Below are 72,089 nucleotides of genomic sequence, written 5' to 3' on the forward strand. Positions count from 1 at the left end.
CTGTGGTATCCAGGTGGCTCAGGCCTGCTTTGAACACTAATTTTTTCAAAGTTAACACTTCAGGCCCCGCGGGACACTCAGCTAAGAGCATCGAGGGGACACCAAGAGGCAAGGGGCAGGGATGGGCAGGGAAGTGGCTCGCCTCATGGCGGACGGCCCAGCTGCTCCCAAAATCCAACTACAAGCTTTTTAACTTCAGCAACTTTAATACACGCTATTGGAGCTCAAATTACCACAGCTGCTGGCACCAGACTTGCCCTCCAATGGATCCTCGTTAAAGGATTTAAAGTGGACTCATTCCAATTACAGGGCCTCAAAATAGTCCTGTATTGTTATTCTTCGTCACTACCTCCCTGGATCGGGAGTGGGTAATTTGAGCACCTGTTGCCTTCCTTGGATGTCGTAGCTGTTTCTCAGGCTCCCTCTCCAGAATAGAACCCCTGATTTCCCATCACCCATGGTCACCATGGTAGGCATGGCAACTACCATCAAAAGTTGACAGGGCATTCGAATGGGTCATCACTGCCACAGGGGGCATGCACCCACCAAGACCCACCTCACAAGCCCCGGGTCCCACCACCAGGGCCCCAAAGCAACCACAGCCACAAACCCACCAGGGGCACATGATTCTCATCCATCCTGCAACCCAGCCCCGCTCTAGGAGACCAGCACACCCCCACCGTGGGACGCTTTCCCAGGGCCAGGCAGCCCGACCCTGTGCCAAGCAAACACACTCATCGGCACCAGTTGTGACTCGGCACAGGAGCAGGTAGAGAGCCGACTCACACCAGAGGGTTCACACGCCAGACAGAACGCCACGCACACCCACCGCTCACTGACATCCACATCCTAACCTGCTAGGACACCAGGCCCGGCCCAGCGGGATCCTCCCCCTACTCAGAAGGGGGAGGCATGGGCCACAGTAGACAAACAAGCCACACTCAGCCACCACCGCAGTGGCCGGCAGAACCCTCACTCTCCCCACCTTCACCCCGTCAAGGGGGAAGCGGAGGAGGGTCCTCTGCAAGCAAGTCACTATGGCAGCACTACCATAAAGGAGACAGAGACAGAGGCGGCCGGCCAGGGGATCCAGTACCCCAAGGCACACCTCTTGGATCATTTGAGAAGGTTTTCTCACCAAGGGTGGGTCACACTCCCCACCTGACAGCCACCCCTCATAGGGCCCACAGAGGTACTCAGGGATGCCTGGGGAAGGGAGGGGGCCTGCCATATAAGGAAATACCTGTGTGCAGCCACCTTGAGCATTCACAGTCAGGGTGAAGGCCCAGCCGGTGCACACGTGCACGCAACCCCACAAGGCCCCCCCATTCACCCGCCTCCTTTCTTCCCAGGCAAACCACCTCCAAGTAAACACACACACAACCAGTCGGAGGCAGAACGGTAGCCCCTCGGTGGCCAGCCAGTACACACATCACCGGCCCGAGCCCACCGCGATTGCTCACACGGCCCACACGCACCCACCAGAGGGGAGCACGGAACGTGCACTCACCAGACCAGGCAGGCACCCTTCCCCGCGTGGGAGGGACGCATCTCATCTCAATCAACCACCTCAAACCCCACCCCAACGAGCTCTCTCAGGACCCACACACGGACACCACAGTGGCAACTGCAAGAGGGGGCACCTGGGGTGGGAATGACACACCACCACTCGGCCTCGTGCACCTGAGGGACAACCCAGAGCGCACCAGAATCACTGCAAAGGCCCAGGTGGAACCAATGCTTGCACAAACCCCCCAAGAGGGCAGCACGACGTGCTGGCGAGACAGCACCCCCACCACCACAGAAGCGGGTATCCCACAAGTTGACAACCACAGGAGGCAACAGTGAGGAGTGAGTGCCTGCCGTGTCAGAGGACCCCGCCAACCCACCCTGCAACGCAGAAAGCGGCGGCGGGACACCGAGGTCAGGCCAGGTTCTGCACCTCATGCCTTCCCAACACACCACCGGCAGGCGAGAAGAGAAACAAGGGGCCCCCACAGGGCGGGGCAAGAACAGTCCCATTCACCACGAATATCCGCCCCTCACCCGTCGCAGCTCAGACCCGGCCAGGGAGAGCATGATATCACCACATCCATCACGAAAAGCCCCCCGGGAGCGGGGATTGGCCAGCCATCCATAACTGCCAGCCGATCAGCCCAGCTACTCCCCATTCCGAGGAAGGGGAGGCAGACAACCCAGTGGAGATGAGAACGCCTGACACGCACGGCACAGAGCCAACGGGGTGGGGTTGTCACGGCTGCCCCAAGTGCCTAGAGCAGAGAGCGCACTGGGGCAGAGTAGCCCTCACCGCTTTCCCCACCACCCCCCCTTGGTGGGTCAGAGACCCAGACCCGGGCTAGCACCGGGAGTCGGGACGGTCGGACGCACGAGAGAGCAGCAGGCCTGCAGGCTCCAGCAGGCGGCTCAAGCAGGAGCAGTGCCAGCTAGCCAGGTCACCGGTAGGCCAGAGCCCCGCACGCATCCAGAAGCCCAACATCTCCAACGACAGGTTGTCAGAGAACATGTCAGCAACAACCCGCTGGCCCAGAATGCCGACTCGGAGTGAAAGATATACCTCCACCGGGGGCATGAGGTTGAGTCACCGACCACGCTGCTGGTCCAGGAAACTCACGACACGGACATCTGTGTCCAAAAACGTCACCATTGCAGCCAGACACGGAGCACCCGGGACCCTCTGGTCGACCACAAGACACACGCGGGATCAACGCTGGGCCAGGGACGCCCTCCCGGGCGCCCGTGCCACACGCAGGGTCCGGCATGTGTCTCCAGAGCGAGATCAGGAAGCATTTTCGGCCGGCCCCTCCTACGACAGGCCGGCCAGGTGTGACCTCTCGGGCCGCACGTGCGCTCAGGGAGCGCTCTCCGACTCTGCACGGGGACTTGCCAAAAAGGATCACAGCAGAGGGACCGTGTCCCGGCCCAGGGACCGCTCCCCGGCACCCGGGGGACGGGGGCAGGATGGTGCCCGGCTCCCCACGGGGACTCGGAAACAAATTCGGCCGCCGCCTCAGATGGCCAGGATGAGCGCGGGCCTGCGACCAGGCCGGGAAGGGCGTCCCCAGCCTCCTGCGCCACGCGCTGTGTGTCCCAGCGGGTCGCCGCTCGGGCCTCGGGAGCTGCGGCGCGCTGGTCGACCAGCCTGTGCAGCCCTACGCTCGGCTTGGGCCCAGAAGCGCAGCGACAGCCTCTCTCCCACCTAACCCTGCACGCCAGAGCTCTGACTCACAAGTGATGCGCCACAGCTCTGGCGCCACCGGGCCAGCCGGGCTGATGACCGCGGGCTTTCCGGAGCTCTGCCTAGCTCACAGCGGGGACGGTCCCCTCCCTCAGCAGCTGCCACCGCAGCTCCGGAAGCCGAGAGCACGATCTAAAAGCGGCCGCCAGATGGAGCCCGACAACCGCCGCGAACGTCAGCAAGACAGATCCGGATGGCAGGGCGGCCCGTGGACCGCAAAAGCGAAAGCGTGAGTCGAGAAGCTCTTCCCGAGGCCGAAAACGCAGCCCCTCTACACCAACCCCACAGAAACGGTCCCCAAAATGTGTCTCTGCATCGACTGCGACAGAGTCAGAAGACAACCCACGGCGTGTGGGTGTTTGGAGATGCATCTTGGTCGGAGGGAGGGAGGGAGGGACTGAGAAAGAACAAACAAGGAGGGAGGGAGGGACGGAGAAAGAACGAACAAGGACTCGGTAGCAGGTCGCTGCAGACACAGGGAGACGCAGAATGCGTAGGCTCTTCCAGAATCCACACAGAGACAGACAGAGGGAGATAAAGAGGGAGGGAGGGAGGGAATGGGGAAAAGAGACAGTTGGTCAAACGTAAGGAGGGAGGGAAGGGAGCAGAGACGGAGGGAGGAATAAAATGGAGAAAAGAGACAATTTTAAAAATGTAGATACAGAAAGAAAACTTTTGAAACACTCCATTTTTAAAAGAGAGATGGAAAGGAAAGAAACATGAAAAAGAGAGAAAGAATGAGGAAAGAAACGAAGGAAAGAAGGGAAAAGAAACAGAGGAAAGAAAAAAGAAGGAAAGACAGGGAATGAAAGAGTAATGAAGCACGAAAGAAAAACAGAAAGAGAGAAAGAAGGAAAGGAAGAGAGGAAGAAAAACCTAAAGAAGGAGAGAAAGGAAGAAAGGAAGGAAGAAAAACTTGAGAGAAAGAAAGAAGAGATAAATAAACATACTTGTTTATTTATAAACATAAATACAACACTTTTCATAAGTAAACATAAACGTATTTGTCTACAATCATTTCTTTATATAGCAATGTGTATTTATTTGTATAAAATAAATACCTACATGTATTATATAGAAGCATATTTCTATATAATAAATACGTATTTATTATATAGAAGTGTACTTAAATATAAAGATAAACATTTTCATTTATATATAAATGTATAAAAACGTTTATGTTAATAAATATAAGTAAATACATAAAATGAAAGAAATAAAAAACAAAATAAAATGAGTAAATAGGCCGGGCGCGGTGGCTCATGCCTGTCATCCCAGCACTTTGAGAGGCCAAGGCGGGCAAATCACCTGAGGTCGGGAGTTGGAGACCAGCCTGACCAACGTGGTGAAACCCCGTCTCTACTAAAACTACAAACATCAGCCAAGCCAGGCGTGGGGGTGCCTCCCTGTAATCCCAGCTAATCAGGAGGCTAAGGCAGGAGAATCGCTTGAACCGGGGAGGTGGAAGGTGCAGTTAGCCAAGATCGCGCCATTGCACTCTAGCCGTGGAAACAAGAGTAAAACTCTGTCTCAAAAAGACGAAAGACAAAGAAAGCAAGTAAGAAAGAAAGAGAGAAAGAAAGCAAGCAAGTGAGTGAGAGAGGCTGGGCGCGGTGGCTCACACCTGTCATCCCAGCACTTTGGGAGGCCAAGGCAGGCGGATCACCTGAGGTTGGGAGTTGGAGACCAGCCTCACCAACACGGAGAAACCCCGTCTCTACTAAAAATACAAACATCAGCCAAGCCAGGCGTGGGGGTGCCTCCCTGTAATCCCAGCTAATCAGGAGGCTGAGGCAGGAGAATCCCTTGAACCCGGGAGGTGGAGGTTGCGGTGAGCTAAGATCGCGCCATTGTACTCTAGCCATGGAAACAAGAGTGAAACTCTGTCTCAAAAAGATAAAAGAGAAAGAAAGAAAGAGAGAGAGAAAGAAAAGAAGAAAGAAAGAAAGAGAAAAGAAAAGAAAGAAAGAAAGAAAGAAAGGAAGAAAGAAAGAAAGCAAGCAAGCAAGCAAGCAGGAAAGCAAGCAAGCGCGAGAGAGAGGCTGGGTGTGTTGGCTCACCCCTGTCATCCCAGCACTTTGGGAGGCCAAGGCAGGCGGATCACCTGAGGTTGGGAGTTGGAGACCAGCCTGGGAAACATGGCAAAACCCCGTTTCTACAAAAAATACAAAATTAGCCAGGCATGTTGACACATGCCTGTAATCCCATCTACTAGGGAGGCTGAGGCAGGAGAATCACTTGAACCTGGGAGGCGGAGGTTGCAGTGAGCCGAGATCATGCCATTGCCGTCTAGCCTAGGCAACAAGAGTGAAACTCTGTCAAAAAAAAAAAGAAGAAGAAAAAAGAGAAAGAAGAAAGAAAGAAAGAAAGAAAGAAAGAAAGAAAGAAAGAAAGAAAGAAAGAAAGAAAGGGCAAAGCAAGGCAAATCTACCTGCTTTCACTACATCTGGGGAGAATCAGGAAAGTCCCCACCAACAACAAGGCCTAAAGTGGAGCTGCCATCTGTAAAACCCAAGCAGAAGAGTCCACGCAGGTTAAAGACATGAAGAAAGACAAGGAAACAACTGACCAAGGAGAAGAACAATCTGGCCCAGCCAGGGTCTGTCTCCTGAGGTTGTCTGGGCAACCAGGGAATGGGACGGAGGAAGGGCGGGCCTCCGAGGCTCCTTTTTGAAAAATAAATCATGATAATACAATAAAATTTAGTTAAAAAAAGAAATTACAAAAAGAATAAATAAACAAATAAATAAATAAAAGAAATTACGCATAATTCCTAACGTGTTTGATGACTTGAAAGGCGAGAGGCATATGTGTATGTCACGGTGTTTTGTTTTGTGTTTTTTTTCCTGGAAACTCACTTTTTAATTATTTTGTTGCATTTCATTTTTATTTTTATATGTTTTTCAAGTCCAGCGTGACAAACATGGTGATTCTCTGTCTCTACTAAATCAAAAAAATTAGCGGGGCCTGATGGCAGGTGCCCATAATCCCAGCCACTCAAGAGGCTGAGACAGGAGGATCGCTTCATCCCTGGAGAGGTTGGTTGCAGTGAACCGAGATTGCATCACTGGATTTCAGCCTGGGTGGCTGAGGTTGCCTCCGTCTTAAAAAAAACAAAAAGTAAAGACAGAAAAAAGAACAGACCAAAATAGCTCATTGTCTCAGAACTTTCCCCCACAGGATCGGAAACCCCCTGACTCAGGTCAAGGAGGTGGTTTTTCGTTTTACTTCTCTCTCTCTCTCCCCCTCTCTTTCTCTTTCTCCGCTAACTTTTATTTCTTATTCAAGCATACATGTGCAAGATTGTTACATAGGTAAACTTCTGACTGGGGGGTTCAGTGTGCAGATGATTTCATCACCTGGATACTCAGCGCTTTACCCGACAGTTTTCATGTTTTGTTTGTTTTGTTTCTTCCTGAAGCTGTCTCTCCTTCCACTCCTCCTCCTTCAAATAGGCTTCCGCGTGTCTCGTCCCCCTCATTGTGCCCACGCGTTCTCATTTATAGATGAGTTTAGTTCCCCCTTATAGATGAGAACACGCGGTATTTAGCTGATTGTTGCTTTCATCTTCGGTGGTGGCGGTGAAAGAGGCATGACACTAAATCGACCCTTAGGACGCTCCCCTCCGTCCACACCCCGCACCCCCTCCCCCCACACACCAACTTTCCTGCACCCCCTCCTTAAACGCAACAAAGGAAGAAATAAATCAAAGTAAGAGTTCAGCATCCAAGGCAGTGGAGGCGGGGGATCTCAAAGGGTGAGCAAGTGATGGGTGTCGGGGGATGTCGTGGCCTAGGTAGCAAAAGTAGGGGAATGACTTTCCAGCCCCAACACACCCCCTAATCCTCAGCCATAGCTTTGGACTTCATCCAAGGAAGACTGGTCTCAGGGACTCCAAACCCACCCTCTCTGGATTTCTAGAGGATAAGATGTTATGGCCGGACGCGGGGCTCACTCCTTTCATCTCAGCACTTCGGGTGGCCAAGGTGGGTGGTTCGCGTCATATTGGGAGTTCTAGACCGGCCTGACCAATATGGAGATACCCAGTCTGTATTAAAAAAAAAAAAAAAAAAAAAAAAAAAAAGCCAGACCTGGCGTTGTGTGCCTGTGGTTTCAGCTACTCGAAAGCCTAAAGACTGGAAAATCTCTTGTACCCAGGCGGCTTAGGTTGCGGCGAGCTGAGGTCGCACCACTGCACTCCAGCCTGGGCAATAAGAGCGAAACTCCACCTGAACGAACAAAAAGAAAAAAGAAAAAAAAAGAAAAGAAAAGAAAGGAAGATTTTATGAAGTATAGTTTACATCAATCTGCTCTCACTGTACCTTGAGATATTCAGAAAATCGCTACTTAATGACAGAAGAAAACACCAGCTAACATGTTTTGGGGGAAATACACATCTTCCTAAAATTGGTAAATTCTACTTCACCTGAAAAGAGATAAGTAAAGTAAAAAGTACAAACAAAACAAAACACAAAAACAAACACGGGCCAAGGCATCATTTGTGGAAATATTATGTAGCAAATTGTTACTTTTTAGAAAGCATTTCTATGTTGGGCAAATATCAATAAAGCCCACGGTAGAGCTGTGAAAGGTGACAGCGTCCACCATTTTAAGTGCTGAAATCCGTGTGGCTCACTTCTTTCATCTCAGCACTTTGGGAGGTTTGGGCTGGTGGATACCTGGAGGTCAGGAGTTCAAGAGCAGTCTGGGCAACATGGCAAAATTCTGACTCCACTAAAAAGGCAAATGTTACCTGGGTAATGTGTCACACAAAATTATGTTCCACGAAGAAGCAGGCCAAATGCCCATGGTCCCCAGTCAAGAAATGAGCTGAGTTTAGAAATTTTTAGTGTCATTGCTGCCTCAAAAGGTGAGAGGTGTATGTTTGTGTCACCGTGGGTTTTTTTTTTTTTTTTTTTCTTGGAAACTCACTTACTTATTTTTAACTGATTTTTTTCTTTTTTTAGATGCAGTCTGACTCTGTCACCCAAGCTGGAGTCCAATGGCAGGATCTTGGCTGAATGCAACCTCCACCTCCCGAGTTCAAGGGATTCTCCTGCCTCAGTATATCAAGTAGCTGGGACTAGAGGTGTGTGCCACCACACCTGGCTAATTTTTGTATTTTTCATAGAGACAGCATTTTACTATGTTGGCCAGGCTGGTCTCAAACTCCTTAACTCAAAATCTTCCCACTTCCACCTACCAAACTGCTGTGATGACAGGAGTGACCCACTGCACCCAGCCTACTGGTTTATTTTTAAAAATAGCAATTTGGATCGCGTGCAGTGTGTCACGCCTCTCTATATCAACCAACATTCTTTCTTGAGTCTGATGAGATGGGGTCTCCCAGCACTTTGGGAGGCCGAGGACAGCGGATTCCTGGAAGTTGGAGTTCAAGACCATCCTCGGCAACATGGGGAAACACTGTCTCTACTAAAAAGGCAAAAGTTAGCTGGGTATGGTGGCACAGACCTGTTATCCCAGCTACTCAAGAGGCTAAGGCAAGAGAATTGCTGGAACCTGGGAGGCGGAGGTTGCAGTGGCCCAATACCGCGCCATGGCCTGACCAACAGAACTATACTCCATCTCAAATAAATTAATAAATAAATTAGTTGATCAAAAAGTATAAAAATAAAAATGCAAGGAAGTGGCAGGAATGCATGGAAAGGCTTCACTGGTTCCTAAACATCAGAGCAGAAAAACAGTACCATCAGGTTGAGATACAGGCCATTGTGAATCTCTTCTCACTGTGCTCAACTGACACCAAAGAAGGGCAGGTTTCCATACAGCCCTTTCATCATCACCGCTCTCCTCATGCCACTGCACTGCAGTCTGGGTGATAGAGAAAGACTCCATCTCTAAATAACTAGATAAATAATAAAAACAATAACTAATGGCAATGATACAGAGAAATAATAACAAACAGCAATAATTATAAAGAAACTCGTGGGAGTGAAAAAATATAAAAGGTAATTTAGATCACATTTAATTGTAGTTAATTTCAAGGAAATTTTTTTCTTTAACCTGTCTATCTTACTTTCTGAAACACTCAGACTGGAGGGCAATGGCATGATCACGGCTCAGTTCAGCTTCGACATCACAGAATTAAGTGATTCCTGTAGTCTCTGCCACTTGGAAGGCTGAGATAGGAAGATCACCTGAGGGAGCCCTGGAAAGTTGAGGCGGAGGTGAGCCGAGATTGCATTCTTACACTCCAACCCGCCTCAAAAAATATAAATAAATAAAAGGTAAATGTAAAACAACAGCAACTTCAGTGGGTAGAAAGAGGAGCAAGAAAAGTAAAAGAAAAAGAAAACAAAGAGCCACTGAAAGTACTGTGGAAACAATTGGAGAGGAAGAAACAACGCAGTGAAAAGCGACAACTAGTGAATGCAAGCGGTACTGCTGCTGACCAAAGTTATCTGGTCTACCTTAAAAATCCCAAGTTGACGGGCAAGTCCAACGCTTGCCGCAGACATCAGTTGACACGGCGACCGGCGACCTGAGGCCTGGGGCCTTAGGCCCTAGTCCCTGGTCTTCCAGTCAGAGAAGCTCGCGGCCATGTCAACTGGATGTTGCTTGCTTCCCACAGGCGGTCGACTCGCGGGCTGATCGAGAAGCCAAATGCCGGCGTCTAATCGACAGGGTCCACCCTAAAGCACAAATGTGGTGCTCGTGGATGGAAGCGGTCAGACCCAGTTGGAACCTTATCACACAGAACCGGCCCAGCTTTGAGGCCATCTAACTTGGCAGACCTGCCAGCCATTCCCCCTCAGTCCGCTGGTTGACCCGGGCAGCGGAGAGGAGTAAAGACACAAGGGTGGTGACTGGCTAGTCTTTAATCCCAGCACACTTGGGGCGGGGAGAGGGACTGTGACCCCAACAGCCACCCAGTGCACGCGCGAACACTTCTCGGACACGGACTGCAGGAGCACAACCTCTGACACCTGCGCCTCAACCATTCGCACCAGGGTCGAAGAATCCAGTCCCAACCCTTAGAGTAATTCCCAGTGGGGTGGGGGAAAGAAGCTCAATCACAGAGCTGGAACATCGAGCAGGGGTGCCAACCCTACCTCGGCAACCCCCGGCGCTGCATCTTGGAAAGTCCGCTGGTGGAGACCAGCACCTCCCAAATGCACGATGGGCGCCAATGAACTCTCGCGAGAGACAGCCGCTGCATGCCCGGGGGCTCGGGGGAGGGTGGGCATGAGCAGGCCAGGGAACTAACTCCCCGCGGGCAAAAAGAGGGAAGAAGGAAGGTAGATGTCGAGGGCTGAATTACACAGGACACGCCACAACGCCAGGTTTTTCGCACACTGGTTGAGAGACTCTCATGTGGAGGGCTGACTTTCAATAGGTTGCAATGAGGGAGCTGCTCTGCTCCATAGGAAACCCTAACCCAGAAGCAGGGCGTTTACGAATGGTTTAGTATCAGATTCCACATAAATGTGTTATGTGATGGGCCAGGAAGCAAACCCCTTTCTGGCCACACGCCATTTTTTAGGACAAGGAGCTCTCTGCACCGGAGCCTGGTCTTGGCGCGCAGCGGGGCGGAGCATCTGGCCAGTGGGAAAGGCGGGGCACCGTCAATCTGAGGTCAACCGAGTCTTGTCAGCGCTGCTGCATCCTTTCTTCTGGGCAGGATTCTGACTTAGAGGCGGTCAGTCATAATCCCATAGATGGTAGCTTCACACCATTGGCTCCTCAGCCAAACACGTACGCCAGATGTCTGAACCTTTGGTTCCTCTCATACTGAGCAGGATTACCATGGTAGCAACACATGGGCAACAACACATGGAGAACACACGCAGTAAAACTAACCTGTCCACATGGGTCTAACCATGATGCTTTCCAGGACATGCACTCCGCTTTTAGGTGAATCCATTCCACTTTGCCTTGCCCTTCACAAAAGAAAGAGAACTCGCTAGCTTCAGTGGCTCAAGCCTGTAGTCCCGGCACATTGAGAGGCTGAGGCCAACGGATCACCTGTTGTCAGGAGTTCGAGTCCAGCGTAGCCAACATGGTTAAACCCTGTCTCTATGAAAATACAAAAATTAGCTCGGCATAATAGTTTCCAAGTTTGGTGGGGACAGCTTATGAAACAAACTGGCTCTGGAAATTACACAGAATTCATAGTATGATTGCTTCTTTGAAAGGTGAGCGGTTCATGATTTTTTTCTCAGCATTTATTCATTTACTTGTAGTAAGTGCCATTTAGTTTCTTACAGTTTACATGCAGCTGGTTTCTTTGCATCTACAGAGATTTAGGATAGTTTTTCTTAATGATAAGTCTACGGTGGAGCTATAATGCACTTTCTGTTGTGAACCCTGAAAACTTGAGACAGGTCTCAGTTAATTTAGAAAGTTTATTTAACCAAGGTTCAGGACGCACACCCGTGACACAGCCTCAGGAGGTTCTGAGGACATGTGCCTAAGGTAATCAAAGAATATTATCATTTTATACATTCTAGGGAGACATGGGACATCAATCAACGTATGCAAGATGAACATTGGTTCGGTCTGCAAAGGCGGGACAACTTAACAAAGGCGGGAAGACTTAAAGCGAGGAGGGGACTTCCTGGTCACAGGTAGTTAAGAGACAAATGGTTGCATTCTTTGGAGTTTCTAATTAGCCTCTCCAAAGGAGGCAATCAAATATGCATTTATCGCTTGAAACCAGGAGGCTGATGTTGCAGTAAGCCGAGATCGTTCCACTGGGCTCCAGCGTGAGAGTCTGAGTGAGACTCTATCTCATAAAAGAAAGAAGAAAAAAAAAAAAGGAAAAAGCAGAGGAGTGACTTTGAAATAGAATGGCAGGCAGGCCCTAAACAGTTGCCAGCTTGACTTTTGCCTTTACTTTAGTGATTTGGAAGCCCCAAGATATATTTTTCTTTCACACAATTTTTAAAACCCAGGTAGAACTGTTCATGCTTATTAAAAAAAAAAAAAAAAAAGGAAGAAAGAAAAACAAATGATAGGCCAGGCACCCTGGCTCACGCCTGTAATCCCAACACATTAGGAGGCTGAGGTGGCTGGATCACCTGAGATCAAGACTTCGAGACCAGACTGGCCAACATGGGGAAACCACGTCTCTACTAAAGATACAAAAATTGGCTGGGCGTAGTGGCGGGTGCCTGTGATACTAGCTACTGGGGAGGCTGAGGCAGGAGAATGGCTTGAATCTGAGATGGAGAGGTTGCAGTGAGCCGAGTTGGCTCCATTGCACTTCAACCTGGACTGCAAGAGCGAAAATGTCTCTGTCTCTAAATAAATAAATAAATAAATAAATAAATAAATAAATAAATAAGCAATGAGGCCCAGCCAGGGTGGAGGTTTCCTATGCAAAAAGGCATGGGGGGAGGGAGGGAAGGAGTGCCCCTGAGGTCAGGGTGAGGCCCGAGAGAAACCAGTTTTCCCTGACTGTGCACAGGTGGCCAGTTTGGGAGTGATGCCTCCATTTTCAATAACAGTGACCACTAGGTGACACCAAATGGCAAACAAACGACAAGCCAGCCTGGAATGGGTGGGGTCCCTGGTTTAGGGGTTGTCGAGGAAGGAGAAGGAGATGGAGGCACACGGGGTCGCCGGTCTTCTGATCTCTCTTGGATTACGTTTCCGGGCCCAGGACACCCACCCAGACAGTCCTCACAGCTCTTCAACCAGTGTCCCTGGGGAAAAGAGTATCAGTTCTCAGAAAACATTCAAACAGACACGCACATGCATTCATGTGAGCACATGATAAGTATACAAGTTTATATCGTGATAGTCACTTTTCTTTTGCAAAATGTCTTATTGATGCATTTCATTACATAGTATTGTTGAAAACATCAAATTATAGGAGTGAGCAGAGTGGCTCATGCCTGTAATCCCAGGACTTCTGGAGACCAAAGTGGGGAGGATGGAGGTCAGGATTTTGAGACTAACCTGGGCAACACATCGAGAGAGATTACCACTACTTAAAAATATTGCCCAGCAGTGTGGCACATGCCTATATTCTCAGCTACTCAGGAACTTGAGACAGGAGGACTGCTTAACCCCAGAATTCGACGTTGCAGTGAGTGAGCTGTGCGCAGACGACCAGAGCTTTTTCTGTTCTGTACGGCTTACATTTTCAATAATGGTCGCCGCTAGGTGTCGCCCAAAGACAACCAAAACACGTGTCATCCTGGAATACATGGGATCCCTGATGGAGGGGTGGGCGAGGAAGTGGGAGGGGACGAAGGCACACGGGGTCGCCCATTTTCTCATGATTCCCCTTGGACAACGTTTCTGGGTGCAGAAAATTCTCCCAGAACGTCCCCAAAACTATTTAACCAGAGCTATATACATTTGTGTTCCCCCATCCAAATCTCCAATCTTATGTAGTTTAATACTTAAAGTTGCTGAAGTTAGCTATAGACAAAGGAAAAAAAAATTAGAAGTGCAGAGGGAGTGGGTTCCTTCATGTGGGTAAAGGAGAGACTTACAAGACCTGTTTAATGTAGCCTTTTAGTAGCCTTTTATCTGCTCACAGCTGAACCACATGAACTTCTCGTGTTTTGGACTCATCCAAGCCTCAACATTAGCTTTAAGAACTCCTTGATCTTTCCAGCAGGAGAAAAAAGAACATGCAAAACTCTCAGGCTCATTATTATAATCTTCTCAAGGATCAGCCTCATTAGCAGACAGCAGAGTCTTGATCCATTGTTTCACCAAACTTACCACTTGACTGAGAGAATTTGCTGTTGGTCCTAGGGGAACTTCTCATATCCCTTGCAAGCTCTTCAAGTATTTGTGCCTCTTCCCCTTTCAGAAAGTTGTGTTTATCTCAGCATCCCATTCTCATCTCCAAAATTAAAGAATTGTGAAGGATCTAAGATTTTATCCCATTTGTAAACCAACCTATTAACCTTCCATTTTCATGGATGCTGGTAGAAGGCATGAGACACTGAAGTGTGAAAAAAATACCTACTATTTACTGCCTACCTGGAGGCAAAAGCCTCATGTTTGTATTAGTTGTCCTTGTCCATATTACATTTTTTAGAGGGATTTCAAAAGGCTCAGATGGACATTGCACACAGGGAAGATTTGTGCCACAGCTGAGCAGACTCAAGACTAAGAAACCTCAATCTTTTTAAAGTAGGTTACATGCAAACCTGTCCAACCTTTGCCTCACAGAGAAAAATTGTCTTTATTATATTGATTGAGTAATTATCTGCCATTCACCTGAAGAGAAAAACTAGTACCCTTTTTCCAGGTTATTTGTGTACAAAAATCTTTCAAAAATAGCCTGGAACAGGACAGATATTTGATATAAGACACAACAAAACAACAAACTCTAAGAGAATCTTGGAGAACTACATCTCAGTAGCATGCATCTATTCCATTAAATGTTGCACTAAGCAATCCTGTGATAAAAAAAATCCATTGAAGACTTTTGACATGAAGACTAACTTTCGTTGTTTTTTGTTGTGGGATTGTTCAAGTGATTCTCCTGTGTCAGCCTCCAAAGTAGCTGGGAATACAGGCTCCCACGACCACACTCAGCTTATTTTTGTATTTTTAGTAGAGGTGGGGTTTTCCCATGTTGACCAGGCTGGTCTCGAACTCCTGATCTCAGGTGGTCCACCTGCCTTAGCCTCACAAAGTGCTAGGAATGTAGGCATGAGCCTCCAGGCCCGGCCCCAGAAATGAAAGTTCTATGTGTGCAGCAATGTAATTCTGACTGATAAATGACAGGTGAGAGTCAGGGAAAATCTAACACAATTCAACATTTTTACACATTTAGACACATTGAAATTGGATAGCTTATTGGAAAAAGTTAAATGACTACCAATATATACAGCATATTTATTCTGAATGAATTGGTAATCTAGATTTGAGAGATAAAATAATTATTTTTACAAAACAGAAACAAAAACTGCATTTCCATATACCAACAATGAACAATTTGACAGTAAATTAAGAAAAAAAATTTTTGCAACAACATTAAAATAATATAATCCTTAGCAATAATTTTAACAAGGAGGTAAATATCTTGTACAATAAAAAATACAGGATTAGAATATTTATAAAAAAACTAAAAAGGACTTAAATAACTGGCAACAAATTCCATGTTCATGAATTGGAAGACTTAATGAAGTTAAGATGACAATACTACTACCAGAAGTAGTGTACAGATGTACTGTAGTCTCAATTTTTAATTTTTCCAACTTTTTTTCTGCAAAAACAAAATAGCTCATTTAAAACTTCATATGGAATTTGAAAATCCTCTTAATGTACAGAATAATCTTGAAAAGAAGAACAAAATTAGCTGGCTCACAATTTTAAATTTGAAAACATACAAAGCTACAATAATTATAACAGTTTGATAATGGCATAAGAACAATTGTAGAGATCAAATAAATAAAATAGATAATCCAACAAAGCCTTGCATAAATTATTGATTGTCTTTTGACAAGGGTGCTTTAATCATTATGTAGAGAAAAGGACAATTTGTTCCACAAGAAATGATGGGAAAACAAGTCCACATTGAAACCAGTAAAGTTGAATCTTTATCACATTCCAAGTACAAAAATTAAATAAAAATAGATTAAAGATATAAAAATAAGTGTCAAACTTCAGTGGTTTCTAATGGTTGTTTTTATTTATGCGGGGTCAGTACTAACATGAACACCTTCATACACACAAACTAGAAAACTTTAAAGAAATAGATACATTCCTAGATATATACACTCTCCCAAGATTAAGCCAGGAAGACAATGATTTCCTGAATGGACCAATAAAAAGCTCTGATATTAAATAGGTAATAAGTAGCTTGCCAATCAAAAAAATAAAAGCCCTGGACTTTATGGATTTACAACCAAATTCTACCAATTGTACAAATAAGAGCTGGTACAATTCCTGCAGAAACTATCCCCCAAAATTGAGGAGGAGTGTATCCTCCCCAACTCATTCTATGAGGACAGCATGATCTTGACACCAAAACCTGGCAGAGACACAACAAAAACACAAAAAATTAGCCGGGATTGGTAGCAGACACTTGTAGTCCCAGCTACTTGGGAGGCTGAGGCAGGAGAATGGCGTGAACCCAGGAGGCGGAGCTTGCATTAAGCAGAGATTGCACCAGTGCACTCCAGCCTGGGCAACAGAGGGAGACTCCGTCAAAAAAAATAAAATAAATTAAAATAAAGAAAAGAAAACTTCAGGCCAATATTCTTGACAAACATCAATACAAAAGTTCTCAAAAAAATATTTGTAAACCAAATCCAGCTGCACATCAAACAGGTAATCCGTCATGATCAAGTAGGCTGCCCCCTTAGCATGCAAGTTTGGTTCAACATGTGAAAATCAATAAATGTAATACATCACATAAACAGAACCAAAAACAAAAAACAGACGATTATCTCAATAGATGCAGAAAATAGTAAAAGTCATCTATAACAAACCCACAGCCAACAATCTGTTGAGTCAGCAAAAGCTGGGAGCATTTTTTTGAAAACCAGTACAAGGCAAGAATGCCCTCTCTCACCATTTCTATTCAACATAGTATTGAAAGCCCTAACCAGAGCAATCAGACTAGAGATATAAATCCAAAGAACATCCAAATAGGAAGAGAGAAAGCCAAACAATTTCTGTTTGCAGATAACATAATTCTATATCTAGAAAACCCTGTAGTTTCAGCTACAAAGCTTCTTTAGTTAACAAACAACTTCAGCAAAGTTTCAAGATACTAAATCAATGTGCAAGGATCGCTAACATTTCTCTACACCAATGATAGCCACACTGATAGCAAAGTCAGAAAGGCCATCCCATTCACAATTGCCACTAAAATAATAAAATATCTGGAAATGCAGCTCATCAGAGAGGTGAAAGAGCTCTACAATGAGAATTACAAAACACTGCTCAAAGAAATCAGAGAAGACACAAACAAATGGAAAACCATCCCATGCTCATGGATAGGAAGATCCAATATGAGTAAAATGGCTATATTTCACAAAGCAATTTACAGATTTAATGCCATTTCCATCAAACTGCCAATGAATTTTTTTACAGAGCTAGAAAAAACTATTTTAAAATTCCTATAGGCCGGGTGCAGTGGCTCATGCCTGTAATCCAGCACTCTGGGAGGCTGAGGGGTGCAGATCATGAGGTCAGGAGATCGAGACCATCCTGGCAAACATGATGAAACTCCTTCTCTACTAAAAATACAAAAAATAGCTGGGCGTAGTGGCAAGTGCTTGTAATCCCAGCTACTCAGGAGGCTGGGGCAGGAGAATCCATTGAACCAGGGAGTCAAAGGTTGCAGTGAGCTGAGATTGCACCACTGCACTCCAGCCTGATGACAGAGTGACATTCCCTCAAAAAAAAATTATATATATGAAACCAAAAAAGAGCACACATAGCCAAGGCAATCCTAAGCAAAAAAGAACAAAGCTGCAGTCATCAGGTTGCCTGGCTTCAAACTACACTATGGGGCTATAGTAACAAAAACAGCATAATACTGATACAAAAACAGACACATAGAAAAATGGAGCAGAATAGAGAGCCCAGAAATAAAGCTGCATGTCTGTGCCCATGTGATAATTGACAAGGCTGACAAAAACAAGCAATGAGAAAAAGATTATTTATTCAATAAGTGGTGCTGGAATAATTGGCTAGCAATATGTGAAAGCTGGACCCCTTATTTACACTGTATACAAAAAAAAATAGACTCAAGATTGAATGCAGACTTAAATATAAGATCATTATGAATAAAAACCATGAAAGACAATCCTAGACATAGGAATGGGCAAAGATTTCATGATAAAAACACCAAAAGCAATAGTAAGAAAAGCAAAAATTAACAAGTAGGATTTAATTAAACTAAAGAAATTTTGGATAGCAGAAAAGAAACTATTAACAGCATAAACAGAAAACCTAAGGAGTGGAAGAAAATATTTGTAAACTATCCATCTAACAAAGATCTAATATCTAGCATCTATAAGGAACTTAAATTTACATAAGACAAACAACCCCATTAAAAAGTGGGCAAAGACATGAACAGACAATTTTCAAAAGAAGACATACATGTGGCCAACAAGTATATGAGATAAAGTGCAACATCAATGATCGTTAGAGAAATGAAAATTAAAACCACAATGAAATGCCATCTCACACTAATCAGAATGGCTATAGTCAAACAATACATGCTGGAGAGGTTGTAGAGAAAAGGGAACTTATGCACTATTGGTGGGAGTGTAAATTAGTTCAACCGCTGTGGAAAGCAGTTTGGCAATTCCTCAAAGAGCTAAAAGCAGAACTACCATCCAATAGTTCTGCTCACAATCCCATTACTGTGTATATTCCCAGAAAAATAGAAATTATTCTACCGTAAGACACATGCATGCAAATGTTCACTGCAGCCCTATTCACAACAGCAATGACATGGAATCAACCTAAATACTATCAGTAACAGATTAGATAAACAAAATGTGCTATGTATGCATTATGGAATACTATGCACCCATAAAAAAGAATGAGATTATGTCTTTTATGGGAACATAGATGTAGCTGGAGACTATTGTCCTTAGCAAACTAACGCAGGAACAGAAAACCAAATACTGCATGTTCTCACTTGTAAGTGGGAGCTAATTGATAAAAATGTATGAACACGAGGAGGAAAACAACAGACCCTGGGGGCTATTTGAAGAAAGAGGGTGGGAAGAGGGAAAGAAGCATAAAAGATAGCCATTGGGTACTGGGATTAATACCTGGGTGATGAAATCATCTATACAGCAAACTCCTGTGACATATGTTTACGTGTGTAACAAACATTCACATATATACCCAAACCTACTATAAAAGTTTTAAAAAGTAAAGCTTTAAAAACTCTTGGGAAAAAGCATAGGCAAAAATCTTATAACATTAAATTTCCTGATGGTTTCTTGTCTGTGACACCAGAAAATAAAAAACAGATAAACTGGACTTGATTTAAATGTGAAACTTTTCTGATTTTTTGATATGAAAAACACTCTGCTGTTTGTGTTTTCTGATACAAAAAACCCCACCTCTACTAAAATTTGATACAAAAAGCATGAACAAGAGAGTGAAAAGACAACCAGCAAATGGGAGAAAAGATTTGCAAAGCATGTATCTGATTGAGTACATAAGGTAAAACATAGTAAGCAGGATATATAAAGAACTTCTAAAACTCAACAACAGAATGAAACAACAACAGCATTTATAAAAGAACAGAGGATTTGAATCTACATTGGGTCAATAAGTCTACAGAAAAATGCTCAGCACCACCAGTCATGAGGGACATGGATATCAAAACCACAACAAGATACCACTTTACATCTATTAGGGTGGCTATATAAAACCCAAAACAACAAAAAGAAAAAAGACCAACTATTGGCTAGAATGTGGGGGAACTGAAACCCTGGTGCATGGCTAGTGAGAATATAAAATGATTTATTCACTGTGACCAAAATTTGGCAGTTTATCAGAAATTTCTACATAGAATTGCCATATGTTTCAGCAACAGGTGGAACAGTTCCATATGTTCCAACTACAGTTGTATCCACAATAATTAAAAACAATGACATAAGCTGCAACCTCTGCCTCTGCAAATTAAGTGATCCTCGTGCCTTAGTCTCCCAAATAGCTGGGACTACAAGCATGCACCACCAGGCCCAGCTAATTTTTCAATTTTTAGTATAGATGTGGTTTTGCTATGTTTCCATGGCTGGTCTCGAACTCCTGAGCTTAAGTGATCTGCCTGCCTCAGCCTCCCAAAATTTTGGAATAACAGGTGTGAGCCACCATGTCTGGCCTCTGTTATTCAATCTAAGAACTGTATGCAGAGATGCGTTCAGGTTTTAAAATTTTATTCACTTATGCACTGATACTTTCACACCAAATTTTGTAGCAGCATCATTTACAGTAAAAAATGTAAAAACAAATCTAGATATCTTCTAAGAGACAAACAGACAAAGAAAATATGGTATATACACACAAAAGAATATTATTTAGCCTTAAAATGAATGCATTGCTGATGGGCCTGGTGGATTAGGCTTATAATCTCAGAACGTTGGGAGGTAAAGAGGAGAGGATCGTCTGAGCCTGGGAATTTGAGACTAGCCTGAGCAACATAGCAAAATTCCATCTCTACAAATAGTACAAAAATTTCCTGGGGTTGATGGTGTGTGTCTGTAGTCCCAGACACAAGACAGGTCCATCTGAGTCAGAAGGATCGCTTGAGCCTGGGGAGGATGAGGCTGCAGTGAGTCATGATTGCATTGCTGTGCACTCCAGCCTGGGTGACAAAGAGAGACTCTATCTCAAAAAAAAAAAAAAAATGCAATGATGATACATGCTACAACATGGATGAACCTTTAAGACATTATAGTATGTAAAATAATCCAGATACAAAAGGATAAATATTTAATGTGAAATTTTGTGTGTAGGGGAATGTCATGTGAGGCTGGCCCATTCTCAGCAGGAACAGATTGTTAGGAGGTTAGGTGGCTCATTATGTTTACACACCAGGTCATGGCTGGCAAAGTAGGGAGGCAAGTGCTTCTGTGGTACTCATCTACCACAATTATTGTACTGAACCCTGGAGCTGTTGTCTAGTGCCTTCCAAGGCTGAAGGTCTCTGTAGACATAATTCTGTGCCTCATCTGGGGAGCAGAAAGTTGCTTGGAGTACAAGGAGTGGCAGTGATGGCCAGGAAAGCTCTGAGGCTTCCAAATCTGGCTGCCTGTTACTGTCTTTGCAGAACTCCACGCAGGAGATTGGTAAAAAGGTGTTAATGGGGTAATACTCTGTTTCCTCTGGTGAGGGGTAGAAGCTTGCTGATGCCAGCAAGGGCCAGCACTGAAATGAGGTGAGTGGAAGAACAAAGGTTCTCTAAAACATTCCAGAGATGGCTGAGAAAGGCCCCCTGTGCAGACACCGCCATGGCAACTCTAAAGGGCTATGTCCTATATATTAACATAAGCATATCTATGAATACACGCACAAACACAGCTATAGACGTAGATGTATATATTTATTCTATTGCTTCTATTTCTCTGAATAAGTGTAATACAACCTGTAACTAGTAAAAGACTGTGGAAGTTATCGAAAACATACTGAGAAGAGACGTCCAGAACCAGATGGCTTCACTAATACATTGTTTTAAACGCTAAAAGTTGTAGCTCCAATTTTCTCACTCTAAAAATTGCAATTCAGTTACTGCAGTATACCAACTCAATAGAATGAGTTTTAGAAAACAAGATGATCATCTCAATTGATACAGGTAAAATTTGACATAATCCAAAACACTTATATGATAAGAGCACTTAATAAACTAGGTATAGACTAAAATTTCCTCAACATAATAAAAGTTACAAATAAAAAACTCAAAACTATCATTATATGCAATGGTGAAAGACTAAAAGCTTTCTCCCTAAGATCGAAAACAGACAAGGATAGTTGCGTTCATCACTTCTGATCAACATTGTAATAGAAATCAGGCCAGAATAATTGAGCAATACAAGAAAAGAAACACTCCAATTGGAAAAGAAATAAGCTTATTTCTCTATATAGATGTTATAATTTTACATATATAATTAAAATCATAAGTAATAATAATAAAACTGTTAACACTAACAATCAAATTTTACAAAGTTGTAGAATACAAGATCAATACATCCAAATAAATGGAATAGAATTAAGAATCAGGAAATAAATCCATACATGTAATTTTTTAACATGAGCTTGGCAAAGCCGCAGGAGCTGTTGGAAACAATTTAGTTCATGTATTTCAGCACAGTTTTTTTTTTGTTTTGTTTTGTTTTTTTGAGACAGAGTTTTGCTCTTGTTGCACAGATTGGAGTGCAATGGCACGATCTCAGCTCACTGCAACCCCTGCCTGCTGGGTTCAACTCTTTCTCCTCCCTCAGCCTCCCGAGTAGCTGGGATTACAGGCATGCACCATCACGCCTGGCTAATTTTGTATTTTTAGTAGAGAGGGGCTTTCTCCATGTTGATCAGGCTGGTCTCGAACTCCCAACCTCAGGTGATCTGCCTGCCTCGGCCTCCCAAAGTGCTGGGATTATAGGCGTGAGCCACGCGCCCAGATATTTTAGCTCAATTTTAGAAGATCCTTCCTCATTGGGGAATAGTTAAAAGCTTTCCATTCATGGCCAGTGAGCTTATCACTAGAATATGTAGTTTTCAAATAAAGCTTCCATTTTAAGATACAATGAATTTAAAACAAAGTTTGAAATATATAAATAAACTTTTTTTACCATCTTAATGAAAAAACAGTGTTGTTTTATTTTGTTGAAATTTGAAATTAAATGATCATTTCAATTCTTTCAAAAGGCATTATAAATAAACAGGCTATTGAAAAAAAAGTCTTAGATCATGTTCAAATTTTAATTTGGTCTTAAATAGGCTTACAAAATATGTCCTGGGTCCTGACATGTTTGCCTTTCTAGAAAGCCCATAAAGACAAAAATGAGCTGGAACATATTTATCTATCAGGAAAGTAACCTCAGCCAAGTTGCACCAAGACAAACAGCAATACCGACTACAGGTGTGCACCTTCCACAAGGTACAGGTTCAACTCTCAAGATTCCACACAATGGAGGTAAAATAATGTTACCCTTGGTGATGTTGATCAGCTCTTTCACCTGCAGGGTTACTGGAGCCAGCATTCTTATTTTTTTTTTCCACAAAGGTAATGTAGCTGTTCAGTTTGTCCTCAAACACATCCAGTTCATTCCTCACAGAAACAAATATAAAGACTTCCATGACAATGACCTGGGGACACAGAGTGAAGGTTTTACAGATACACCTGTGTCTACACAGATCTCTTTTTATTTCAGAGGCCAGTCTCTCTTAAGCCTCTGAAACTTCTCTGCTAATGACTCTTGGCACTGGCTATACAGAGACAAATGGCATATTAAATTCTGTAAAGGCAGGAGTCACCCACACTCTGTTCTTTACCCGACAGTGTACCATGCAGTCTCACAAGATCTTGTAGAACTATTCCAACGTGTTTGAAATCAGAATGAAAAGGTTCACTTTGAGTAAGGATTGACTTTGGGATAATTCCAATCCTAGCCCACCCCACTACCAAATTAAGAAAGATACAGCATTTTGTCCCATTTTATGGTGGCCACCCCTCTGTTCATCCTGTCACAATGCCATTGCTCAACATTTTCTCCTTTTACCCATCTCTGTCAAGCAAATCTTACTTATCTCTGAGAGTGGATGTTACTTGCTATCATATTCAGGAAGTTCCCCAAGGTAGAATAATTAACTAAACTTCAGACCTTTTTCACATTATTTTTTTTTCTTCTGACAGCAGGCACTTCATAGCATGTCTTTCCTTTATATATATATTTTACATATATATATATTTTATCATACTTTAAGTTCTAGGGTACGTGTGCACAATGTGCAGGTTTGTTACATATGTATACATGTGCCATGTTGATGTGCTGCACCCATTAACTCATAATTTACATTAGGCATATCTCCTAATTCTATCCCTCCTCCTCCCCCCACCCCACAACAGGCCCCAGAGTGTGATGTTCCCCTTCCTGTGTCCATGTGTTCTCATTGTTCAATTCCCACCTATGAGTGAGAACATGTGGTGTTTGGTTTTTTGTCCTTGCGATAGTTTGCTGGGAATGATGGTTTCCAGCTTCATCCATGTCCCTACAAAGGACATGAACTCATCGTTTTTTATGGCTGCATAGTATTCCATGGTGTATACGTGCCACATTTTCTTAATCCAGTCTATCATTGTTGGACATTTGGGTTGGTTCCAAGTCTTTGCTATTGTGAATAGTGCCACAATAAACATATGTGTGCATGTGTGTTTATAGCAACACATAGCATGTCTTTTCTTATTTTCTTAGATTGTGAGTTTCTTTCAGACTAGGACTCTGCTGAGTCAGCTCTCTGTCCTCCCTCTAGTCCTTATCACAGTGCTTGGCTATGATAGATGTTTAATAAATATTTGATAAACACAGTAAATCCATATGAGTGACACAATGTTACAGAAAACTCTGGTCGCTCAACAAATTCTATTCTCCCATTTATTAGGGACACAGCAGAATTACATTTCTTAGCCTCATTTGCATTAGATGTGCAAATGTGACCAGTTATTGTTAATGGCTGTAGAGTGAGACGGATGTGAGTCACATTAAGATGAGTCCATCAAGTCTTCCCACATGCATTTCTTAAAGTACTTTATTTTCAGGGGACTGAACACAAACGGCAACCATGACTCATGGATGATGAAGACAAATAATGAAAGAACTTTGAGTTTCTGAATGACCACATGGAGAGGAGGTGCCTTTTCAATTTGGCCAACAGCACTGTTATGTGTGCTAAAAAGTGCTGTTAATCTAACGCAAATTAGGGATCTGGTGGTATTTGACACTTCAGCATAACCTAAAACATGCACCTAAAAACCTATTCACTGAATTAATTTAAAAGGCGTTCTTATAGTACACTTAAGATGACAAACATTAAGTTGGTCTTGCAATTTTTACCCTTCCATTTTGACCATACTACGTTATATTAGAGAACTTGGGCCACATAAATTATCAGTTTTTATTGCGTCTATTTGATTTGTCTCTCTTTTCTTCTTTATTAGTCTTGCTAGCGGTCTATCAATTTTGTTAATCTTTTCAAAAACCTGGATTCATTGATTTTTTGAAGGGTTTTTTGTGTCTCTATTTCCTTCAGTTCTGCTCTCATCTTAGTTATTTCTTGCCTTCTGCTAGCGTTTGAATGTGTTTGCTCTTGCTTCTCTTGTTCTTTTAATTGTGATGTGATGTTAGGGTGTCAATTTTCAATATTCCCTGCTTTCTCTTGTGGGCATTTAGTGCTATAAATTTCCCTCTACACACTGCTTTGAATGTGTCCCATAGATTCGTGTATGTTCTGTCTTTTTTCTTGTTGGTTTCACAGAACATCTTTATTTCTGCCTTCATTTCATTGTGTGCCCAGTAGTCATTCAGGAGCAGGATGTTCCGTTTCCATGTAGTTGAGCAGTTTTGAGTGAGTTTCTTAATCCTGAGTTCTAGTTTAATTGCACTGTGGTCTGAGAAACAGTTTGTTATAATTTCTGTTCTTTCACATTTGCTGAGGAGTGCTTTACTTCCAACTATGTGGTCAATTTTGGAATAAGTGCAGTGTGGTGCTGAGATGAATGTGTATTCTGTTGATTTGGGGTGGAGAGTTCTGTAGATGTCTATTAGGTCCACTTGGTGCAGAGCTGAGTTCAACTTCTGGATATCCTTGTTAACTTTCTGTCTCGTTGATCTGTCTAATGTTGACAATGGGGTGTTAAAATGTCCCATTATTATTGTGTGGGAGTCTAAGTCTTTTTGTAGGTCTGTAAGGACTTGCTTTATGAATCTGGGTGCTCCTGTATTGGGTGCATACATATTCAGGATAATTAGCTCTTCTTATTGCATTGATCCCTTTACCATTATGTAATGGCCTTCTTTGTCTCTTTTGATCTTTGTTGGTTTAAAGTCTCTTTTATCAGACACTAGGATTGCAACCCCTTCCTTTTTCTGTTTTCCATTTGCTTGGTAGATCTTCCTCCATCCCTTTATTTTGAATCTATGTGTGTCTCTGCACATGAGATGCTTTTCCTGAATACAGCACACTGATGGGTCTTGACTGTTTATCCAATTTGTCGGTCTGTGTCTTTTAATTGGAGCATTTAGCCCATTTACATTTAAGGTTAATATTGTTATGTGTGCATTTGATCCTGTCATTACAATGTTACCTGGTTATTTTTCTCACTAGTTGATGCAGTTTCTTCCTAGTCTTGATGGTCTTTACAATTTGGCATGTTTTTGCAGTGGCTGGTACTGGTTGTTCCTTTCCATGTTTAGTGCTTCCTTCAGGAGCTCTTTTAGGGCAGGCTTCATGGTGACAAAATCTCTCATCATTTGCTTGTCCGTAAAGTATTTTATTTCTACTTCACTTATGAAGCTTAGTTTGGCTGAATATGAAATTCTGGGTGGAAAATTCTTTTCTTTAAGAATGTTGAATATTGTCCCTCACTCTCTTCTGGCTTGTAGAGTTTCTGTCAAGAGATCAGCTATTAGTCTGATGGGTTTCCCTTTGTCGGTAACCTGATTTTTCTCTCTGACTGCCCTTAACATTTTTTCCTTCATTTCAACTTTGGTGAATCTGACAATTATAGGTCTTGGAGTTGCTCTTCTCAAGGAGTGTCTTTGTGGTGTTCTCCGTATTTCCTGAATTTGAATGTTGCCCTGCCTTGCTAGATTGGGGAAGTTCTCCTGGCTATTATATAGCCTGCAGAGTGTTTTCCAACTTGGTTCCATTCTCCCCATCACTGTCAGCTACACCAATCAGATATAGATTTAGTCTTTTCACATAGTCCCATATTTCTTGGAGGCTTTGTTCATTTCTTTTCATTCTTTTTTTCTCTAAACTTCTCTTCTAACTTCATTTCATTCATTTGATCTTCCATCACTGATACCCTTTCTTCCAGTTGATCGAATTGGCTACTGAGGCTTGTGCAGTAATCATGTAGCTCTCGCGCCTTGGTTTTCAGCTCCATCAGGTCCTTTAAGAACTTCTCCACATTGGTTGTTCTAGTTAGCCATTCATGTAATTTTTTTTTTCAAGGTTTTTCCCTTCTTTTCCATGGGTTCAAACTTCCTCCTTTAGCTTGGAGTGGTTTGATCGTCTGAAGCCTTCTTCTCTCAACTCGTCAAAGTCATTCTCTGTCCAGTTTTGTTCCATTGCTGGTGAGGAGCTGCAATCCTTTGGAGGAGGACAGATGCTCGGATTTTTAGAATTTTCAGTTTTTCTGCTCTGTGTTTTCCCCATTTTTGTGGTTTTCTCTACTTTTGTTCTTTGATGATGGTGATGTACAGATGGGGTTTTGTTGTGGATGTCCTTTCTCTTTGTTAGTTTTCCTTCTAACAGTCAGGACCCTCAGCTGCAGGTCTGTTGGATTTTGCTGGAGGTCCACTCCAGACGCTGTTTGCCTGGGTATCAGCAGTGGAGGCTGCAGAACAGTGGATATTGGTGAAAAGCAAATATTGCGGCCTGATTGTTCCTCTGGAAGTTTTGTCTCAGAGGAGTACCCGGCCGTGTGAGGTGTCAGTCTGCCCCTACTGGGGGGTGCCTCCCAGTTAGGCTACTCGTGGGTCAGGGACCCACTTGAGGAGGCAGTCTGTCCATTCTCAGATCTCCAGCTGCATGCTGGGATAACCACTACTCTCTTCAAAGCTGTCAGACAAGGCCATTTAGGTCTGCAGAGGATTCTGCTGCCTTTTGTTTGGCTATTCCCTGCCCCCAGAGGTGGAGTCTACAGAGGCAGGCAGGCCTCCTTGAGGTGCAGTTGGCTCCACCCAGTTAGAGCTTCCTGGCTGCTTTGTTTACCTACTCAAACTTCGGCAATGGTGGGCGCCCCTCCCCCAGCCTCGCTGCTGCCTTGTAGTTTGATCTCAGACTGCTGTGCTAGCTAAATCAGTGAGGGTCCATGGGCATAGGACCCTCCGAGCCATGTGCGGGATATAATCTCCTGGTGTGCCATTTGCTAAGACCTTTGGAAAAGTGCAGTGTTAGGGTGGGAGTGATCCAATTTTCCAGATGCCCTCTGTCACCCCTTTCTTTGACTAGGAAAGGGTATTCCCTGACCCCTTGCACTTCCTGGGTGAGGCAATGCCTCACCCTTCTTCAGCTTACACTGGGTGTGCTGCACCCTCTGTCCTGCACCCACTTTCTGACACTTCTCAGTGAGATGAGCCTGGTACCTTAGTTGGAAATGCAGAAATCACCTGTGTTCAGCATTGCTGATGCTGGGAGCTGTTGACTAAGGCTGTTCCTATGTGGCCATCATGGCTGTACCCCCTCTCTAATTAAATTTTAATGTGACTAGTCTGAAATTATTTTTTCTATATTCTTCAGGTTTTTCATAATTTTTCTCTAACTTTTAGGTTCTATGTTTATGCCCCTTATATTTTTAAGAAATATCTCTGAAGATTTTTGCCCATTTTAAAGTTAAACTACTTAATTAATTTTTTATTGAGTGTTTTGTTTCTTCTGTATTCTGCTTATCAATTTCTTGTCAGCTGTGTAGTTTGCACATATTTCCTCTCATTTTCTTTATTTTTTTTGAGACAGTCTTGCTCTGTCACCCATGCTGGAGTGCAATGGCACGATCTCAGCTCACTGTAACCTCCACCTCCTGGGTTCAAGCGATTCTCTGGCCTCAGCTTCATGAGCAGTTGGGATTTCAGGAACCACGCCTGGCTGATTTTTGTATTTTTAGTACACACAGTGTTTCACCATGTCGGCCAGGCTGATCTAGAACTCCTGACCTCAGGTGATCCACCAGGCTCGGCCTGCCAAAATACTGAGATTATGGGTGTGAGCCATCGTGCCTGGTCAATAGAATATTATTTATACAATGGAATATTAGTCAGCTATAAAAATAAATACAGAACTGACATGTGCTATAACATGGATAAATAATGCAAACATGCTCAATGAGAAAAGCCAAAGAAAAAAGGTCACATATTATATTATTATATTTCTATAAAGTGACTAGAATAGAAAACTGGAAATAGAAGATGGGTGTCGTGGCTCATGCCTGTAATCACAGCACTTTGGGAGGATGAAGCAAGCAGATCACGAGGTCAGGAGACGCTGGCTAACATGGTGAAACCCCGTCTCTACTAAAAATACAAAAAAATTAGCTGGGCATGCTGATGGGCACCTGTAGTCCCAGCTACCCTGGAGACTGAGGCAGGAGAATGGCATGAACCTGAGAGGTGGAGCTTGCAGAGAGCCAAGATCATGCCTCTGCACTCCGGCATGGGTGACAGAGCAAAACTCCAAAAAAAAAAAAAAAGAAAGAAAGAAAAGAGAAAGAAAGAAAGTGAGAAAGAGAGTACTAGAGCTAGAAAGTCAATTAGTGGTTACCAAGGAAATTTGGTGGATGAATGAGAAACTACTGCTTAATGGATATGGAGGGTTTTTTTGGTGAAATTGTGATAAAACTATTTTGGAATTTGATAGTGGTGACAGGTGTATAGCATTGTAAATAAACAGAAAAACACTGAATTTTACACTTTATATTAGTTAGTATATAGAACTCTATATTATGTAAATTTTAGCTGACTAAAACACTTTAACAAGTGAAGAAAAATAAACTGTACGCCTTGTGTTGTGGCTCAAACCTGTAATCTCAGTTTTTCAGAGGCTGATGCAGGCAGTTCATGAGGCCAAGAGATCGAGACCATCCTGGACAACATGGTGAAACCCCATCTCTACTAATAACACAAAAATTAGCCAGGCTTAGTGACACACCCTTATAGTCCCAGCTACTCAGGAGACTGAGGAAGGATAATCACTTAAATCCAGGAGGTGGAGGTTGCAGTGAGACGAGATTGTGCCACTCCACTCCAGTCTTGTGAAAGATTGAGAAGAGGGAGACTCTGATAGAAAGAAAGAAAGAAACAGAAAGAAAGAAGAAAAGAAGAAAAAAAGAAAAGAAAGGGAGGAAGGAAGGAGAAAGAAAGAGAAAGAAGAAAGAAAGAAAGAAAGAAAGAAAGAAAGAAAGAAAGAAAGAAAGAAAGAAAAAGAAAGAAGAGAAGGGAAGGGAAAGAAGAAGAAAGAAAGAGAAAGAAAGAAGAAAGGAAGAAAAAGAAATAAAGGAAGGAAGGAAGGAAGGAAGGAAGGAAGGAAGGAAGGAAGGGAAAGAAAGAAAGAGAAAGAAAGACTATGAAACAAGAGGGCAAATAAGGGAGCCCTGGAAAATGATTCTGTTTCCACTTTCAAAAAAGAACCACCCTCCCCCCCGCCCCCCCCCAAAAAAAAAAAAACAGATCTCCAAAGCTCTGACTGAGAAATTCTTCTCCTTGGATCCCAGAGCAGTGGTCTGAGGATCTGTCACATTCTACACCAGCCTGAGTGCTCAGTCCCGCAAACCCCTAGGCCACTTTCTGCTCTGAAAGACCTTCGGCAGATATAGAGCAATTTCCACAGGACTGAGAGTACAGTGGTAATTGATAGACAGCAAGGTCAACTCACTTCTTTAAGCCTTTGAATTTAGGGGTTACCCAGTTCAATTATGTCAGTTTTTACAGAAAAAAATTGAAGGTTTTCACTACTGTATTCCTCTCCATATTGGGTGTAGGGGGATTCCTTTCAATTTTAATTATGCAGATTAGTGAATGCAGAAAGTAAGTTTTTGTCCTTGGAAATCTTTCCTGGTTTTGACTGCAGCCAAGTCAGATCCATGGAAGCCTTGAGCCTCCAAAGCCATCAACCTATTGTTTTCACCTCCCCATGTTATGGGTCCTGGGCATGTTACCAGAAGAAGGGGTGCTTCTACCCCAAGACAAAGCTGCCCCTATCATCTATCTTTCTTCTTCTCATCACTTCGTCAGCGTTAACTCCTCTTATGACCTTTAGCCTGAGAAATCTGTCTGTGTGTGCATGCATGTGTGTTTATGCACAAACCTGTGGAAATCTAATGGTACAGACATGAGTTTGCTTCATATGACGAGAAAATTGGCAAAAATCCCCAGGATCTCGGGGACTCATTCCCAGAGCAAACCCCATGAGAGGGTTGAGCCCTGGCATAGGAATTCAGAATGCTCTTTTATCCCTTGGACTCTGCCCACTTCATCATCTCTGGGCCAGTCTCTGCTTCTCTCCAGACCTCAGTTTTTCAGATATCCAGTGAGATGTGAGATTTCAAAGTGCTTTAGCCACAGCTCAGCATGCATATGGTCTAACCTCCCTACCAACTAGGATTGGTGTAGCAAGGCTGTGATCAAGGTGTTCCCAGATCTTCCTCACTTGGGAAGAAATAGATGGGTTCTGCACTGGGCACATGGACCTTCTGTTCAAGAAGGGACATGCACACTTGATCTTTCAAGGCCCACAGACGATGTGTGCAAGTGAGCCCCACCTCCATCCCCCAACAGCTTCCCATGGAGCATACCAATATGTCCCCTGTCCTCTGAGTCTGGAAGGTAGTGACATCTTCACTTAACACATGGATTGATGGATGCTTTGTATAATTAAATGTTCCCCACTACTCCCTCCACCACTACGCAGATAGAAAAATGTCTTAGGAAAGTGACATAACTTATCCAAAATTACACAGAGATTCCATGGCAAAGCTAGCACTTTAGTTAGCATTACATTTTCGTACATATAGAAGAAAACCCAGACAGGGTGTGGTAGCTCACGCCTGTAATCCCAACACATTGGGAGGTTGAGGCAGGTGGATCACCAGAGGTCTGGAATTTAAGACCAGCCTGACCAACATAGAGAAACCCCGTCTCTAATAAAAATACAAAATTATCCAGGTGTGGTGGTGCGTGCCTGTAATCCCTGCTTCTTGAGAGGCTGAGGCAGGAGAATCGCTTCAATCCAGGAGGCAGAGGTTGCAGTGAACCGAGATCATGCCATTGCACTCCAGTGTGGCCAATAAGAGTGAAACTCCGTCTCAAAAAATGAAAAAAGCAAACCCAATATAATAGTGCAGAAAAGAGAGATAATGCTTTCTTTCTCATAAATAAGGATCTTAGAGCTGGGAAGTCTGACTCTGAACTGTGCACGAAGGGAGTCAAAAATAGTCTGTCATTTTGCTAAAATGTTTTTCTTTTTTGAACTTTTCTTTTAGGTTCAGGGGTACATGGGCAGGATGCGCAGGTTCGTTAAATATGTAAACATATGTCCTGAAGTTTGGTTGTGCAGATTGTTTTATCACCCAGGAATTAAGTCTACTATCCATTAGTTATTTTTTTCTGATTCTCTCCCTCCTCCCACCCTTTACCTCCTGATAGGCCCCGGTGCATGTTGTTCCCCTCCATGTGTCTGTATGTTCTCATCATCTGCCCTCCACTTATCAGTGAGAAATGTGGTACGTGGTTTTCTGTTTCTGTGTTAGTTTTTTAAGGATAATGGACTCCAGCTCCAGCCATGTCCCTACAAAGGACATAATCTTGTTCTTTTTTTATGGCTGCATAGTACTCTGTGTTGGATATGTACTACAATTTATTTATCCAGTCTATTATTGATGAACATGTAGGCTGATTTGATGTCTTTGTTATTTTGAATAGGGCTGTGATGAACTTGTGCATGCATGTGTCTTTATAATAGAGTGACTTATATTTCTTTGGGTATATACCCAGTAATGAGATTGCTAGGTCAAATGGTATTCTTTTCTTTAGGTCTTGGAGGAATCACCACACTGTCTTCCACAATGTTTGAACTCGACCAACAGAGTAAAAATGTTCCTTTTTCTCCACAACTTTGTCAGCATCTGTGATATTGTGACTTTTTAATAGTAACCATTTTAACTGGTATAAAATGATATCTCATTGTGGTTTGGATTTACATTTCTCTGATGGTCAGTGATGTTGAACTTTCATTTTGTACGCTTATTGGCTGTATGTATGTCTTCTTTCAAGACGTGTTTCTGCATATCCAGTGGCCAATTTTTAATAAGGTTGGTTGTTTTTTTTCTTGTAAATTTATGTTTCTTGTAGATGCTAGCAATTAGATTATTGCCAGGTGCACAGTTTGCAAAAATTTTCTCCCATTCTGTACATTGTCTGTTTACTCTATTGATAGTTCCTTTTGCTGTGCGGAAGCTCTTTAGTTTAGTTAGATCCTATCTGTCAATGTTTTCTTTGTTTTAATTGCTTTTGGCGCCTTCATCATCAAATATTTGCCCACGCCTTTGTCCTGAATGGTATTGCCTAGGTTGTCTTCCAAAGTTTTTATAGTCTTGGGTTTTACATTTAAAATATCTTGAGTTTATTGTTGTATATGTTGTAAGGAATCTTTCTTTATTTTTTAAATTTAAATTAAGTTCTGAAGTACAAGTGCAGAACGTATAAGTTTGTTACATAGGTATATTTGTGCCATGGTGGTTTGTTGCACCTATCAGCCCGCTATACAGCCTTCAAGTCCCACATGCATTAGCTAGTTATCCTAATGCTCTCCTTCCCTTCAGCTCCCATTCCCTGACTAGCCCCAGTGTGTGTTGTTTCCCTTCCAGTGTTCATGTGTTCTTATTGTTCATCTCCCACTTATGAGTGAGAATATGAGTTGGTTAGTTTTCTCTTCCTGTGTTAGTTTGCAGAGGATAATGGAGGAAGGGGTTCAGTTTCAATTTTCTGCACATGTCTAGGCAGTTATCCCAGCACCATTTATTGAGTACAGAGTCACTTTTTCATTGCTTGTTTTTGTCAGGTTTGTCGAAGTTCAGATAGTTGTAGGTGTGCAGTCTTATTTCTGGGTTCTCTATTCTGTCTCATTGGTCTATGTGTCTGTTCTTGTACCAGTACCATGCTGTTTTGGTTTCTGTTGTCCTGTAGCACAGTTTGAAGTTGGGTAGTGTGATGCCTCCAGCTTAGTCCTTTTTGCTTGGGGTTGTCTTGACTATTCAGGCCTTTATTGGTTCCATATAAATTTTAAAATAGCTTTTCTACTTTTGTGAAAAATGTCATTGGTAGTGTAATGGAAATAATATTAACTCTTTAAATTTCTTTGGGGAGTGTGTCTACTTTAACAACATTAATTCTTTCTAACCATAAGCATGAAATGTTTTCCTATTTGTTTGTCATCTCTGATTTCTTTGAGAAGTGGTTTATAGTTCTCCTTGTACAGACCTTTAACTTCTCTTGTTAGATATATTCCTTGGTATTTTATTCTTTTTGTGGCAACTGTGAATGAGAGTTCATTCATGATATTGCTCTTGGCTTGAGTGTTGTTGGTATATAAGGATTTAGTGCTAGTGACTTTTGCCCATTTATTTTGTATCTTGAGACTTTGTTAAAGATGTTTATCAGCTTAAGAAGCTTTGGGGTTGAGACAATAGGGGTTTTCAAGATATAGGATCATGTCATCTGCCACCAGGTGTAGTTTAATTTCTTTTCTTTCAATTTGAATGACTTTTTCTCTTACCTGATTGCTCTGGCCAGCACTTCCAATACTATCTGAAATAGGAGTCATGAGAGAGGGAATACTTGTCTTGTGCCCATTTTAAAAGGGAATGTTTTCAGCTTTTGCCCTTTCAGTATGATGTTGGCTGTGGGTTTGTCATATATGGTTCTTATTATTTTGAAGTATGTTTTTTTCAATACCTAGTTTATTGAGAGCTTTTACATGAATGGATGTTGAATTTTATGGATGGAAAGCTTTTTCTGCATCTATTCAGACAATCATGTGGCTTTTGTCTTTAGTTCTGTTTATGTGATAAATCACATATTCATTTGTGTATGTTGAATTAAAATTGCATCCCACGGATGAAGCCTACTTGATTGTGGTGGATAAGTTTTTGATGTGCTGCTGGATTTGGTTTGCCCCTATTTTGTTAAGAATGTTTGCATCAATATTCATCAAGAATATTGGCATGAAGTTTTGTTTTCTTTTCTTTTTTTTATTTTATTATTATACTTTAAGTTTTAGGGTACATGTGCACAATGTGCAGGTTAGTTACATATGTATACATGTGACATGCTGGTGTGCTGCACCCAGTAACTCGTCATTTAGCATTAGGCATAGTCCCCAGAGTGTGATATTCCCCTTCCTGTGTCCAAGCATTCTCATTGTTCAATTCCCACCTATGAGTGAGAATATGTGGTGTTTGGTTTTTTCTTCTTGCAATAGTTTACTGAGAATGATGATTTCCAATTTCATCCATGTCCCTATAAAGGACTTGAACCCATCATTTTTAATGGCTGCATAGTATTCCATGGTGTATATTTGCCACATTTTCTTAATCCAGTCTATCATTGTTGGACATTTGGGTTGGTACCAAGTCTTTGCTATTGTGAATAGTGTTGCAATAAACATACATGTGCATGTGTCTCTATAGCAGCATGATTTATAGTCCTTTGGGTATATACCCAGTAATGGAATGGCTGGGTCAAATGTTATTTCTAGTTCTAGATCCCTGAGGAATCCCCACACTGACTTCCACAATGGTTGAACTAGTTTACAGTCCCACCAACAGCGTAAAAGTGTTCCTATTTCTCCACATCCCCTCCAGCACCTGTTGTTTCCTGACTTTTTAATGATTGCCATTCTAACTGGTGTGAGATGGTATCTCATTGTGGTTTTGATTTGCATTTCTCTCATGGCCAGTGATGATGAACATTTTTTCATGTGTTTTTTGGCATAAATGTCTTCTTTTGAGAAGTGTCTGTTCATGTCCTTCACCCACTTTTTGATAGGATTGTTTGCTTTTGTCTTTTAAATTTGTTTGAAGTTTCGTTTTTTTTCTTGTGTGTCTGCCAGGTTTTGGTACCAGGATAATGTGGTCTCATAGAAAGAGTTGAAGGTCCTGTTTCAATATTTTGAAATAATTTTAGTGGGAATTGCACCAGTTCTTCTTCATAAACGTCATAACCTTCAGCTTTTAATCTTTATGTTTCTGGGCTTTTTGTGGTTGGTAGGCTATTTATTACTGCCTGAATTTCACAGCCTGTTGTTTGTCTTTTCAGGGATTCAATTTCTTCCTGGTTTATTCTTGAAGGGTGTATATGTCCAGAAATTTATCCATTTCTACTGGATTTTTTATCTTATAGGCATAGAGGTGTTTATGATATTTTCTGATGGTTATTTTTATTTCTGTGGAGTCAGTGGTAACCGTTATTATTTCTGATTGTGTTCATTTGAATTTTTGATTTTTTATTCCTTATTAGTCTACTAGTGGTGTATTTATATTATTGGTTTTTTCAAAGAAAAAGAAACAGCTCCTGAATTTGTTGATCTGTTGAATGGTTTCTCTTGTCTCTATCTCCATCTGTTCAGGTCTGATTTTGGTTATTTCTTGTCTTCTGCTAGCTCTAGAACTTCTTTGCTCTTGTCTCTGTAGTTATTTTTGTCGTGATGTTAAGTTGTAACTTGAGACCTTTCTAGCTTTTTAATGTTGGCATTTAGTGCCATAAATTTTCATCTTAATACTGCCTTAGCTGTGTCCCAGAGATTCTGGTATGTTTTGTCTTTGTTCTCATTGGTTTCAAAGAACTTCTTGATATCTGCCTTAATTTCATTATTTACCCCAAAGTTATTCAGGAGCAGGTGATTCAATTTCCATTTAATTTTATGGTTTTCAGTAAATTACTTCATCGTGAGTTTTAATTTGATTGTGCCACTGTTTATTATGATTTCTGAGCCACTGTTTATTACGCCACTGTTCATTATTGTAATAATAATTATATTATTATTATAAACATTGTGCCACTGTTTATTATGATTTCTGAGCCACAATAAACATTGTGCCACTGTTTATTATGATTTCTGAGCCACTGTTTATTATGATTTCTGTTCTTTTGCATTTGCTGAAGAGTGTTTTACTTCCGGCTATGTGACCAATTTCAGAGAAAGTGCCATGTTGTGATGAGAAGAATGTATATTCTGCTGTTATCATGTGGAGAGTTCTGTAAATATACATCATATCCATTTGATCCAGAGTTAAGTTCAGATCCTGAATACCTTTGTTAATTTTCTGTCTCAATAATCTGTCTAATATTGTCAATGGGATGTTAAAGTTGGCCACTATTATTGTGTGGTGTTCTAAGTCTCTTTCAAGATATCTAGAAACTTGTTATATGAATCTGGGTACTCTTGTGTTGGGTGCATATATATTTAGAATAGTTAATTCTTCTTGAATTAAATCATTTGCCATTATGTAATGACCCTCTTTTTTTTTTTTTTTTTTTATCTGTGTTGGTTTAAAGTCTGTTTTGTTGGAAAGTAGGATTGCAACCCTTGCTTTTTTCAGTTTTCCATTTGCTTGGTGAAATTTCCTCCATCCCTTTATTTTTAGCCTATGTGTGTCCCCGCATGTGAGATGGGTGTCTTGAAGAGCTTACCAATGGGTCTTGGTTTTTATCCAATTGCCACCCTGTGTGTTTCAATTGGGGCATTTAGCTCATTTACATTTAAGGTAAGTATTGTTATGTGTAGATTTTATCCTGTCATCTTGATGCTAGCTGATTATTTTTATTTTTCAGACTTGTTTATGTGGTTGATTTATAGTGTCAATGGTCTGTGTACTTGAGTGTGTTTTTGTGGTGACTGGTAATAATTTTCCCTTTCTAAATTAGTGCTTCCTTCAGGAGTTCTTGCAAAGCATGTCTGGTGTTCATGAATTAACTCGGCATTTGCTTGTGGGAAAGGGATATTATTTCTCCCTAGATTAAGCTTAGTTTGGCCAGATATAAAATTCTGGCTTAAAGTTTATTTTCTTTAAGAATGTTAAATATTGGCCCCCAGTCTCTTTTGGCTTGTAGGGTTTTCACTGAGAGTTCTGCTGTTAGTCTGATCAACAACTTTTTGTAGGTGACTTGGCTTTTCTCTGCAGCCGACCTTTTTTTTTCTTTTTTTTTTTTTTTTTTCCATTTCAAGTTTGAGGAATCTCACGATTATATGTCTTGGTTATGAATTTTTCTTGGATTATCTTACTGAAGTTCTCTGCATTTTGTGAATTGTTGACCGGTATAGCAAGGTTGGGGAAGTTCTCATGGATGATATCCTGAAATATGTTTTCCTAATTCATTCCATTCTCCCCAGCTCTTTCAAGTACACCAATCAGTTATAGATTTGGTCTCTTTACATAATCCCATATTTCTCAGAGGTTTTGTTTATTCCTTTCATTCTTTTTTTCTATTCTTCTCAGCATGTCTTATTTCAGAAAGACAATCTTCAAGCTCTGAGTTTCTTTCCTCATTAATATTTGTGATTGCATTATGAAATTTTTGTATTGTGTTTTACAGCGCTATCAGGTTGGTTAGGCTCTTCTCTATCCTGGCTAATTTGTTTGTCAGCTCCTGCAATGTTATATTGTAATTTTTAGCTTTCTTGTATTCAGTTAGAGCATGCTCCTTTACATCAGTGAAGTTCATTTTTATCCACATTCTGGGGTCTACTTCTGTAATTTCAGTGATCTCAGTCTCAGCCTTATTCTGAACTCTTGCTGGAGAAGTAGTGTGGTCATTTGGGAGAGGGAGGGCACTCTGATTTTTGAGTTTTTAGTATTCTTGTGGTGATTCTCACCTTTGTGTACATATCTATCTTTAATCTTTGAGGTTGCTGGCCTTTGAATGAGGTTTTTGTTTGTTTCTCTTCCTTTTAACTGTTTGGTCATTTTGTGTGGGGCTACTGTAGTTTGTTGGGCATCTGCTCCACTCTCTAGTCACCTCGGATTTTTCAGTATCTGGGGGTATCACCAGTGAAGGCTGTGAAACAAGAAAGATAGCAGCCCACTCCCTTCCCTGGGAGCTCCATCCCAGGGGAGGTGCAGACATGTTGTGGGCTCGAACACACCTGTAGGAGGTGACTGGAAACCCCAGTTGGTAGGTCTCACCTAGCCAGGAGGAACAGGACTGGGGACCCACTTAAAGAAGCCATCTAGCCCCACTTTCATAGATCAGCCATGCTGTGCTGGGTACCATTTCTGCCCCTCATCAGATTGGGCTCTCCAAAGCCTGGAGGCTGAAACAGCTAAGTTGCTGAAACAGCAAAGATGGTGGCCAACCCCTCTCTCTAGGAACTCTGTCCCAGGAAGTTTTGAAACCTCTGCCAGCCAGACAACATCAGTGGGAGTTGCTGGAGGTCCTGGTTGGGAAGTTCCCCCCAGAGATGCAAGGCATATTAGGTCCCACTTAAAGAAGCAATCTGATCACATTATGGTAGATCCACTGTGCTATGCTGAGGTATTCCTTCTGCCCCAGGATGGTTTGGACTCTTCTAAGCCCACTGATTGTTATGGCTGTGTTGTCCAAACAGCAAATATGAAGACTCACTCCTCCCAATGTGAACTGCATCCAGGAATAAATCAAAACTCTGCCTGCCAGAGAATATGGAACGGGCTGTCTGGAGGATCTGGTAGGAGGCCCCGGTAGGAGGCCCCACTCTGAGATGAAAAAGGTATCTGGGTCCTACTTCAAGAAGTAGTCTGGCCAAACCTTGGTAGAGCCACTGTGCTGTGCTAAGGGATTTCTTCCATCTGCCATGAATTTTTTTTTTTTTTTTAACTGTCCTAAACCCCCAGGCTGGAATGGCTGAGTCATCCAAACAGCAAATATAGCAGCCAGCCCTTGCCTCCAGGAACTTTGTCCCATCCCAGGTAATTGAAATGTTGTTGCTGGGGGCTGGCTGGAATTCCAAGCCAGTGGGTCTTATCCTGCGAGGCGTCATGGAAGTGGGGCCCACCGATGCTGCTCAGGCCCATGGATTCAGCTTCTTTCTAGGGACATTTATGGAGATCCAACCTCCTACCTTGTCTGAGTTGCAGTCACCTTTGCCAGAGATCTCAGAGCCAAAGTATGTAAAGCTCCTGCGATTCTGTTTGTGTCTAAGCAGTTGTTCTGCCAGGAACATGCAGCTCTGTGTATCAGACCAAAGGCCCTGGTGGAACAAGTTTACGAGAAAATCTCCTGACCCAAGATTTGCAAAGACTCATGGGAGAAGTGTGGTTTCTCAGGGTCACATATTTACTCACCACTTCCCTGGGTTGGGTAGGTTCCCTTGGGTCTGTGTTACTCCTGGGTACGCGGTTGCCATGCCCTTCTTTTTTGCATGGGTTGAGCTGTTTCGTTCATTAGTCCCAGTGCAAATATCTGGGTGTTTCAGCTGATGGTGCTGTATTTACTTTCCCCCTTTGTTTCTTTTCATGAAAGCCACACACCATAGCTACTTCTAGTCAGCACTCTTGGCACAATTTGCTACAATATTTCAGTAGATGGTTTTTATCCTGTAGGCTGTCTCATGGCCCCATATGGCTGGCTGTAGGAGCACAAGCCGGCACCAGCAACCATGTCCATTTCAAAGGCTAAGAAGTAGGAAAGATGCAAGGTCAAAGTGGCTTGCACAGCTGTGTCAGCTCCATCTGAGGAGTCTCCCTGAAGTCCCATCAATACTTACGGCTACAACCAATTGTCTTGAATAGGGGTCAGAAACTATAACCTTTGTGTTTGTAAGTTGTTGTTTGAATAAAACAAAATTTCTGATTTTGTGTTTTGTTTTGTTTTGTTTTGTTTGACAGAGTCACACTCTGTCACCCGGCTGGAGTGCAGTGGTGTGATTTTGGCTCACTGGAACCTCTGACTCCTGAGTTCAAGTGATTCTCCTGCCTCAGCCTTCCAAGTAGCTGGGATTACAGGTGTGCTTGCATCACTATGCCCAGCTAATTTTTGTATTTCTAGTAGAGACAGGGTTTTACCATGTTGTTCAGGATGGTCGCGATCTCTTGACCACGTGATCCACATGCCTTTGTCTCCCAAAGTGCTGGGATTACAGGCATGAGCCACCACACCCAGCCCTGCTTCTCTGTTTTTAAGAGTGAAAGCAAGATTAAAACTGTGCCAATGACGAGTGCTCTTTTTCTACACTAAATTCAAAGATAAACAGGAGAAGATTGAGGTTTTCTCAGGTGAAGTGGGCACTCATTTTTCAAACAAAGCCTTTTTTGGTGATTATTTTTGGATCAGGTGGGAAAAAATCTGGGTTCTTGTAAGCACTCCCTTTATGACCAAATTTAGTCAAGCTTAACTGAACCCTCTTTTTGACTAAGCCAACCTTGACTTCTTGCACTGCTCCTGGTTTGAGAGGCTGATTTTCATAAATCCTGCTAATACTGATTAGTAAAAATCCACATATCTCTTACTTCTGCTAATATTGTGATTCCCCTTCTTTGATATTTAAGTCCTTAGCCAACTTGTAACCAGGTTTCTGCTATAAAATATTCCTCTTCTTTTGGTATTTTATCAAATGTTTTCCAGTAATTTTTATCGACTGATTTATTCTGCTTATTGACTATAAATTCTTAGTTGTCTGTGTTCAGAGTTATGATCAATTTCTGAACTGAACCCTATTACAATGGCCATAAAATCTACTACAATAGTATTAATGTCTTTCTTCCCAATTTTTAAAAAACATCAGAAATTTTTATTTCACAGTTTCCCAACAGTATGTTTGAGTATAAAAACAGTTTTCAGTTTGCTCACAAAAATGATGTGATCCACTGTGTAGTTGTGTCTGCCTGATTCTTGTGTGTCCAAAAAAAGTATGCTTTTATTCAAATGGGGTGAGGGTGTCAGATTATAGAGCCAATGTTTTCCTAAAATGCTGAGTCATAATTGAAACCATACAAATCAGAAATATAGAATGCTTGGACTCTAACATTTTTAACCCTGAGAATATTTTGATGTCCATGATTTATATTACTGTGAAAATAATGCACAAGAAAGAAAACTGATAATGCTTAAAATTAAACATGTTACAATGTATCATTGACTAAAAACTGATATAAGAAAACATTATTCTAAAAAACATTTGGGTATCCACAACTTAACCCAGGAAAGTTGACTGTACAGAAATAATGGTCCCTACAGACAACTTGTAGAAGCAGAATCTGTAAATTATGATGTGAAAAATTCAGGTAATTTTCATTTAAATATGGTGATCCTGATAAAAATTCAATTGAATTAAAAATTAGAGCAGATTAACTTGAATTAGTTATGTTTTTATAAAATATAAATCATGAAGTTAAAATGTAATATTTAAGTTTGCTCTGGAAAACACATGCTCAAATGAATAAAATTTGTTTTTATTTGATTAGTTGATTGTTTGATTTTATCTTATTGGTTTATTAAACCCAAGGGGATATCACCACCGATCCCACAGAAATACAAACTACCATCAGAGCATACTATAAACACCTCTACGCAAATAAGCTAGAAAATCTAGAAGAAATGGATAAATTCCTCGACACATACACCCTCCGAATACTAAACCAGGAAGAAGTTGAATCTCTGAATAGACCAATGACAGGCTCTGAAATTGAGGCAATAATTAATAGCTTTCCAACCAGAAAAAGTCCAGGACCAGACGGATTCACAGCCAAAATCTACCAGAAGTACAAGGAGGAGCTGGTACTATTCTTTCTGAAAATATTCCAATCAATAGAAAAAGAGGGAATCCTCCCTAACTCATTTTATGAGGCCAGCATCATCCTGATACCAATGCCTGGCAGAGACACAACAAAAAAATAGAATTGTAAACCAATATCTCCAATGAAGATTGATGCGAAAATCTTCAATAAAATACTGGCAAACCAAATCCAGCAGCACATCAAAAAGCTTATTCAACACGATCAAGTGGGCTTCATCCCTGGGATGCAAGGCTGGTTCAACATACACAAATCAATAGACGTAACCCACCTTATAAACAGAACCAATGACAAAAAACCATGTGATTGTCTCAATAGATGCAGAAAAGGCCCTTGACAACATTCAACAACGCTTCATGCGAAAAATTCTCAATAAATTAGGAATTGATGAGACTTATCTCAAAATAATAGGAGGCATCTCTGACAAACCCACAGCCAATATCATACTGAATGAGCAAAAGCTGGAAGCATTCCCTTTGAAAACAGGCACAAGACAGGGATGCCCTCTCTCACCACTCCTATTCAACATAGTTTTGGAAGTTCTGGCCAGGGCAATCAGGAAGGAGAAGGAAATAAATGGTATTCATTTAGGAAAAGAGGAAGTCAAATTGTCCCTGTTTGCAGATGACATGATTGTATATCTAGAAAACCCCATCATCTCAGCCCAAAATCTCCTAAAGCTGATAGGCAACTTCAGCAAAGTCTCAGGAGACAAAATCAATGTACAAAAATCACAAGCATTCTTATACACCAATAACAGACAAACAGAGAGCCAAATCCTGAGTGAACTCCCATTCACAATTGCTTCAAAGAGAATAAAGTACCTAGGAATCCAACTTACAAGGGATGTGAAGGACCTCTTCAAGGAGAACTACAAAACACTGCTCAAGGAAATAAAAGAGGATACAAACAAATGGAAGAACATTCCATGCTCATAGGTAGGAAGAATCAATATCGTGAAAATGGCCATACTGCCCAAGGTAATTTATAGATTCAATGCCATCCCCATCAAGCTACCAATGACTTTCTTCACAGAATTAGAAAAAACTACTTTAAAGTTCATATGGAACCAAAAAAGAGCCCTCATCACCAAGTCAATCCTAAGCCAAAAGTACAAAGCTGGGGGCATCACGCTACCTGACATCAAACTATTCTACAAGGCTACAGTAACCAAAACAGCATGGTACTGGTACCAAAACAGAGATATAGACCAATGGAACAGAACAGAGCCCTCAGAAATAATGCCACATATCTATAACCATCTGATTTTTGACAAAGCTGACAAACACAAGAAATGGGGAAACGATTCCCTATTTAATAAATGGTGCTGGGAAAACTGGCTAGCCATATGTAGAAAGCTGAAACTGGATCCCTTCCTTACACCTTACGCAAAAATAAATTCAGGATGGGTTCAAGACTTAAATGTTAGACCTAAAACCATAAAAACCTTAGAAGAAAACCTAGGCAATACCATTCAGGACATAGGCATGGGCAAGGACTTCATGTCTAAAACACCAAAAGCAATGGCAACAAAAGCCAAAATTGACAAATGGGATCTAATTAAGCTAAAGAGCACAGGAAAAGAAACTACCATCAGAGTGATCAGGCAACCTACAGAATGGGAGAAAATTTTTGCCATCTGCTCATCTGACGAAGGGCTAATATCCAGAATCTACAAAGAACTCAAACAAATTTACAAGAAAAAGCAAACAACCCCATCAAAAAGTGAGTGAAGGATATGAAGACAGTTCTCAAAAGAAGACATTTATGCAGCAAAAAGACACATGAAAAAATGCTCGTCATCACTGGCCATCAGAGAAATGCAAATCAAAACCACAATGAGATACCATCTCACACCAGTTAGAATGGTGATCATTAAAAAATCAGGAAACAACAGGCACTGGAGAGGATGTGGGGAAATAGGAACACTTTTACACAGTTGGTGGGACTATAAACTAGTTCAACCATTGTGGAAGTCAGTGTGGCGATTCCTCAGGGCTCTAGAACTAGATATACCATTTGACCCAGCAATCCCATTACTGGGTATACACCCTAGGGAGTATAAATCATGCTGCTATAAAGACACAAGCACACGTATGTTTATTGCGGCACCGTTCACAATAGCAAAGACTTGGAACCAACCCAAATGTCCAACAATGATAGACTGGATTAAGAAAATGCGGCACATATACACCATGGAATACTATGCAGCCGTAAAAATTGATGAGTTCATGTCCTTTATAGGGACATGGATGAAGCTGGAAACCATGATTCTCAGCAAACTATCACAAGCCCAAAAAACCAAACACTGCATGTTGTCACTCATCGGTGAGAATTGAACAATGAAAACACATGGACACAGGAAGGGGAACATCACACATGGGGGCCTGTTGTGGGGTGGGGTGAGGGGGGACAGACAGAATTTGGAGATATAACTAATGTTAAATGGCGAGTTACTGGGTGCAGCACACCAACATGGCACATGTATACATGTGTAACAAACCTGCACGTTGTGTGCATGTACCGTAAAAGTTAAAGTATAATAAAAAAAATAAAATAAAATAAAATTTAATTAGAAATGAAAGAAAGAAAATTCTACAACTGGAAACTAGATAAAAGATAGATTAGAAACAAAAATGGAAGTAAAGTGTGACTTTCTTCTCACTTTTTGATTATTATATAGGCATTTTTATTTCATTAAAATCTTATATTTCTGGGCCTAGTTAATGTTATGATATTTTATTTTTAAATAGTTTTATTTTATTTACTTTATTTAATTTGTAATTTTTGAAGGTACATAGTAGGTGTGTATACTTATGGGGTTCATGAGATGTTTTGATGCGGTCTTGCAATGCATAATAATCACATCATAGAGAATGGGATACCCACCCACTCAAGCATTTATTCTTTGGGTTAAAATCTGATTATTCTTTCTTAGCTAGTTTAAAATGTACAATTATATTATTATTGACCAGAGTCATCTCGTTGTGCTATCAAATAATAGGTCTTATTTATTCTATTTTTTTCTTGTACCCATTAACAGTCCCCACCTTTCCCCCAGCCTCCGCTGTCTTTCTTAGCTTCTGAAAACCATCCTTCTGCTCTCTAGGTCCGTGAATTCAGTTGTTTTAATTCTTCCATCCCACGAAAAAGTGAGAACACACAGTGTTTATCTTTCTGTGCCTGGTTTATTTCATTCAACATACTCTTCTCTTTTATCCACGTTTTTGTAAAAGACAAAATCTCATTTTTATGGCTGAATACTACTCCATCGTATATATGTACTACTTTTTTTTATACATTCATTCAGTTGTAGACAGTTTGCTTTTAAATCTTAGCTATTGTAAACAGTGCAGCAACAAGGTGATTTTCTTTCTTTTAAGTCAAGGCCCAGCACTGGGATCGTTGGGTTACATTGTAGCTGTGGTGGCTCAATTGTTAGTTTTTTGAGGAAACTTCAAACTTTTTTATAGTGGTTATACTAATTTACATTCCCACCAAGAGTGCACTAAAATTTTCTCCACATCCTCATCAGCACTTGTTATTATCTGTCTTTTGGATATAAGACATTTTAACTGGGTTGAGATAATATCTTATTGTAGTTCTGATTTGCATTTCTCTGAGGTTTAATGATGTTTAGCAACATTTATATGCCTGTTTGCCGTTTGTATGTTTTCTTTATAGAAAAGCCTCCTCCTGGCTGGCTGTTTCATGCCTGTAATCTCAGCACTTTGGGATGCCGAGATGGACAGATCCCCTGAGGTCAGGAGTTTGCGATCAGCCTGGCCAATATGGCTAAACCCTATCTCCACTAAAAATACAAACATTTGTCAGGCCTGTGTTCTGCATGAGAGATGCATGAGGAAGAAGAAAAGGCACACACAATACTTTTAAGGGTAAACAGGATTTGTCCCAATTATATGGCAATATAGATATAATAAGTAAATGATATGATAAGCAAATTGATATGAGAAGGGGAGAAGGGAAAAGATACATATATATTATATATATAAAATTATATATGTATTTATTTACAGAAATAATTATATACATAATTATATAATCATTTTTATTTATAGTTATATGTATAAATAAATAAATATATATATATACACACACACACAGCAGACTACAGAGTATGGATGAAGCATCACCAGACAGAGAAGCAACAGCCTGGGCTCCAGAGTCAGACACTACACTCATCAGATTATGGAGGATTCTTCAACAGACCGGGAAGCAACAGCCTGGGCTACAGAGTTGGCCCCTCATCCCTGCACAGGTGGGGAGAGGTCTCAGGAAGCTCTAGTGCCATCTGGGACCCTAGCTCTTTTTGTAATGAGTTTTTTGGCATAAGTTCGAGTAACGAGGACTCTTCACTACTGGGCTCAAAAACCACAAAAAATGTCAACTTGTTTTGGCGATTTTCTGTTGTTTTTCAATAACTGACATACAGGAACAGATTAAAATAGAGATTTCTCTGAAACACTGCTGAATGAACGCCTGAAGAAGCTCACAGAACTTGTTCCAGGACTTGGTGACCATTGTTTGTGTCCATGTTCAATTGAGATAAAATTTAATATTTAACTTTTCTTCCAAATTTAGCCTCAATTTGACACTCAATTGTAGGAAAATGCCCTTACAGATACTTGGGGAAAGTATAGTTGATACAGATTACAGATTCAGGGTAAGCACAGGAGAATTAAAAGCACAGTTAATAAAAACCACACCCACCATGGCTGTGCAAGGAGAGTCATAGTGTGAGAATTGCCAGGGATATGCACACAACATTCAGTATGCAGTAAGGTACACGGATGATTCTCCAAGGTAGACCATTTTTGGTGGCCTCTGGCAATTGCACGCATAGCCAACATTGACTGCAGTTGGCTTCTGTTGCAGTGGTGGCTACGCAGATGATGAATTTATTCTTGGCCTCAGACACAGAGACACATGTGCTGACCATTAGTAAACAGGTTATTCTCTGTAATAACCAAAACAGACAGGAACATAATATTGTTTTTCATCTTTAGGAAACTGTACTATGCCTTCAGTTTCTGCTCCCATAGCTACAAGTTCACCAGCCATAGGGGTAGGATGTGATGGACGGTGTACTCATATTTTGGCTCCCCGATTTAAGCTACCTGTGCCAGTGCGTCTGAATCCTCCAGTTCTGTATGTAGCCTCTGTTAGGGCAGAGACTTCCTCAGGGGTTAATGGTTGACAAAGTACCACTAAAAATTGAGCAACACACATCTGCGGTTTTATAGCAAAAGAATCTTGAGTGATATTGTATAAAATGACCTTTAACTCTCCCCAGTAACCATTCTCAATTATACCACCATACATTATGCCTTTCATTGCAAGACTTGAATGTGTTTTAATCCATTCATCCGCCTTCAAGTTTGCAACTATGGTGGAAATTTTGGCCTGTTGATCTCTCCGCTGATTAAATAGCCTGTCAAGAAAGCAGAGACACATGAGCATCAACATGGAAAACAGTGATAATGATAGTGTGCGCCAGGATTCAGGTATCTTCCCAGTAGTGTTTTCCCTCTTTATTCTCAATTCACCATTTGTAAAGATAAAATAGAGAATGAAGGTGGTGTGGGTGAGATTGGACATCAAAAGACACAAAAGGAATGTGAGATGGTGAACTGAGAAAGGAGTAGAGAGAGAAATTAAAATAGACAAAAAGGGGAATCATCAAGGAGATGGAAGAGGCAGAATAGAGGAGGAGACTCATCAAACAGGAGCAGTTGGCACAACAGAGGGTGCATCGCATACTTGTACGATGCTTCTTTCATTGTCTAGTTACTTTTTCTTTTAAATCTGTGTCAGATTTAGTTAAGGTGTCAATGTTTTTTAAAATCTTTTTATATACTGAAAATATTCTTTGGTGTTTAGTAAATAACTTTCAGTATTTCAATTTGCCCTTGATAAGAGTATTGATTTTTAAATCAACAGACAACATTCAGTAAAACTAGTTAGTCTAATAGGCAACAACTTCTTCTCTTCCACATGTGATATGGGAAATTAATGCACTGTGAGACGAAATTCCTAAGTCTATGATGTCTTTAAGTTCCCTTTGCTCTTTTTTTTAGCAGATATTGGAGACTGGGCTGGCTGGGCATGAAACTTTCTTCCACCAAGACCATCCGTTCATGATAAGTACATTGTCCTGAGTTATTTTTATAGCTAATCCTCTTTCATGTTTCGAATTGTCAATTATTACATATTTTCAACTTTATAATTTTGGAATTTTGATGTGATTTCTCAAAAAAAAAGAAAGAAAGAAAGAAAGAAAAAGCTTGAGTTTAGTGTGATTACAATAACAAAGAAGTCTCTCTGGGTCAAGAGTATAAAATATGGTCTGAGACCTTTAGCCGGTGCTGGTGACTCTCTACTGGCCTGTCCTTATCCTATCCCTCCCTTCCCAAACATACACTTACACAGTCACAAGGCAGCTGAGGAGAGGAGAGCACAGACTTTAAACTCTGTATATGTATATATTTTAAGATAGAATCTTGCTTTGTTGCCCAGGATGGAGGGTAGTGGCACTATCTCGGCTCACTGTAACCTCCATCTCTGAGTTCAAGCGATTCTCGTGCCTCAGCCTCCCAAGTAGCTGGGATTACAGTTGCCTACCACTATGCCCAGCAAATTTGTGTGTTTTTAGTAGAGTCAGGGTTTTGCCATGTTCCCCAGGCTGGTCTCAAACTCTTGGGCTCAAGCGAGCCACTGGCCTTGGCCTCCCAAAGTGCTCGGATTACAGGCATGAGCCACAATACCCGGCCTGTCTTTTTATGATTTCTTTGGCTGTAAAGAATACCAGTGGCATCTGTATCTTTCTCAGTGGCTTAGGTTATCGTTTTTAGCAGAGGCTGTGGTAAAGTTTTGCTGGGTATAGAGGCACCGGAGGTTTAGTCATTGTATCCCAGTGGTGGCAGTGGTGAGCTTAGCATGCCTGCTTTGGGGCCTTAAGGCAGTCATGCTGGCAGCAGTGTTAGCATATCCAGGAAGACTAATTATTTGGCCTTCATGTGACTTTCTCAGGTGCCAGCAGTAAGCAAGCTGGGTGGGCAGCTTCTTGAGACCCTGGACAGTGGTTATGGCATGGATGATGGCAGTAGCAATGACAAGAAAAACCGTTGACTCCCAAGCATTCCATGCTGGTGTTGCTGTTGGCTGTGATGGGCTGGGAAGGCCAGTTTCTAGGAACACAGGTGGTGCATATGTGCGGGTATCAGCTGTGGTAGTAGCTCCAGGTTCAGTGAGTCCATCCTCAGGTCTCAAAGAAGAGTGCTCAGGTGCCAATCTCGTTAGACTTCACTGGACAAAAGTCCGTATTTTAAGCACTATCTGGCTCCACACACTCATTGGCTGTTCTTATCATCACTCTGAGCCCATCAACCCCCAGCAGGAAAACATCAGGAAAGTTTTTAATATTTCTTCTTTGGGGCGCAGTATGCAAGGAAAGGAAGCGTATTAAGAGATGAAGTAAGTACTCTTATTAGAAAAAGGAACACTCTGGGGCCAGAAACGGACCAGTGCCCAACGCATGCAGAAGGGAGGAAATAATCACTGTGTCATGGGATCGAACTGTGGAGAGGGACTAAAGTTCAAGATCATAAACCAGTCTTTATCTGCTCCTAATTTAATTTAATGCAATCCTCACTATTAGTCATCATTTGTTTTTAATGTATAAAGCCATGGGATCTGTTTATTTTATGTTTTGTGGTATAATTTGGAAATTAATCTACCAGCTCTTTTTTCTCAGCCCAGTTGGTGGCTTGTCAACTCCTGTGCACTAATTGCTTCTTGTTTTCTTACAGTCCAGCCCTATGTTCTCATGAGCTGTGACCCAGGGATATCCCGGCTCTGGTTTGCCTGCTGTGGAAAGAGTGCAGCTTTCTAAGCTGGTCACATATCTCTACATTAAATGTACATTGTCTTTTTAAAGCAATGTTCAGACATTTATATATTCCTTCTTGCTGAGGTTTAAGCACCACAAGCTGCAGTCATATAATGGAGCGATTCTCAACAACAGAGTGAGTCTGTGCCATAATTGGATTTATTATATGTTAGAAACAGCAGTTACAAACTAAATGTTTTACAAAGTGTTTTTATAATTTTTATTTCCTTAAATATTGCAATTCAGAAAATTTAGAGGTCCAACATTTATTTAAAATTTGGCTCTTGTAATTTGCATTGGAAAGCTTATATGAGTATCTACCTCTAAACCAATTAATTAAAAATGCTCTGGGGTTAACTGGGCACCAAAGTATAAAAAAATTTTTGTTAAGTGAAAAAGCCTAAGTAATGACGAATTAAGAAAATAAAAAGAAAATTATGCTTTCAACCCACTTTCCCCCAATTGCTCTATGCGCTATTTTTTCTATTGCCAAGTTATACAATTTTATTTTTGTCCTTGATAATTGTACTTTATTTTAATGTGAGTAGATTTTATTTTATTTTATTTTATTTTATTACTTTATTTTATTTTAATGTGACTAGATTTTGCCCCACTCCAGGCTGGAGTACAGTGGCATGATTATAGCTCACTGTAACTTCAAGTTCCTGAGCTCAAGTGATCCTCCTGCCTCAGCCTTCTAAGCAGTTCAGACCACAGTTACATGCCATAATGTCAAAATAATTTTTGAAACATTTTTAGTGACGGGGTCTTGCTTAGGCTTGTCTCAAACTTCTGGCCTTAATTGATCCTCTGGCCTCAGCATCCCAAGTAGATGAAATTTCAAGTGTGAGTCACTGAGCCCCGCTCTTTATTTTTATAAATATTTATCTCTTTCATTTTTTCTGAAGCGTTTTCAACACCATCACCTGAACTTTCAGGCTTTCAATTCACAGTTGATTTTATCCATTTTGCTATTCATCTTATTTATTCTATTGCTTATATACTTTTGTAACATATTTAATATTTTGAGTTTTAAATTCTTGCTACTTATATGTATGTAAGTATTTTTAGTTGTCTCTTTTGCAAGGCTGCGATTCTCTCCAGAGAAGAGAATGGGCTCTATGCTTTCTTGAGAAAAGCATTTTTATAACATGGGACTAAAACAAACCCTGTGGAAAATAAACAAAATAAAAGACATGTTAATCATGATTTTTTATAAATTGCTATATAGGAGACACAAATTTAGCAAGAAGCTATATCATGTTCCATTCAGATGAGGTTAGGGAGGGACTTACAAAGTTTTACTGAAAGTTTACACATGTGAAAGATTTTAGCACAGTCTATGATGGACAATGTTTGGTTGCCAGCTTAGACTGTATCTAGGCAATCATCAGCTTAATTCAGCACAGTTTTCTCTTCAGGAGGTTTGTGATCAGGCTCAGTATAAACAATTCAAGTCAAATGCCGTTGCCTTTTTAGGATATCTGTAATTTTCCCAGTTCAAACAGGTAAAATTCCACCTGGGTGTGTATGAGTATTAATTCAACTTCTCATGTCCTCCTAGTTTGTCTTTAGAGACCTCTCAAATAACTATCTCCATTTTGGATTTCTTTTAATCAGAAATAAAGAGTGCAAGGATTATCACTGGTGAGGAATATAGAAAAATAGTGCTCACCTGTGATTCATCGGACCCCAGCCAGAGAGAAAAGGCCAGGAAACGCCTCACAAAAAGGCTTGAGGACTTTCAGGTAATTTATTCTTCAGAAAGAATTGGTTCACAACTGTAATTCCAGCACTTTGGAAGGCCAAGACAGGCAGATTATTGGAGGTCAGGAGTTCAAGACCAGCCTAACCAACATAGTGAAACTAAAAATAAAAAAATTACTAAACATACTAAAAATGCAAAAATTAGCTGGGCATGAAGGTGGGTGCCTGTAATCTCAGCTACTCAGAAGCCCGAGGCAGGAGAATCTCTTGAACCCAGGAGCTGGAGATCGCAGTGAGCCAAGATTGTACCAATGCACTCCAGCCTAGGTGTCACAGCAAGACTCTGTCTCAAAAAAAAAAAAAAAAAAAAAAAAAAATTGGATAAAGAATTGCTCTAATGCTGAGAATTTTACCTCATAGTGAAAATATTTACGGAATAAGGCCCAGGTGTAGCCATAAAGTGGCATTACAATTCTTTCATTCTAGATAAAAAACCAACTTAAAAAAACAATAGAAATTCTAAGGTAAGAGACAAAACTCTGGGAGGATTTACATCTAAGGTAGAGGCTCAAACACAGGACACCAGAAGAAGATTGAGAATGCAGCTTCCTTTCTGCCCTGCATCCATTGTCAATAGACTTTCCCTGGCCTTCTCCTTTTCACATTGGTCATTTTGATTATTTTATAATGTTTTTTTTCCTCATACACTTGATATAACTCCAGAGTTGGAAGAAAAAACGACCATGTCCTAATAGTTGCTTAAGGGAAACCTCAGCAAGTGAAGCAGAAGTTGATTTTTTTTTGTAAAATCATAAAAAGTTACCCATCCTGATCTCTGCAACTGCTTTTTAAAGAAATCTATATTTCCAAGACTGTAGCTATGCTTTGTGAAAATACCTTCAAATTATTAATTCTGGAAGTTCGAATGGTCTATCTTCACTCTTTCCTTGGGTTAATACTAAAATGAACATACGCTCTGAGAAAGATAGACTTGAGTGTCTTATCCAGCAGCCAGAAAGTATGGCTGCTTTTCTCTTCTTCCTCATACATTATGCTGCGGACTCTTTAGGATTTCATAATTCAAGGAGAAATGTTAGAGTCTGTATCTCATTTAAGCTTACACAAGTGAAATAAAAAGAACCACAACCACAACTCTGAGTTTGTAGTAGAATGAGATTTTAATATAATATTCAACTCTAGCATTTACTATTTACAAAAAATAAATATTTCCCCTCCTCTGTGGATAAACAAGTTCTGGGGAAGAGCTCTCAGGGAGATGGAGAAGAGCTGTCTCTTCTTCTTCTGATTTTCAGTGGTCCCAGTAAATGTCTCACAATATTCTTTACATTGAAGCTGCAGGAAATGAACCAAAACCCCAAGTGCCTTAGTTGGGCCCTGCTGCTGAGGAAGAGGCTGTGTTTGAGCTGGTCTCAGTTGGCCCCGTCACCGACATAGGAATCTATACTGGGGCCCGGCTACTAGATGGAAGGGCTAAATTATGTTGGGACTTCCCTCAGAATTATGGCTCACCCTCCTCCCTCATCTGCACTCTGGGCTCCAGGCACTGTGTAGAGCACTCCGTTCATTGACAGTTCCCATGTATCCCTGATATGTGAGTCATCAGCATCGCCCCACTTTACAGAGGACAAAATCAAATCGAGAGGAGGAGAGGCAACCCTCAACACTTGCAGGACTGGTCAGTGGTGGAGCTGGGATCCCAGAGTCAGCTTTTAGGATCACTTCACTCACATTAAGCCCAAAGCTTCACTGAGCCTTATAAAATAAAGGGATACTGATTGTCCCACCTCAGAGCCCTTGGGTAAAACTAGATCAGGCTCAATGTGGAGGGCACTGAGCACAGCACAAGTTGCATGTGAGTGGGGACTGTCATTGTTTCCTGGGTCCCTTAGGTTTGGAGGTTTCCTGCCATGTAGTGACAGCTGGCTCAGGAGACATTAGGGGAGGGGCTTCCCCACTGTTTGTTGCAACAGCCACCTGGCTCAGCCAGGACTGTTCCAAAGTCATCCAGATAATTTCCCAGATGACCACTCAGTCATGTGGTGTCCTACTACCCATGGGATAAAGCCTAAACTTTTTATCATAGAAGGAATAATTTCTAGTGTCTGACAGCACAGTAGGATAACTATAGTTAGCACTAATTTTTAACATATTTTAAATAGCTAGAAGAGATGGCTTTCAATTCTTCCAACACAAAGGAAATTTTTCAAAAGCAAGGAAAATAATATCCATGTTTGAGGTGATGGATATTCTAATTACTCTGATTTGATCACTGTACATTACATGCATGTACCAAAATATCACTTAGGCACCACAAATATATACTATTATCATGTATCAACAAAGGGAAAAATGCTAAAAGTGGCTCCCAACTAAAAAAAAAAAAATGTCAGTTTCTAAATCACAGAAAAAGATCCTCACTTTAAATTATAACTTACGTGACAGAATGTAAAGTGTTGTATAGTCACTTTTACAGTCCCAGACTATCATGCATAGAACTGCCTGGCCCCGTGTGTATGTACACACATAGATACAGCCGTGCTTCTCTAGTGGGGTATTTTTTTTCTCCCTGAAACATTTGCCAATGTTTGGAAACCTGTCTGGCTGTCTGGTTGTTTTAGTAAATTAAATGTGACTGTAATTTGGCCCAATTTAGTGACTGTAATTAGGCCCAATTGCTGCCTGCACATAGATGATCAGGGGCAAGTAGTCGAAGATACAGTTAAAGGCATGATGAAACTGGCACTTGTGCCTGTACAAGTGTGGCACCAATTTGACCCTGAGGTCATGTTTGAAAATGGTTCCCAGCACTAGAAAGATTTAAAACTCTTATAATGGAAATTATAGTAGTAATAGGAACCTGCTTACTGATCTCTTGCTTACTACCTGTACTCATTCAAGTGGTAAAAGGTTTCATCGCAACTCTCATTCACCAGAATGCTTCAGCAAAAGTGTACTGCATGAATCACTATCAATCTGTCATAGAGGAAGACATAGATAGTGAGGAAGAAGGTGAGAACTCCCACTAATAAAATGAGTGAGAGTCTCAAAGAGGGGAAATAAGGGAGGAGACCAACCCTCATATTGTCTTATGCCCAATTTCTGCCTTCAAAGAAAGAAGAAGTAAAAAACTAGAAGGCAGAAACGACATCCACAAGCAGACAGCCCAGCGCCACACCCTGGGCCTGGTAGTTAGAGCTCAACCCCTGACCTAATCGGTTATTTGCATAAAAAGTGCACTGTGAAGATCCCTGTCCTGTTCAGTTCCTTTCTAATTACCAGTGTATGCAGCCCCCAGTCACATAAACACTGCTTGCTCAATGGATCATTATCCTCTCATGTGGACCCCCTTAGAGTTGTGAGCCCTTAAAAGGGACAGGAATTGCTCACTTGGAGAGTTCAGCTCTTGGGAAAGAAGTCTTGCTGAAGGTCCCAGCTGAATAAACCCCTTTCTTCTTTAACTCAGTGTCCAGGGGGTTTTGTCTGAGGCTCTTTCTGCTACATTGGGAGAGGCCAATGCAGGGAGTGACATGGGGAGGCACAGATCCTTTAGTTCTGGCTGTGTGCTCTGAGGCGAATGTGGGGGAAATCAGACCTAGGGTGCTTCATATGGCTGATAGTACCAGATTTACAGCTGCAGCAGTCTGTGACAGGGGAAGGCATGTTCCTGGCTAAGCAGCATCTGAAACTACCATAATAGGACCAGGTCTGGCAGACCCAAGAGTGAAAGGGAACTACAACGGAGGAAATGGGAGGGAAAGCATCAAAAGTGACTCCTTTGAAAAGCATAATAAAGAATTTTAAAAAAAGATTTAGAGGTGATTATAGGATGAAACTGAATATTCAAAAGTTAAGGACATACTGTGAATTAGAATAGCCCTCTTTTAGTTTTGGACGGCTTGCCAAAGGCACTATAGAAAAATTGGCTGTGTGTTTTAAGGTGGTGACTAGGGTCAGAGAACAGCGAGGACATTCAGACCTAGTCTTTATATTGACTCGTGGCTAAATGAATGCAGCCCTTCCTAGGAGTTTACTGTAGAGTGCTCGCAGCTCACAGCAAGAGAAATCAGCTGCTCTGGCAGCTACAGAGTTGAAAGGAGACACAGAGGCTTGTAGCACATCCCAGCCAAAAGTGAAAGTAAAATCAGCTGCCCCAGCAGCTGAAGACAAATTTAAAAATCTCAGAAAAGGCAGAAAAACCGGTTTCGTAAGAACCACAGAAAAGAATACAGACCTGTCCTCCTTACATTCCAATCTACCCCCTTTACCAAGGTAACTGTCCCTAAGGAGTTAAGTTCCAATGGATACATGCTGCCAGTCTCACCCAAGAAGGTGAAATGAGAGCAAAAATCAGGCACGCCATCTCAGGTCTGGTTGTGCATAAGATATGCTCATGCCTCTTAAGAGGACAGGAGGACCCCCACTAGGACCCAGACGATGTAGTCCAGATTCAGCACCTACAAAGGTGCCGAGAAGCCCTTCTGCAAAAGCTAAAGTATGGTAAAAGAAAAATGCAATCAATATTTAAAAAAATCTCAGTGGTGCTTCAGGGTGCAGATAAAAGCACAGCAAGTTTTATGAAAGACTTTGTGAGACACTTTTATTGTACACTCCGTTTAACCCTGAGGCTACTCAAAAATCAGTGAAGGGTGAAAACAGCATTTGTAAGGCAGACCCAAGGAGATATCAGGCATAAATTGCAGAAGTTAGAAGCTCCGTAGGCGTGAATGCTACTCAGCTTATTAAAGTGACAACCAAGGTGTACATTAACCGAGATCAGGAGGCAAAGGGAAAGGCTGATCACAGGCTTAAGAAAGGCTAATTTACTAGCAGCAGCCCTTACGGGAAGAGAAGCTGGCTTTACAAGGAGGCATGGACACGGGTGTGAACGTAGTCATGAAAAAGGCTAGTCTGGACAGGAGTTTGAAAGCCAGCTGAGGCTAGAGAGAGATTAATGTGCATGGTGCAAAAGGAAAGGACACTGGAAGGATAAATGTAAAAAAAAAATAAGGAAAATGATCAGGGCAATGGTAAAAAACAAACAAACAAACAAACAAACAAAACCAAAAAAACCACACACACACACACACACACACACACGCCAAGGGCTACTACACCCAGAAGAAACCCAAGAACCACTGCACCTGCTGTAGAAGGCAGAATAAAAAGTGTCAGAAAAAGCTCAAATCTCCTCTAAAAGTGTCGAATATTTAACCTTTTATATAAGCCAAGAGGAAACATGGCTTAGTCCTGAACAAAAGCAGGCTGTGTGCGCACTTTCTACTCCAACCACCCGGTGTCAAGTAAGAGATTTCCTAAGAGCAGCAAGGTTCTGCCCTGTTTACATCCCAAATTTCTTGCTCATGGTTAAGCCATTATACCAAGCCACTAAGAGGAGGAAAAAAGGAGCCCTTCCTCTAGGAGGCCAAAGAGGGGAAGGATTTTAAAGAAATCAAAGAAGCCTTGACTCAGGCCCCAGCTTTAAGACTGCCAGATCTAACTAACCAACTTTTCTTCTTGTATGTCCACAAGTGAAAGGGAGGCCACAGGGGTTCTGACTCAAGCCATAGGGTCATGGCATCGCCTGGTGGCATACTTATCCAGGCAATTAGATTCTGTTGCACTTGGATGACCTCCTTGTTTTAAAGCACTAGCTGCCACTGCCCTACTGGTGCAGGAAGCTGGTAAACTAACTTTAGAGACTGTGAATACCCTAAACCCAGCTACCTTACTCCATCGAGTCAGTGCCAGGAGGCCCCTTTCATTGTTGTGTGGATGTGGTAGATAAAGTGTTCTCAAGCCAGAGAGATTTGACAGATCAGTCCCTCGGGGACCCGAACATTGAATATTCTACTGATGGACGCAGTTTCATAATAAAAGGAGCCCGCCAAGCTGTATATGCAGTGGTGACTTTAGACTCAATAGTAGAGGTGCAGTCTTCATCTACAGAAACTTCTGATTAGAAAGCAGAATTAATAGCTCTGACAAGAGCTCTCTGGCTAGCAAAAGACCAAAAGACAAATATTTACACAGATTCCAAATATGCTTCTGCCACTTTGCATGTTCATAAGGTTATTTACAAAGAAAAAAAGAAGACTTTTAACTGCTGGAAACAAAGAAATAAAGTACAAGGAAGAAATTCTACAGTTCTTAAACGATGTATGGGCCCCAAAAGTGATGGTAGTGACTTCCTGCAAGAGGCAGCAAAAAGCAAGAACACTAAGGGCTAAAAATATAGGAAGGCAAAGAGCCAAAGCAGGCTGCAATGACAACTCCAGCCTTAGCTATGCCTCTCCTCCCGGAGATTCCCCTCCTGGAGATCCCAATCTACACTCCAAATAAAAGAGCTTGGCTTCCCCAGGAAAATAAGAACTACATTGAAAGGGGATAGTACAAATTCTTCATTGGGAGGCTAGCCATACCTGAAATGGTGGCCCCCAGATTTGTAAAATAGTTCCACCACAGAACTCAGATTAAAAAAAAAATAAAGACATTATTAAGGCATCATTTTTTTTCTGCCATGGCTCATTGCTATTACTCGAGCCATTTGTAAACTGTGTTTAACGTGCACTCAGAACAATCCATGACAAGGTCCTACTCGGTCCATGGGAGTTCAGGAAAAAGGAGCCATGCCCTGTGAAAAACTGCTTATGGACTTCACTGAATCACCCTGAGACGGGGGCTATCAGTACATGTTGGTGTTCATTTGCACCTTTTCAGGATAGCTCAAGGCCTTTCCCACCAGGACAGAGAAGGTACTAGAGGTGACCAAGACGTTAAGAGACATTGTTCCCAGATTTGGACTGCCTCTAACTCTAAGATCAGAGAATGGACCAACATTTGTGGCTAAAATAGTTCAGGACTTAACTCAACTATTAAAAATAAAGTGGAAATAACATACAGCCTACAGGTAGCAGATCTCAGGTAAAGTGGAGAGCATAAACTGGACACTCAAGCAGCTGTTGAAGAAATTTTGTCAAAAAACTCATCTGAAGTAATATCAGGTCTTGCCCATGGTCCTCTTCCGAGTCAGGTGCACCCCCACCAAAAAAAACTGAGTATTCGCCCTCTGAGATTTTGTTCAGCTGCCCACCTCCCATAAAAATCAGATTAAGGATAATCTCTGTAAACTGGGAAAACTAACTTTAAGAAGGCAAATGCAGGCTTTAAGTATGGCTATGCAAAAGATGCATGGTTAAGTATATAAAAAAATGCCTATAAGTCTAACAGACCCAGTACACCCTTTCAAACCTGGGGACTTTGTTTAGGTAAAAAAATGGAATTCAACCACTCTAGGACCCATATAGGATAGGCTGCATATTGTAATCATGTCTACTCCCACTGCTGTTAAAGTTGCAGGTGTCACACCTTGGATTCACCATAGCTGGCTAAAACCAGTGGCAGTAGCGAGTCCTGATGACAACCTGTGGATTAGCCAACAAGACCCAGATTGCCCCACTTGAATAGCCCTATGGCAAGTCTCAACCACAGGTAAAAAGGATAACTGCCTTGCTCTGACCACACTGGAGGCTGGTCAGTCTACACATGGCTGAAGCTTGAGGATCCTTCAAACTCTGCTCTAGTCACATCCCGGAAGCTGACTAGTGTACACACAGCCAAAGCTAAGAGGACCATCTCTGGATAAGTAAATGTAAATACAATTTATAACCCTAGTTATAATTCTGTCACTAATGATTGTTCTGTTGTTACATTATTACTGCAAAAACTGCAAATGTCTATGCCCAGAGGAAGGTTTGTGTGCCCAAGTGTAGTGTAAGCATGTTTCTATTATATACAATAATGTTGTTACCATTTCTGCCTATACTAAAAGGGGATAAATCTCCTGAAGGATGTCCACACTGTGCACACACTACCTCCGTAAAAAATACCATAGTTAAAACTCTACTGTACCATACCTACTATGAATGTACAGAAACCAAGTTAGGAACATGCACATACAACCAGACCACCTATTCAGTCTGTGACTGAGGAAATAATCAGTTATGTATGTTATGGCCTTGGGCTCTTAACCTATGAATTCTGGTTTGAGGTACATATTAAATTAGAGGGAGAAAAAGAAGAAAAGCTTATATCTCAAACCAAAGAAGCCCCTCCCTTCTAAAAAGGGCCTATTTCCTCTTTGATGACTGCCATGCCACGTATGTTCATAATCCTAAAAACCAGATTGTAAGACAAGGACATGCGATCCTTTAAATTTTACTGTCTTAAAGCCAGAGCTACCTTTTTGGTCTACAGGACAGAGAGCACTATTATGAGCTGATAGGCAAGGAGCAGGTCTTGGAGTTCCACTACTAATTGTCAAAAATACTATAAGGACTCAAATGCATCCAACCCCTCAATACCAAGTCATTCTGTAAGCATTTTGATCAGCCAGTGCCCGAGCTTCCTCCATCAACCAAAAACTTATTTGCTCAACTAGCTGAAAACAGAGATGGCAGCTTAAAAATTTCTTCATGCTATGTATGTAGAGAAACTAATGTGGAGAATGAGTGGCAATGGGAGGCAAAGGAATTAATGCCACAAGATAACTTCAGTTTACTTAACCCTGCCAGTGAACCAACAGCCTCAGCCAGTGTTTGATTGTTAAAAATCTCCATAATTGGAAAGTACCGTATCACCCAATGGGGAAAGGCTTTCACAGAGGCAGTAGGAAAAACAACCTGCCTAGGGCAACAGTATTATCATGAGACTAAAAACAAAACTCTATGGAGAAACACCCAGAATGACTCTTACTTACCAGGTCCAAACACTTTCTCTCAATTCTCTACTCTAAGCTGCACTTGGCATCAGCTAGAGGCTTCAAATGCTTGAAAGCCACCCTCTGGCCTATATTGGATATGTGGAGCATGGGCATATTGGCAACTGCCAGCAAAATGGGCAGGGGCATGTCTGTTAAAAGCAATCAAGCCATCCTTCTTTCTAATTCCTCTAAAGCAAGGGAAATTTTTAGAATATCCAGTTTATAATAAAAATAAAAGAAGAACTAGAAAAAGCATAATCACAAAAGTAACAAAAATTTCAAAAAAGATGTGGACACAGGAGACCAAAAAGATAATAAATGGCCTCCTGAAAGAATCATGACATACTATGGGCCAGCTACCTGGGTGCAAGACAGGTCATGAGGGTACTGCACCATAATCTATATCCTCAGCCGCATCATGAAGTTGCAGGCAGTCCTTGAAATCATAATCAATGAAACATCGGGGGCACTGGATTTATTGGCAATACAAGCAACACAAATAGGAAATGCTATGTATCAAAATAGGCTGGCTTTAAATTACCTCTTATCCCAGGAGGGGGAATATGTAGAAAATTTAATTTAACAAACTGTTGCCTAGAAATCAATAACAATAGCCAAGAAATCAATATTAATGGTCATAAAAATTACAGCTAGAATGCACAAGTTGGCCCAGGTTCCACTTCAGACTTGATCCAGGTAGTCCCCGGATTCCTTGTTTGGAGGATGGTTCTCAGCATTTGAAAAGTTTTAAACCCTCATTAGTAGGTTCTTGCTTATTCTTTGCATCTGCCTCATCCTCCCTTGCCTTTTGTCTCTGTTTATTAGGAGCATTCAGTCAACTATGGAGGCAATAGTAGCCCAAAACACTACTGCACAGTTGATGCATTAACCAGACATCAGCCACTGCCAGAAGAAGAAAAAGCTCAGCTCCAAGAAGATGTGGCAAATAATGGTGCTTTCTATTAACACCTCTGTTATAAAAAGCACCAATGGGGAGAAGGGAACAGGACTTATAAGAGAATAAAGAGTGTGTAAGCAGAAACTCACTTGTGTGTAAGAAAACCCAACTCCTGTTGAGAAAGAGTAACAGCTGGAGTTCTGTTTTTCTGTGGCTAGGGATCCTTATCTCTCTTCCCGTCCCAGGAATTGTGAAGACCCTGTTTCCCTAGCTGTGAAGCTGCAAGGTCACTAGACAGATAAATTGAAGTCACAAAACAGGTTTTTCCTTGAAAAGTAAGAAATAATGTAATGCATGTCTCAATCGAATAACTGTCTTTGTTTCTTGCTTCTGTAGTATGATTCTCCCTGCACAAATCTCCCCTCACCCATGAAATGCTTAAAAGATAGCTTAAGTCTTTGTTCAGGACTCATTCCTTTGGATGTTAATCCGACTGGACCAGTGCACCTAAATAATTAATAAATACCCTCCTGAACCCCATCGGCCTCTCTGATTTCTTAAAATTCCGCTATATACAGAATTCTCTACTATTGACCCCCACATTCTTTGCTTTCACACAGGAAGTCCACATATAAAATCATGTGTGAAACTATTCTATTTGAGGTGTATTTCTGTGCCCTAGGATACAGATAATCCCTTACCTTTTAAATTCTTGCTTTTTTGTGGCTCACAGTATAATGTTATCAAAAATTAGGCAAATATTCTGATACTTTCTTAATTTTACAAGGGGAGAATTGTCCTTAGATAATTACATTCTGGAAAGACCATAATGAGCAACTCTGGACCTGATTGATTGTCATTTTTGGGTCCACTGCAGGGCTGCATACTAAGGGACAGTGGCCATTCTGAGTTCACAGAAAAAACCTGACATGAGAGGGGACATTTTGCTAGACATGCCACCTGGTGCACAGAGCTGAAAAATGAGACCTGCTGGTGACTTGCTTATCAAGCTTAGGGTCTTGAGGGCTTTTGAAAATCAAGGCTTTAAAAGCTGGCCTCACACCCTGAGTTCAGAAAAAACAGATTTTTTTGTTTTCTATAGACTTTTTGGTTGAAAATCTCTTTTCCATGGACTTTTAAACGAATTATTTACAACACAAGCCCCATGTCTAGTAATAAAGGTGTCAGCCATGTTCAAAATGTGTTTTTACTAATACTTTATTTTTAAGCAAATACTTTATTATTAACCAAAGATATATTTATTTATAGTCGCTTTGAGTCTCCAGGATAAATATTAGTCTTAAACTGTTATTTCTCATAAAATCTTGGTGGTTGCTAAGTTCTACTGTTTTGCAAGTAAAAAATCAAGAAACTGTTTAGTACAATATTAGAGAATACTTGTATTTACTTATATTTTATGGTACTATTTTTATTTTTCTCTTTATTTCTTAGATATAGGTACTCAAATTTCTACAAACTGACAACATAATATACTTACTTTAAAATATTACCAGAATAATTGAAGTTCATAATTAAAAATGAAAGAGAAAAATATGAGAATTGCTGAAGCCTTGTGATGGGGATGTATGATAAATGTTAGTTTATAATTCTCCCTATGTTTGCTAAGATTTTTTATTTTCATAATATCTTTTAAATATATAATTTAAGAATTTTATGGAAACTTTCACATACTGTATATTAGCCATGTTTTACAATAAAACAAGTCAAACATCTTCTCACATGTTTTATCAATAAATTTAGGAGTTCAATATTGAATTTGAGTGTTGAAATTGGTTAAAAATGAGGGACAAAAGAGCAGCTTTCTAATTGGCCATACACTAAAAGTATCAGCAACTGTGGACAGGGGTGCCACTAACACACTTTATTGAACATTTTTGCTCTGAGTCATTTTTGATAAGGGATATTTTAACCCTATGATGACATCATTACAAGTTTCTAATAATCAGTGACTCAGAGTGGTCTTCAATAATGTACTATTATTTAATTTACATTTCTGGTCTGGTAAATCTAACCAGGTAATTTATGTCTATTAATACATTTTACAAATGTAATTTTTTTCTTATAACTATTTGCCATGAACATTTTAATGTTATAACTATATCTTTGTCTTTTCCTCTTTATTTAACATGCATTGAGATGAACAATAAATGGGTTTGGTTTTACAGTCTGTGACTTAGTTCTCCAAAAGTCAACAGCTTCATTTGGAAACATTTTAGAGGGATATAATTTTATAACAAAACCATCACATGTTTTAAGTGTACAATTCCAGGTTTTTAAAGTATACTTACAGACAACCATAACCACAATCTAATTTTGAAATAATCTTATCACCATGGAAAAAGAAATTAATCTCTTTTGTACTTACTGATTTCATTACCCTGGTCATAGGCAATCATTAGCCTTTTTATATATATAAGCCTTTGATTAGAAGTTATTTTAAGTGAAATCGTAAATTATCTGCCCTTTTGGGTTTGGTTTATTTTACTTACTTTAGTGATTTTAAGGTTTTTTCCTGACATAGCAGGTATTATTACTTCATTTTCTTTGTTTGTCAAATAGTATTTTATTGTATGGACACACCACACATTATTTTTTCTGTTATTATTTGATGAATATTTTGGTTTTATCCCCTTTGCGCTATTATAAATACTGCTGCTTTGATCATTGACATCTCATTCTTTGTATAGTCATAGGTTTTCATTTCTTTTGAGTACACAACAGAGAGTAAAATGTCTCAGTCATATGGTGATACTATTTATAACATTTTGAATAATTGCCAAATTGTTCTTTAAATCGGCTGTTTTTTACACTCCCACATACAATGTGTGAGACTTTCATATTTTTGATATCTTTGGCAACCTTTTTTATTGCCTTTTACAGCTCTTCTAGTAAGTATCTCATTGAGCTTTTGATTTGCATTTCTCTAAACTAGTAATGTTATATATTTTAAATTTAATGACAAATTCTGCTTTTTATCTGTAGAAATTTTTAATTCAAATTATTTGCACATTTTTCCAGTACTCAGTTGTCTATTTATTATTGATTTATAAGACTTTGTGGATTTGAGCAAGATGGCTGAATAGACAAACCAAGGGGGAACATCTGACACCAAGGGACCAGGATGACTGGCACACTCTTAACAGAGGGCAGGTACTGATAGTGGATGGAGGAAAGACACAACAGCTGAACTTAAGATTCGGAAGCTGGGAATCCTGTACAGGGCTAAATCACAGTGGAACTAATTTCTGGCCCCCTGTGACTCTGAGAAAAACAGGTGAGTTTAACTGGCAAGGAGCTACCTGCTTTCCTGACTGGCCTCTGGGAATCCCAGTGGCAGAGACCCTCTGACCACCATGGAAAATGAGTTGAAAGGAAGAGCTGCTTAGAGAAGCGATAGAGGCAGCACACCAGCCAGTGCACAGCCAAGAGGGTTTATTGTGGGAACATCTGTAGTGAAGTATGTCCAGGGATGCCCACACCCATAAACTTAACTTGCTCCCATAAGAGACGTTAGCCCTAGGGGAAATTTTGGACAAAAAGTCTGCAGGGTGGTGGCCCATCAGATGGGGATGTTTTGACCTGAGCATGCGTTCATGTGCTGGCCTCTCCTGTGGCCCCAATTTGGCCATGCATGCTTGCAGTGCCGCCTTGAGTGCCCTGGGGGCCTGCATCATAGATCCTGAACTGGCAGATCATGTCTGACCAGTAGACAGCTCAAGTGGAGTGGCCACATCCAGGCATCAGCCTGCCTGCTGCCTCTCCTCACTGCAGCTTCCCCCCAAGGCCCATTGCCACACCACATATCATTATGCTGGTGTGTATATGTGTGTGTGTGTGTGTGTGTGTGTGTGTGTGTGTGCATGCATGGAAGGATGTTGCTTTCCCTGCCCTGTCAGTGCACATGTGCATATGCATTCTGCCCTGGCACTGTTGTTGATAGGAGTGTACTCCAGGCCCCCACCCATTCTATACCACCATTGCATACAGAGTCTTGGGGGAAACAGAGCCCACTAGCCCCACCACACCAGCACCCTGCCCCTTTGCCAACACTGCCATTTGAGTACACCTAAGCACAAAAAACAGCATACTCTCCTCAGCCCTGAGCAGCCACCTTCACCTGCATTAATACACACAAAACCACTTGACTGAGCCAACCTTATAACACAATTAAACCCTTAGGGTCATCAAGCAGAATAAAAGGAAAAATCCAAAAGTTCACAACTTCAAAGATTAAAGAAATATCACCCCAGAAAGATAAGAAAGAATAACCACAAAAACTCTGACAACTCAAAAAGCCAGAGTTCCTCTTTTCCTCCAAATGGCCACACTACCTCTCCAGTAAGGTTATAAACCAGTCCAAGATGGCTAAAATTACAGAAATTGAATTCAGAATATGAATAGAAATAAAGATCATTATAATGCAGAACTACCTTGAAACTCAATTCAAAAACGTTAAGAGTCATAATAAAATGATACACGAGCTGACAGACAAAAGAGCCAGTATTAAGAGCATAACTAACCTGAGAGAGCTAAAAAAATCACACTAAATTTTTTATAAGAAATTCACAACTGTTAATAGTAGAATAGACAAAGCTAAGAAAGAATCTGAGTTTGAAGACTGTTTATGTGAAGTAAGACATTCAGACAGAAATAAAAAAGAATAATAAAAACCCCTAAGCCTCTGAAAAATATACGATTATGTAAAGAGACCAAATGTATGACCCACTGATGTTCATGAAACAGGTGGGGAGAATGGAAGCCATTTGAAAAACATATTTCAGGATATCATTCGTAAGAATTTCCCCAACCTGGGGAATGCTGGCTAGAGAGGCCATCATTCAAATTTAGGAAATGCAGAGAATCTAGTAAGATACTTCACAATATAATAATCACCAAAACACATAGTTATCAGATTCTGCAGCACGAAATAAAAGAAAAAAATATGTCAAAGGCAGCTAGAGAGGAAAGGGATGTCAACCACAAAGGAAAGACCATCAGTGTAAAAGTATGCCTCTTAGCAGAAATCCTACAAGCCAGAAGAGCCCAATACCAATATTTAACATCCTTGAAGAAAATAAATTCCAATCAAGAATCTCATATTTGGCCAAACTAAGCTTCATAAGTAAAGGGGAAATAAAGTTCTTTTTAAACAGGCAAATGCTGAGGAAATTCATTACAAGACATGCCTTACAAGAGCTCCTGAAAGAACGAAATATAGATGAAAAAAGCCATTATTACCCACTTAAAAAAAACACTGAGGTATACAGACCTGTGACACACAAACAAGTCTGCATAATAAGCAGCTACCATTATAATGGCAGCATCAAATGCACACATATCAATACTGACTATGAATGTAAATGGGCCGAATGTTCTAATTAAAAGGCATAGAGTGGGAAACTGGATAAAGAACAAAGAACCAATGACATGCTGTCATCAAGACTCATTTCACATGAAATCACTTTTATAGGCTCAAAATGAAGGGATAAAAAATCTACCAAGGAAATGCAAAACAGAAGAAAGAATGGGTTGCAACCCTAATTTTAGACAAAACAGACTTTAAAACAACAAAGATTTAAAAAGGCAAAAAAAGGCATTACAAAATGCTAAAGGGTTAAATTCAACAAGAATATATGTATTCTTATTTAAATACATACATTTTAAATATACACACACCCAACACAGGATCATCCAAATTCATAAAGCAAGTTCTTAGAGGTCTTCAAAAAGACTTAGATTCCTACACAATTATAGTGAGAGACTTCAACAACCCATTTACAATATTAGATTATTAAGGCAGAAAATTAACTAGATATTCAAGATCTGAATGCAGCACTGGATCAAATGGATGTAATAGACACCTTCAGAACTCTCCACCAAAAACAACAACATATACATTCTCCTTGCCACATGGCACATACTCTAAAATCAACCACATAATCAGACATAAAACAGTCCTCAGCAATTATAAAGGAATTCAAATTATGACAACCACTCTTCCAGACCAGAGTACAATAAAATTGGAGGTAAAAGGTGAGAAAACCAAGACTCAATACCATATGATTACATAAAAATTAAATAACTTGCTCCTGAACGACTTTTGTGTGAATAATGAAATTAAGCCATCAATCAAAAAGTTATTTGAAACTAATGAAAACAAAGACACAATCTACCAGAATCCCTGAGTCACAACTAAATCAATGTTGAGAAAAAAACTGACGGTGCTAAACACTCACCACAAAACGTAATAAAGATCTCAATTTAACCACTCAATATCACAACTAAAAGATCTAGAAAATGAAGAACTATCCAACTCCAAAGCTAGAAGAAGACAGAAATAACCAAAATCAGAGATAAACTGAGATTGGGACACACACACACAAAAACTAAAAGATTAATGAATCCAGGAGTAGGTTTTGTTTTAAAAGTGGAGTACTAGCTAGACTAATATAGAGGAAAAGGGAGAAGATCCAAATAAAGACAATCAGAAACAACAAAGGGGATATTACCACTGGCTCCTCAGAAATGCAAATAAACATCAGAGAATATTATGAACACCTTTATGCAAAAAAACTAGAACACCTAGAACAAATAGATAAATTCCTGGACATGTACACCTTTCCAAGACTGAACCAGGAAGAAATTGAATCCTTGAACAGACCAATAACATGCTCCGAAATTTAATCAGTAGTAAATAGACTATCAACTTTAAAAAGCCCAGGAAAAGACAAATTCCCAGCCAAATTCTACTGGATATGCAAAGAAGAATTTGGTACCATTCCTAATGAAACTCCTAAAAATTTGAGGAGGAGCATCTTCTTCCTTACTCATCCTATGAGGCCAGCACCCTTCTGATATCAAAACCTGGAAGAAAAGCAAAAGAATGAAAAATTTCATATCTTTGATGAATACTGATGCAAAATTTCTCCATAAAATACTGCCAAACCAAATCCAGCAGCACAGGAAAAAGCCTATCCACAACAATCAAGTAGGCTTTTTCCCTGGGATGCAAGTTTGGTTCAACATATGCGAATCAATAAATGTGATTCATAATACAAACAGAACTAAAGACAAAAACCTCATGATTATCATAATAGATGCAGAAAGAGCTTTTATTAAAATTCAAAACCCCTTTATGTTAAAACTCTCCATATACAAGGTATTCAGGAAACACGCTTTGAAATAATAAAAGCCATCTATGACAACCCCACAGCCAACATTTTACTGAATGGGTGAAAGTGGAAGCATTTTTCTTGGAAACTGGCACAGACAAAGATGCCCTCTCTTACCAGCCCTGTTCAATGTAGTATTGAAAGTCCTGGCCAGAGCAATCAGACAAGAGAAAAAAATAAAGGGCATTCAAATAAGAAGAGAGGAAGTCAAACTGCCCACTTGCAGATTGTATTAGTCAGTGTTCCGTGTTTATGGATTGGAAGAATCAATATTAAAATGTCCATGCTACACAAAGCAAGCTACAGATTCAATGAAATTTCTGTAAAAATACCATTGACATTCCTCACACAAATAGATAGAACAGCTCTAAAAAATCTTAAATTTATATAAAATCACAAAAGACCTAGACTAGCCAAAGCTATCCTGAGCAAAAAGAATAAAACTGGAGGAATCCCATTACATAACATACATTATTACATTACATAAAATTATACTACCGATCTGTAGTAACCAAAACAGCATAGTACTGGCATAAAAACAGACACACAGAAAAATGGAGCAGAATAGAGAACCCAGAACCAAAACCGTCTATCTACAGTGAACTCATTTTTTACATAGATACCAAGAAAATACATTAAGAATAAAAAAATCAGTCTCTTCAATAAACAGTGATGGTAAATCTGGATATCCATATGCAGAAAAATAAAACTAGACCTCTACCTTTTGCCACATGCAAAAATTAAATCAAAATGGATTAAATATTTAAATGGAAAACCGCAAACTATAAAACTTTTGAAAGAAAACTTTGGGTAAACTCTAAAAAACCTTAGATTAAGAAAAGATTTCTTGAGTAACACCTCACAAGCACAGGTAACCAAAGCAAAATGGAAAATTTGTATCACACCAAATTATAAAATTTTGCACAGCACAGAAAAGAATCAACAAAGTGAAAAAAACAACCCACAGAATGAAAGAAAATATTTTCAAACTACCTATCTGAAAATGCATTTGTAACCAAAACATAGAAGGAGCTCAAATAACTCTATAGAAAATAAAATCTAATAATCCTATTTTTAAAAATAGGCAAAATATGTAAGCAGACATTACTCTCATAAAGACATGCAAATGGCAAATAGGTATATGAAAAGATGATTAACATCATGAATCATCAGAGAAATGCAAATCAAAATTACAATGAGCTATTACCTCACCCCAGTTAAAGTGGGTTTTATCTAAAAGGCAATAACAAATGCTGACAAGCATGTGGAGAAAAGGGAACCCTCGTATGCTGTTGGTGGGAATGTAAGTTGGTGGAACCGCTATGGAAAGCAGCTTGAAGGTTCCTCAGAAAACTAAAAATAGAGCTTCTATACAATCCAGCAATTTCACTGTTAGGTATATACCCAAAAGAGAGAAAAATCTGTGTATCAAAGTGATAGCTGTACTCCTGTGTTTTTTGCAACATTATTCGCAATAGCCAAGATTTGGAAGTAACATAGGTGTTTATCGACAGAAGAATAAACAAAAAAGTGGTACATATACACAATGTGGTGCTATTCAGCCACAAAAATGAATGAGATTCTGTCATTTATAACAACGTGGGTTAAACTGAAGGTCATTATATTAAGTGAAATAAGCCAGGTATAGAAAGACAAACTTCACACGTTCTCACTTATTTGTTAAAGTTAAAAATTAAAACAATAGAATTAATGGAGATAAAGAGTAGAATGATGGTCACCAGAGGCTGAGAGAAGTAGTAGAAGGTTGGGAGTGGGGAGGTGGGGAGGTGGGTATGGTTAATGGGTATAAAAATATAGTTAGAAAGAATGAATCAGTTCTAGCATTTGACAGCACAAGGTGACTCTAGTTAATAGTAATTTAAGTGTACATTTTAAAATAACAGAAATTGTATAATTTGGTTATTTGAAATCCAAAAGTAAATACCTCAGGTGACGAATACCCCATTAACTCTCATGTAATTATTACACATTGTATGCCTGTATCAAAATATTCTATATACTACATAAAGGTATACACCTACTATGCACCCAGAAAAACCAAAAATTAAAAAATTAGGATATACTTTAAGACAACAAATACTATTACTAGAGATGAAGATAAATTATAATTAGAAGGATAAATTAATGAGGAAAATAAATTAACATATATGAATGTAACAAAAGTTCACAGAAATACATGAAGCAAAACTGACAGAAATAAAGGCAGAAATGGTTGCAACAATAGTTGCAACAATAATAATTGCAAGCTTCACTTCCCCACTTACACTATTGGGTAGAAGAACTGGACATAAGAGAAACAAGGAAATAGAAGACATGAATAACATAAACCAAATAAAACTAGAGATATGTACAGAATTCTTCAGCCCAAATCAGAATATATGTTCTTCCCAAATGCCACAGAACATTCTCTAGAATGGAGAATATGCTGCATCATAAAACAAACATCAATAAAGTTGAAAGATTGAAATAATAAAATGAATGTTTTCTAATCACAAAAGAGAAAATTAGAGACCAAAAAAGCAAGAAATTTGGGAAACGCAAACAAGCGTACATTAAATGACACACTCCTAAATAATTAATGAATAAAAAAATTTACAAATAGTGTCAGAAAATATTTTAAGATAAATAGAAATTTAGACAAAACATAACAAAATTCATGAGACTTAGTGAAAGTTGAGCTCTGAGGGAAACAGCAGAATTACTTTATAAAAAACAAAGAAACCTTAAATTAATAGTTTAATGCTTATTGAAGCATTTAAATGAAAATGAACTACCTAGTTCACCTGGAGCAAATACTATCAGTGGGGTCAAAAGATAGTCATGCTGACAATCGTAGGAGGAAATACTTGGAAACAAGACACTAAGAATTAGCATTGTGATAGTACTCCTTGGAATCTAGAAAAAAAATGGGGATGCTCTAGGCTAGACAGATGCTCAGGAAAAACGCTAAAACCCTAAGCTCCCACCTGTTTGTCTTTTAATCTCTGCATGAGCAGAAAGTATAGGCACAAGCAGAGTTAGGACTTTATGGCACACATACAGATTCCAGATGAAAGGATCAGAAGATTCATATTTTGAGAGGGCTACAATATCTGGAGTCTTGCTGTCCTATTAAAGTTTAGTGAAACTATGTTGCAGATTCGCATTGCTCACTTCTTCCAGCAATCCAGTAATCTAGTAAAGCTTGATTTTGCCATTTGAATCCTCTGATAAATGAAGTCAGCCTCTACCTTGAGGGACTTTTTGGGATGTTGGAGTTATGGCCACCATGACATGACTATTGGTTACAGTAATTTGTAAGTCAACAATGAGCTTGCTACAGAGCTGTGAAACTGAATTCTGACCCCTGTGGGAGGTCGTTAGCTTGATCTTTCTG

Source organism: Pan paniscus, chromosome Y, assembly GCF_029289425.2.
Source record: "Pan paniscus chromosome Y, NHGRI_mPanPan1-v2.0_pri, whole genome shotgun sequence".
NCBI lineage: Eukaryota > Metazoa > Chordata > Mammalia > Primates > Hominidae > Pan > Pan paniscus.